This window comes from Atractosteus spatula, chromosome 13 (assembly GCF_055471065.1).
Source record: "Atractosteus spatula isolate fAtrSpa1 chromosome 13, fAtrSpa1.hap1, whole genome shotgun sequence".
NCBI lineage: Eukaryota > Metazoa > Chordata > Actinopteri > Semionotiformes > Lepisosteidae > Atractosteus > Atractosteus spatula.
Window position 1 is genome coordinate 40349205 of NC_142718.1, and position 68388 is coordinate 40417592.

General features: G+C 39.4%; 1 protein-coding gene across 1 annotated transcript; it reads right to left on the minus strand.

The window, feature by feature from the left end:
• Positions 1-21972: 21972 nt before the first annotated feature.
• On the minus strand, positions 21973-60470 carry pth2ra (parathyroid hormone 2 receptor a). Its single transcript, XM_088930333.1, has 13 exons — positions 59660-60470; positions 53124-53223; positions 49470-49580; positions 49251-49372; positions 49068-49165; positions 45710-45896; positions 40339-40492; positions 35627-35687; positions 32030-32096; positions 30049-30143; positions 26986-27124; positions 24570-24611; positions 21973-22949 (listed from the first exon to the last, which is right to left on the minus strand). Exons 1-13 carry the CDS (start codon positions 59723-59725, stop codon positions 22569-22571), a joined length of 1623 nt encoding a protein of 540 aa, XP_088786459.1. The 5' UTR covers positions 59726-60470; the 3' UTR covers positions 21973-22568.
• Positions 60471-68388: the final 7918 nt, after the last annotated feature.

A 68388-nucleotide genomic window follows, 5' to 3' on the forward strand; every position in this document is an offset into this window, starting at 1 on the left:
CAGTTTGAAACATATCAGTGTCAGCCTTTTTGTGAAGGTTTTCGAATGCTGTTTTTGGTATTTCTTAAGGTAGTCATCCAGAAGTTAAACTCAAGCTTACATTAAAAATATCCTAAGATTCAATCAGTAGGTGTTTGGGGTAAAAAAAGAACAAAGCAAAAAGCACGTTGTGCTGTTTTTCCACGGTGTAAGATGCACATCTCCCTCTCCAGAAATCTCCATGGAAACTCTCGCCAATGAATCAGGTATCATAGTTATTTTCAAGTGACTCTTCACAAATTGTGTTCAAATGCTGTTCACCTCCTGTAGTGGCCATTGTAATTCATGACGTGATCCACACTACATCTGAAACTCTCTAATTGATCAACATCAAACAAGCCTGGGATGAGCAGGCTTGCCGAAACGAACTGTTTATAAGAGATACTGTTGGAAGAATCAAGATCAAGGATGCTTTGTCATCATCACTTTTGTGGAGATCCCCCCTTTACCGAACCAATTAAACCAATCTGTGACAGTGATCTAAATGGATTCATTCCAACATGCAATTAGTACACTGCGCTGGATGTTTTTCTGCTCATTAGTTTGAGGGATGAACAAAGAGTTCTCAACTGACATAAAGGATCAAAAAGCGCATCGTGAGTTTTTAGCACACTGAAAAGGCTGCTGGAGAAAGAAGGGAAGACGTGTGTTTCAGTGCTGGGCAAGACATTTCTCAGATTCCCTCTTCAGGGCCTTGATGCCTGAATATCTGTACCCTGCATGCTGAAGTCCTGAAGACCCAGCAAAATTAATTCAATTAGCAAATACTGTACTTGTCTACTTAGGGAAACACATGTGTGAATAAAATTCCAGATAGAATGACAAATTATTGGTTCTCTTTCCTCTCCAACCATGATCGGAGCCTGAAATTATATAAATAAAAGTGCTGAAGGATGTCTCAGTCCTTCAGAAGTCTATTCAAACCTGTCCATAATCAACTCTATTTGTTCTGTCTCATAATCGTCTCTGTTCTTCCTGTAATTATAGCCTTACCGTGATGACACGGTCTCCTCACAGTCTTAATGGCCCACTTTGATTGTTGCTACGGACGGCACAACACACCTAGAGTGGATGAACCCCAGAGACTAGTGGGAGTTTCAGTCTGCTCACAGAATTGATTTCCTCTGTCTGCTAACTATAGACAAGTTAAGGAAATAGCTCTTGTGTCAAAAATCAGCAGATGTCACTAAGACAAACAAAACCTTGTTTTGGTTATAATTTAAAACAGGCTAGTAAATGCTTCTTTGAGATATTTCAGTTGGTCCTATTCTTATATTCGATTTTTAAAAATAATTTCAGTTCTTTTTAAAGCAGACTCCCCTTTTATGCACTAGATTATTGTGTTGATGAGGATGCCTCTGTGGTGCTTGCATAAAGCAAAGAAATGCATTAGAAGACATTATCGAGAGGGCAGCTGTGTGAGAGTATGTGCTGGATGCAAAGGAACAAGTTAATTCCACGCTGAAAAATGGAAAGGAGAGACACTGTTTCAGCCGTTGAGCCTTCATCAGGAATATTTTTTCACGATCCCACCTGAAGAAGGCTTGACAGCCAAAACATTATTTTCTGTTTGGAGGGTGATTAGTTCATCTTTACTTGTTACTAATAAGACATGTGTCCACTGATTCTGTCCTGGAATCTCATGCCAATCAAAAGCACCAACTCGAGCTTGGAGCCTTATAATAATGGATGCATTTGGCAATGAAAAAAGGTGTAGAGGGAGGCATGTGGCAGGGGCAGTTCTCACAGCTCTCGGTCCTGGGTTCGAATCTGCCCTGGGGTCCCTTCTGTGCGGAGTTTGCAATTCTTCATGCGCATAAGTAGTTTTTGTTCTCTGGGCTCTGGGTGATGCACTTTGCTGTCCAGGTCAATAGGTGTCTTTAAGTTGTCTCCCCCCTACCTACCTCCCTGTATGTGTGTGAGTCCTGCGATGGACTGGCATCCCAGCTCCCAGCAGCTGTCAAGGGATAAGGCATGTTATGGATAAGTCACAACTGCCTGTTGTGACTTGACCATCCCTGAATGTGGATCGATGGTCAAGTCACAACAGGCAGTTGGAATATAAAAGCTATTTTGCAAACAACTGAGGATCCTTTTGCACAAGCCGAAGCAATTCCCATCCTTTTTATATGACATACTTTGTGGCGAGAAGTATTCTCTGGTGAACTGGTGCCCTGATACACTGTAATTTTGTAAACAAGCACGTTCTCCTGCATGTGAATAAGTAGGATGTGAGTGCAGTTTGTGTCTTACTAGGGAAGACTAGCCTTTCTTACAGGTACTTTTGAATATTTGCCAGGCTTTGATCTTGGAAGCTGGGCCAGGCTGGCCCTGGGCAGTGCTCCCAAGGAAAATGAAGTTGCTGCTGTCAGTGGAGCTGGTGCCCCATTGCTGTGCCCAGGGCCACCGTGGCAGGTGCTGTCCCTCAGATGAGACTCTAACCGAGATCCCAAATACTAGGCCACTATAAGAACAGGCATATTAACTGTGATGTTATAGCACTGAGTCCGAGTTCTCTACATTTCTGCTTTAGGTCAGCTGGTGGAGCAGTTTCTCTCTCCTCTCCCAAGCCTGCTGTGCAGCGATGCTGCTGGATAACAGGAGCTTTGTATCTCCCTGCTGGAGGCTCCACTTCTGTGGTGAAGTGGGTTTCCTTGTGTGTGTAAAGGATCCTCTCCACTTAAATTCATTTCAGCAGATGGTTTGTTTTCATCGTTTTCTTCATGATGGTTCAGTCATTTTGGTTTTGACACCTCTGTGTTCTGGAACTCTTTACCTTGTACCTGGCAGCCATGGGATTGTGTATTGTTCCGAAAATGGGCAGCATCCCTAATCTGCAGGATTACAGTCTATTCCAGCTGTAGAATCTGTATGAACAGGTTTACTAGTTCCAAAGTTTCAGGGACAACATGTATCAGTCAAAGAAGGACAACAGCATCACAGCTCTTCCATTCCCCTGGTGGAAGTCTCTCAGTGTGCTGGGCTGGATTGCACTTTCTGTGACAGTGTGATGAACACAGGTCCTTTTCCTCTATGTGCACCATGTGACCTGCTGCTGTGCTGTTACCTGCTTAAAGAAAGGCACTAAAATGCACTTGCAGTGTTCGCTTCTGACCCAGCGGTAAACCTTTTGGGCTGGAGAGACCTCTACCTGAACACCTTTGAAGTTTGAAAGATTCTGCCAACTTGCATGTCCACGCTGCAGTGTTTGGCTAACCCCCTGCATTTCTTTTATTTTCACAGATGGTCCCATTAGTCAGAGTTTTCACTTTAACCCTCACACTTGGGAAAACATCCCAGCAACCTGTGGACAATGTATGGGATTTAAATCCTTTCAAAAATTTGTTTGAGGCCAGAAAGGCTACAAAATTAGGCCGTGGAAGAGAGATTGCTAGTTTGGGGATGGCAGGATCAGAGATCTGATTCAGAAGAACACACATTAATATGTTACTAGCTCAAAGCCTAATTGGTTGCTAATTACAGGGCTTTGCACATTAAACGTGTCTTGTTAGCAGAGGCTGGTTCATAGGCAGCTGGTCTAGTGCTGCCTTTGCAGAGCCTGTGCTTTAATGAAAATAAATCAGCTCCAGCTTTGTTGATTTGTTTTTTTGTAAATTGGAGTAAGACTTCAGAAAAAGGTATGTGACATCTTGCAATACATTTACTTAGAATATTATCTGTTACCACTGGCCACCATGCAATAGTGGAGGAAATGTTTGTCTTTTTTGAAGAAGATTCAGGAAAATAAAATCTGTTTTCTATAAATGCATAAAAGCCTTAGAAAATAGCTTTCTAAATATCAAATAAATACCATGTTTCAACAATGCACCCTTATGGAGCATTGCTTTGTAAAGGAAGAACATGTCTTCCCTTTTAAATGTTCTGAAAAGCAATGAACACAGTAATAAACAAGCAGAGGCTCATCTGTGCCCTTTGGGAGTCAGGAGCTAATTTATTTCAGGATCTCCTCTAGCTGTTTCTTGAAATAAAACAGGGTGCTGGCTTCAGCCACATGGCTGGACAGTTTATTCCACACTCCCACCACCCTTTGGGTAAAGAAGTGTCTCCTGTTCTTGTTTTAAAAGCACCTCCACACAGTTTCCTTGCGTTTCTCTGGTTCATGTTTCATTGAGTAGAAATTGGCTGGGTGGATTTTGGCGATGCCTTTGAGGATTTTGAGAACATGTGTCAGGTCCCATAACGGTCTACCCTGCTCAAGACTAAGGAGGTTCAGCTTGTCAGTGCAGAACATTGCCCTAAGAAGCCCCAGAATGCATCTTGTTGCTCTTCTCTAAACTGATTTCAGAGTACAAATACCTTTTTTCGTAACATAGTGACCAAAATTGTGCATGATACTCTAAATTAGGCCTTACTAGTGCATTGTACAGTTTTAACAAAGCATCTCTTCATAAATACATTCATAAATATGCCATGTGTGAGGAATTGGCAATTTAGAGGCACCAATTAATCTGGACAGCATGTCTCTGGACAGTCAGAGGAAACTGAAGCTCCAGAGAAGATGGCCGCTGACAATGCAGTACTGCATTCTGAAATGTAATTTAACAAACCCTCTGGTTCAGGTTCATGAATTTCACCTGAGCTAACAGAATCACAGCCACAATCACATTTAATGATGATATCGGCTTTCATTTTGTACCACATGTACCAAAACTTTAATTTTCTCAACCTTCCCAAAAAATCTCACAGCGAGTGAACATACAGTGGTGATCTTGTACGATGTCCTAGCTTTGATGAGACGGAGGCCACTAGGAATATGGAAAATGAATAAGTAATGAAAAAATAAAGTATTTGCCGAGCCTGCTGTGATTTTTATGTGGAAACTATCAAAGCTTGAAGGCCCTGCTTATTTCTTCAGTTATAGCTACACATAGGCCTTAAGATGCAATTTTCATGTCATGGGGAAATAAAAATGTGTTTTAAGAGTTCAATTTTAAGCAGAGGTTTTATCTAGGTAATTTTTTTCAAGTTGTTAACAAAACTGAACAAATTGAAACAAAATCACTATCTTTTTCAAAGGCTTTGCCAATTCTTATTGACAAAATCAGTACATTTCAGTACATTGGAACCCCACCAACCGCGAAACTTAAATCCTTTGTCATTATGTGCTAGATAATTATTATATTCTTGGATGTCTCAATGTGGTCATTCCTTGCATTTGTCATTAAAACATCAAGTGGTGAGTTTTAAAAAAATATGTCTTCATTATTATGCTCAAAGCATATGTTGCTAATCAACTGCTGATTAATTATTTCTACAAAATACTTAATCAGACTGCTTTTAAATTTCACATTAGCATAGCCTGTGTCCCCTGGTATATTGTTTACAGGGTACATGTGTTTGATGCATTGTTTAACTTATAATGGGAAGTGGAACATTTATTTCAGGCCCGAAAAACAAGTAGATTAAGAAATGTGAAAATAACAAAACCGTGCATTTGGAAAAAAAAAAAATCAATGAATCCCGTTCATGAAAAACAGAACTGCTAGAAAACCTTTTGACCTCTCAGAAAGCTGAAGCTCTCTGGACAAGTTTCAGCTTCCTTGCTTTTTCATTAAAAGTTACAACGTGTGAATGGGTTGAGACATTAAAATGTATGCGCCCGTAAGTGTTCATCTAATTGCAGTGTTATTGTGCAGAAGGTTACTTATGTAAGAGCTAGCATTTGGAAAAAAAAAGCTTCTTAAAAGCCAATTGTAATTTGCCCCCTTTCAACACAGCACGGGTTTTAATATGACAAAGAGAAAATCGCATGTAAATGAGCCTTTCCTGCATAGATACAGTAGCAATGAACTTGCACATGGGTGCAAAACAGTCTTCCAGATTTTGTCTGTGGTTTCGATAATCTTTTAAGGCAGCTGGTGAGAAAATGCCATCAATCTATTTTCTACATAATGATTCACTGTGATCCTTCAAGAGCCAGCCAGCAACTCTGGAGTTCAGTATGTTAAGAGGAATGAAATAAGTTTCATTTAGCACCTCCAAGTTATAATTTCTCTGACTGTCTTAACTTAATAGGTGATGATCTACATCATATCAAGTTCATTTAGTGCGGAGAATTAATGCCAGTACCTTCTGTGTTTCCAGAAGTGTTGTAGACCCCCTGCTTTCCTCATGCCTTCTGGTTCAGGATCTGTCTCGGATGTAAAGGAGCACACAGCTGGGATTTACAAGGCGAGAAATAAAGGCATCAAATCTGACCGAAGCTGAAACAGTCCATAGAAATTCACAAGTCAGGAAACTTTATCTGAAGCTGCAAATTGTTGACCTGGACATGGTGTCTATGTGGGTGTTGCACAGTTATGGAGTATCTGTAGCAGCCAGTGTTCGGGAAAAGTTACTTTTAATGAGTAATCTGCTACAGGCACAAGTTACTGGTGCAAGTGACAAGAACCAACAATCTTTTAAAATATAATCTTTTTATACCAAGTCTTTTCAGTATACTCTTTTACAGAATTATATCAGTCAGTAGGCCCAGTCGCACCTATTTTTATTGGTACTGTGTGTTTTAAGTTAGACAATTATTAAAATAAATTTATTAAAAGTAGACAGGGATACTTATAAGTATTACTGATAATAAATGAGCGAAAGAGCTTATTTCAGATACTGGGTGCCAATACCTGTGTCTACTGTGCAGCAATATAAAGATATAGGGAAAAAAACAGTAACTCCCTTTCTTCGTATTCTTTACACACATGCAGTTTCTTACTGTTAAATTAAATTCTAATAGATCCTGTGAAGAAGTGTTTTCATATGTTGTACATTTACATTTCCTGACTGGCTAATATTAACAGCAGGAACTGAAGAACTTTTCCACGTGAAGAGGTTTTCCAGATTTAGACAAGCAGGGTACTTACTGAGCGCTGTAAATTGCTATTATTAACGGCTGCAGATATCTGAAATTTTATAGAAAACAGTGCCTGGTTAAGGTGGATCCTCTTTCACCAGCAAATTAGAGTTTCCATGGCTACATCATTTTCATTGTTATGATGGCTTAGATCTCACTGTAGTATATTTTAAAATGATAATCTTGACCTCATGGTATGCCAGTTTTAAGATAACTGTGCAGTATTTGCTAAATACCCTTTACATAAAAGATTTTGGTTGGCTCGGTGGCACAGTGGTTAGCATTGATACCTCACTGCGCTGGGGCCCTGGCTTCAATTCCAGAGCTGGGGTGCTGTCTGTGTGGAGTTTGCATGTTCTCCCTGTGTTCATGTGGGTTTCCCCCAGGTGCTCCAGTTTCCTCCTACAATCCAAAGACATGATGGGTAGTTTAATTGGCTTCTGGGAAAATTGACCCTTGGGTGTGAGTGTGTCTGTGTGTCCAGAGTGATATACTCAGTATACCAAAAATTTAAATTCCAATCATAATATTGGTATTAAAATTTCAAAACATCCATTAGCCTGTCTCAGAAATGTGTTTAGAGAACATTTTTGGTGGTATGACAAAATAGAAGGTTCATACATATCTGAACTTTGCTGCATAAATATTGGCTAATCACGCTTAACCCATTCTTTCTGTATGACAAAACAGCAAAGCACTTTTTAAAGCACGTGCTGAAATGCATCAGCACTGAACTATCTGCAATCTCTTATTTTTCCACAAACTTTAGCAATGCTATTCAATTTCACTAAGCTAATTTTTAGCACAATCCAAAAAGTAAGCACAGTGGACAGGAGAAATCCCTAACGCTTCTCCCTGACCTCCAGAGAAGACTTATTCAGCAAAGAGACAGTGGCAGTGCTCTTAGAGTACAGTGCACATAGACAAACTTTCTCAAAGCTCAAGATCTGTGGAGGTGATGATATTGAAGGCATCCTTAATGATTAATTACACTTGTGTGCAATATGTGTGGAGGTGAAGAATGATCTGGGTTTTCATGCTTGGAAGAGAAAAAAAGCAATTATTATACATTAAAAAAAACAAAAGGAGAGGCATCACAAGCTTTCCAGATTACCTTGTTAAGTCTGAATTTGTGAAAACATCAGCTCTTTCTTCAGAATGGTTAACGAAGCAGAAATGTAATATTATTAGGAAAATATAAGATTCAGCAGTTTAAGATCAAAAAAGGCTGTGTGAATCTTAAAAGCTAAAACTGAAGCTTGCTGGAAGTTAATGATCATTATCAGGGTTGTTAAGCGTAGTGCAATACCAACATACAGTAGGTGGTACACAGCTCTTTTTTTAAAACTGACCTCTTTAAATCATTGTGCCCACAAACATCCTATGACAACTCTAATTAGGTGAGTTATGGATGAACACTAATGTCACTGCATTAATTCAGCTGTTAATTGTAGTAATAAACTCTTGCGAATAGAAGTTTTGAAGGGATAAAAGCATAGGTCTCATTATACACTGTGTATCAAAAGGTCCAGGATGACATTATAGACTAGCTGTTAAAAATAAATGAAAGTCTAGTAACTAAATAATATTAACATCAAACTAATTTTTACACATTCCTTACAAGAGACTGGATTTTGACATGGAAAAAATATCCACAAAAAAGGAGATCAGGCAATTAAGTACTTGCTTCCAAGAACATGTGACATCTAATTGCAGACTGACTTTCTGATACACTCTTATTTTATGTTCTGGAGTCCTTTTATTAATTGCTTGTGATATCCCTGAAGTGCTTCACAGTAATATAACATTTCTCGCCCCCTTTGAAAATGCAAAATAAGGAAGAACGTTATGAATCATTCTGATTCGTATGATCTGAATCATTTTAAGTTTTGATTCCCTTGTTGCAGGCTCAACTTGGAGAGCTTATGGTACATCTCAGCATTGCTATGTCTTTATCTTGTATCCTATTGTTGTGGTGAATTGAATGTCATTTTGGGCAATGTTAATTTCTTGCCTTTCATTCTTTTGAAAGGGAACATTTTGTTAATTGTCTTAGCTAAAATGATAACAACACAGAAAGGCAATTCTAAGTTGGAAAAACAGAGAAGTAAAAAATGTTGTCCTCCTGAACCCTAAAAAGGAGAAGAATGCTTTAGAAAAAAGAGACTGAGGCTGAAATTGCATTGATTTGTCTATTATGAGACATCTTTGAAGCCCCTGCCTTTTACTTAGTTTTGAGCCTGATGTACTGACATTGAAAGACTTGGGTCTTCTCTGAGCAGCTCATTCCAAATCTTATTGCATTTAGATAACAACAGGGACCCACAGAGTGCCTGCTTCATGCAACACTGCACTGAGATGATCCTGCAATTTTCAAGGATGAAACCACCATTTCCATTGTATCCTTAGGTTACAAAGAAGATTAAAGGCTGGACACCGAACAACCACCATCTAGACAGCTACAGTAACTTCCGAAATACTAATTCCAGTGTAGGCTGTCCTCTGCAGAAAACTTACAAGAACCATGTTGCAATTACAAATATGACAGTGCTTTAGGTACAGTATTAATAGAATCCCATGTTTTCTTTTCCAAAGATCAACTTGAGAATAATCATATTCACTGCACAAAACATGTTTATGTGTGGCATTTGTTTTGTTTGCATCTACATCTGGGATTTGCAGAAATTCTTTTAAAAAAAAAAATCTAATTTGCAAAATGTCAACTCCAGCCAAAGCGATGCTGTGGTGCCGGTACATGTGCGGGTCCAGCTTTTCCTGGCTCGGAGCTGGGCAGCGTGCCAGGCCACAACAGCAGCCATGCTCTGCTCTCAGGGGTTACAGAATGGAAGAGGGCAACCGCTCTGTTGCCATGGCAGCACACAGGGGTGGGAAGCCCTCTGTTGAAAGCACCATGCTCACAGCAGCCTGGCATCCCGGTCTTAATTCACTCCATCAGGACTAGCAATCAGGAGCCTTATGCATATTTTATGTAGGGCCATTTCAAATTCAAATAGAAGTATGAGTTAAAAATAAAAAAGAGGTATGTGATGTAAATACCGATTTACTGGGTTCTTGTGTACATACTGATGGTCCAACAGTTTTGTTTTTTTCTGAATGTGATGGGCACTGACACATCATAGTCGTCCCATTGCACTGGTCTCCAGACATGACTGGATCCTCAAATGGAGAATGCCATGACGCACGTTAATGATGTCTGTAGACAAATTAGCCTCCAAGGGCAATTGTACAGAATGGCAGCAGGGCTATACCGTTTTGTTTTCAGAATCTGTCGTTCAGAATAGGTTTAAGTTCACCACTTCCAAAGAAAAAGCTACGCAAAAAAATATTTTTCCAGTCCTGTTGTTCTCCACATTGTCTTGAATTGTATGTCATATTGCTGTCCATTCTGATGCTTGTTAATATCTATTTTAATTTGTTTATTGAAGTATGTAGTGGGTCCCATTTTTATAATAAAAACGACTTTTCTAAAGGTGTATTGTAAGCCTGTTAGACTAATTACGTCAGATTCTCTGCATGAGTTCTTTCTTGCATACTGAAAGTTTTAGTCATTATGTTTCAAATTGTAAAATTTGAATTTTACAGTTGAAAACACATTTTGTCTTCCATGCTTCACTATTTCCCCTGCAGGCTCTATTCTCATTCCAGCTATGTGCTAATCAAGCATGTGCGTATTTATCCCACTGCCATATTATTTTCTGTTAACACCATTATGTGTGTTTCATTTCTGCAACTCCAAATTGTTTTTTAGAGGCCATTAGTAATAGTTGTGCAGTTGTTGTAACAAGTGATTAGGCTCTGCAACTCTGTTGCAATCATTAAATCTCAAAAAGCAGGGCACAAGAAGCCATCTATAAAAAACAGTTGTATTCGGCTTAATGTTGAAGCAGGGAGACGGAAGCAAAGCACATAAAAAGTCAGGTTAGCTGCACATACAGTAATTGTAATAGACAAAAAAGCTCTTAATGGCCAAAGAAGAAATGAGCATGTAGTACAGAGCACTGCAGCGAACATCCTCCATCCTTCTGTGATGACACCTGGACAAGCTTATTGGCAACGACTGGTCAAAGAGGCATCGCTTTTCCATCAGCAGTGTTTAGATTAATGAAAGGAGAGTTTGCTAAGAATTCAGCATTTGGGAGGCACTGGAAACTTTTTTAAAACACCTTTCTTAAGAGCCTAGAATGAGCTCTCTGGTTACTCTAACTACTATTGCAGAAAGCCCAGATGGAGCTGTCCAGGTACTTACTGTAACTGGTGGTGCTGAGAGTCTAGAAGGAGCTGTCCAGGTACTTACTGTAACTGGTGGTGCTGAGAGTCTAGAAGGAGCTGTTCAGGTACTTACTGTAACTGGTGGTCTGAGAGTATAGAAGGAGCTGTTCAAGTACTTACTGTAACTGGTGGTGCTGAGAGTCTAGAAGGAGCTGTTCAGGTACTTACTGTAACTGGTGGTGCTGAGAGTCTAGAAGGAGCTGTTCAGGTACTTACTGTAACTGGTGGTCTGAGAGTATAGAAGGAGCTAAGATAAGATAAGATCACTTTATTGGCCATATACAATTTCTTGTATTAGGAATTTGTCTTTTTTCGCATTCCCCAACTTGTTTCTCCATGAGCTGTCCAGGTACTGGCTATAACTTACTGGAACTGATATTACTGAAAGTCTAGAAGGGGCTGTGTTGAGGAGCCTTCCTTGCTGAATGTTTTATCAAGCAGGATAGACACCATCTCCTATGGGAGCAGAATTGTCCATGCAAATATAAAGGAAATGTTTAAATCAACAACTGACTGACTAGTTCCTTACGTTGAAAAAAGGAACGAGCCCCTGTGTGAATTGATTAATGCAAGTTCTGAGATGACCTAAATGTCTACCTGTCATTTGTACTACTGCTCTGTAATACTTTCCTGTAATACTCTTATTCATCTTGTGCTTTGGTCAGGAATGTTTACTCAGGATTAAAATGCATGATGGCACTATGTATGTTACTTACCGCCTTAGTAACGACCTGGACAATTTCTGAAAACAGCTGTTTATTTATCCCCTATGCTGAGAGTTAAGTTGTATTGTTTTATGTTTAATGAATGTCTAAACACAGCTTTTCATGCAAGACTCTGCTGCTTGTGATAATAACCAGATGATGGGAAAGTGAAAACATTAAAGCTGGCAGGAATGTACAGAGCTGAGTGGGAGGCTATATTGTAGGAGGAGAAAAAAGCTGATTTTTCTGTATCCTTCATCAAAGAAATTAGATTTTCTCATAAGTGCTTTTGATTTGTATTGTGAGTAAGTACTAAACGAACACTGATTGATAACAAAGCATTAATCTAAAACTGATGTCAGGGTCTCAAGGAAAAGCCTATTTCACATTTATAGTATGCTTTTGAAGATAATTGGTCACTTACTTAAGGGGAAGATAAGGTTTCTTGGATAAATGCTCAAGTTGTATGACAGCACTATCCTGGTCACACAGTGGTCTTCTAATATTCTCTCTGACATATGACTCATGCTAAGCTACAGCTGAAACCAAAATTCATTCTTGTGAAAAGAAAAGTTTGGAAACTGCATTCTCCTCAAATGTTCTAGATCAGCTTCAGGAGAAGAAAACAGCATGACTTATTTTCTGTGTCGTTTTACATTGTTTCATCTGCCATACAACATCTTCAATCATCCTGGGAGTTTTAACCCTCATCTCTTTTTAACCCTCATTTTGGTGTAGGGCTATTTAACTGTAAATCTGGAAACACATAAATATAACAGTGTATACAACCAGAACATGTGCTTGTAGAACAGGCTGAAATAGTGTGTCAAATAAGTAAGAACTCCGATTGAGTGTTCTTTATGGTTCTTGCTGTTGTTTAATGTCTTTTTAATCCATAAATGTGTTCAGTTTAAATGTTCAAAGCAAAAATGTTCACTTTAAAAAATATGTAGGCATCATTTGTAATTCAACAAAAGGGGACATCACTGGAAGGGGTTGAATACTTTTAAAGGTCTCGCTGCTCTCTTATACACTGAACAGTACGTGCTCTGGAAATAGTTGCATTAATATGCAAATAGAAAATATATTCACTAATTTATTTCTTTACCGTTTTAGTGCAAAAATGCCTTGAATGTTCGCATGCGGTTTTGGGATGATTCGCTAAAAATACATGTGAGCTGAAGCTGTTCTAAGAAATATACAGTATTACCGATGGCGTGCCTGTCTAGCCCAGTGTGTGATATTGCAGAAGTACTTATTAACCGGAGTGTTCTGGTCTTTAACACATTCTCTACTGACCCAGAGACCCTGGAGAGTAGTTCAGAAGCAGACTGAAAGCCACGATCTCTTCAGAACTCCTAGATATGAATATCTCACAGGTTGCAATACAGTAAATACAGTATAGTCCATATAAGGAATAGAGAGTCAAATTAGTAAAGTAGTTAAACTCCGGAAAGCAAAGATACACATGGCTGCCTAAGGATAACCAGGTAAGAGGACTTCATAAAGCAGAAGACATGCGTTTTCTGTACTAATTTGCAACCTTTATTAGGATAGTTCAAATTTTTCACTAGGGTGGAATATGCTGCTTACATAGAAACTCTTTAGTTCCTAACAGATGCAAGTGTTGACCAAGTTAATATTTATGCAATTTTGTTTTAATGAACCTATCCTGAATAAACTTCAGAATTATAGTTTTTATTAAGTAAGAACAGGATGTAGAATAGAACCTATTTTCACACGTTTGTGGAAGGAGTCCTCCCTGCATGCTGGAGACATCTATTCAGAGGCTGAATTGCACTGATTCTTTATGTATACACTTCAAACTCACACTGTATCATCTGAAACCCACATTTTACCCCACAAAAAAGAAACAACAAGCTTCTCATTCTGTTCTCCTTTAAGATTGTTTCATTTTGTCCCTGCGTTTTAGTATCACAACCTCTAACATGACTTGACACTTCAGATATAACCGTTTGCCCACAATGCCTTTACCAGCTAACCCTTGCATCAGCTAAACAAGGTGTCACTGATTCCTGTGAGAAAGCAAATGAGCAGCTCTGTTAGGGCGCATGAGTATTTCTGGCTGCTTTATCTTGTGATCTCTGGTGGGTCTTCATGTCAGGACAGGTTAAGGAATACATCCACTTATCAAAGCGTTTTTTCACACAACATATTGGAGAGCTGTAGGTGTTCCTTGAGGACTATTCTTTGTTCTTAAAATCCATTTTACTGTGAGATTGAGCTATCAATCTTTTCATTGTATTTTGTAGGGGAAGGGGGGTGTTGCCTAGACTGTAGTCTGGGGTTCAGTCTTATCAGGTCTCTGTGAAAAAGAGCATTTGCACAGTTCAATCTGAGCTGAGCTAAACTGAACACAAAACAGAAAGACACTGACATTTCTCTCATTATTAGACCAGTAATAATATACAGTAAGCTTGTTAACATAGATTATCACACTTGGAAATTCAAACCCCAATTCGGGAAATTTAGAAAACACATTTAGTAAACACAGGAAACTGAACCCTTTTCTTTCTTTTGAGTACATTTGTCAGGTTTGTTTTAGCATCTCTAAAATTATAAAAAAGGAGGTCACCTCTAAAATGATTTTCATCTGATTAATAATATGCAAATGTACTGTTAAGGGTAACAGAGTGTCATTCCTCTACAATTAGCACATATCTGATAAGGACTTCAAGAGCAGTGAAGTGAAAGAGCAATGCAGAACATCCTGTCTGATTCCCACTCACTCGTCAATAACTGCTCCTGTTGCTTGCCATTAAAAAGTGGTTATTAAAGTTTATTGTGATTGTCATCTGAGTTTCTGCAATCCTTCTCTTTTAAATTAAAAGATCTAAAATAGTACATAACATCTGGGCTTTGCTTTTAAACAATGATTAGAATTGAAAACATTTCCGTTCGAAAAAGTTCTTTTGCTCACACTCAGGCTGATGAGGGAGATGGGTGGTGTTCTCAAGAGTTGAATTCGGTTTTATACCTTGCTAAAGGGGAATCTGATGTCCGGTGTTAGAAGAGTGCAATGCTGCACACATTTCCTTGTCAAAATAATCTTCTACCCCCTATTAATGTTTGTGGCCCAACACGCTGCTCTGCTGCAGAGAAACCAATAAGAGCAGCATGTTCTGCTCATTGCTGAATCGCAGTGCTGAATAATAGCCCATGTGGCAGGCAGGGTTGAATTCAGCAGCTATTGAGGCATTGTTTTTTTTTTTTGCTGCTGTTGACCTAATAATCAGTATAAAACGTAATGCTAAATTAATGAATGTTTAGACTTTAAACACTAACTCACTGCTGCTTCAATGTTAACTGCATGAGATACTCTCGTATGGTAGGGGTGTTTAAATGTCATCAAGAAAGACTGGAATACTGCCGTCTTTATCAGCGTCTTCAAGTGACATCCAGTTCTGAACCATATCGAATACTGCAATTAAACAAATAGATCTTTTGGAACAAAAACAGAAATGAATGGTACCTCTCAAGGACTAATCCTGACATCTGGGCAGGCAGAGAAGTAAGAAATCAGAGATAAAGACTAGTTTCTCACTCTCTGCTTTCACTCCTCTTTCCAAGGGCAGCGCACACAATAACCATCCTTAAAGAGAAAGCAAAACCCATCTTCCGGTAAAAATTAAAAGCAGAGTCTGGTTTGAAGTTAAGAAATTGGACATGACAACTGGGCATGAGATCTGAAAATCTGCAAGGAGTACGATGTGCTGTCAAAATAAGAAAATAAGAACAAAGGAACAGATATCTGCTCGCTTATACCTACACTCGAGTATTATTTGCAACAGAACACAAGAGAAGCTGCTGCACTTGCATGCAATTGTGACGTAAATGGAGCCACTGAAATATATGGCCAGGGATACTTAACATTCTGGAAAGATGAAAAAAAGTAAGAAGGAGCATTACACATTGAGAAGAGCAGTCAGGCACCGAAACACATCCTAAATGAATTAATGGTCTCAGAAACTATATGGGTCAGACTTATACAAAAACATCTAATGGTGAAGGAATGATGTTACTGTCCATCAATATCAATTGTTATGCAATGTTATATAATGAAATCAGGAACACTTGTGCAAAGGAAGAAGTTGATTCTGAGAGGGTTCACTTTTACTTGTGTCGACTGGGAAAAACTAATAGGTGTGTCAGCAGCTGAAACCAATATGGTAGACACGAATAGCAAATCATTCCACACCTGAAGAGGGCTCCACAGCCGAAACATTTTGTTTTCAGCATGGAATAAACCTTTACTTGTTCCATGAATAACAAATGTTTTTTTCAGTCAACTTGTCAGAGAACTTAATAGAGGAAATAGCTGTATTGATGTAGTCTTAAAAAAACAACAGAGTAATAGAAACAGAGGAAACTGCAATCATAATATAGCATGCTTCACAACAGTATAGGTAGAGACAAAACCGTTTACGTCAAGGAATGTTACGGAGGAATGAGACAGTGAGTATGAGAAGTATGGGATTATGTGGAATTTAAGAGATATGGAATCAGTTGTACAGTGGCTCTCAATCCTGGTCCTGGATGAGCACTGTTTCTTCTCGGATTTGCTCTGGATGAGTTTGGAATCCCAGTCCAGTTGATTTCAATTTTCTATGTTCTGCATGTTTTTAAATGTGCTTTCAGCTCTTAAAATACTGAATGTGATTTGCAGACCTTTAGCAAATTCTGACTTTCATAAATGCCCTCATTCTTGATTGTTACCTGAATTGTAACCAACTGGACCTCTGCAGAAAGAATACCAGTGCTCGTTGTGGGAATATTTGATATATTGTTATTGTAATTCCTACCCATGTCTGTTCATCATAAATTAATCCCATATTAATATTCATTTAGTTATTAAGCAAGCTGAAAGACTGATTAAAGTTCCGTATGCTAAAGTGTTGTAAACAGCGCTCTTGTACTTTTTGATACAAGTATTTTTTTTAAAACACTGAAAGTGTATCGAGTGCAGAAGTAAATAAACCAAAAAACTATACAAGCAAACAAATAGTCACTCATTAGTACCGGTTATTTAGAACTGCACTGGAACAAAAACTACAGTGGTCGCCAAAGACCAGGGCTATAGACAAACACTGCACTAAAGATCATATGCCAACATCTTCTGGCAACATGGATGATTAAAATAATCTCCCTGAAGCACAGAACAGATTCCTTTCTATGGTAAGCAGAGTAATGTGCAGTGTTCCCAGGGAACAATGCAGTGACCCAAGATGAAATGATTTTAAAAGGCACAGCATTCAGTTATGAAAAAATATTTTAAAGCAGCCTATAATACATCATAGAGATTGAGGTGGGGAGCTGTGTCAGTGTACAAGTTGCTAAAGAGCATGGAGATAATTCCACACTGAAAACCAGGCAAGAAGACTCCTTCAGGATGAGCTGCTTAATTTTTTTAAAAATTGATTCTTTACCCATTCCAAGGTAATTCTGTAAGTCTTTACAAAACAGTGAAACTGGTGAATTATGGGCGAATAAGACCAGAATACCTCAAACTCTTCAAAGCGTGAATACACAGAAATTTAAACTGACAGTTACGGTTACTAATTAAAAAAAACATCTAACATCTTAGTCTGATTGCTTGCTAGAGTTCTAGGGGACACTCCCTGCTGAGGGCTCAGCCTCACAACAGCGAGGTCGGGGGGCTAATTGGACATAACAGTAGGTGTGCAGATTGTCTTTAAAATAACTGAACGATGAGAGGAGTCCAAACTTCACCGTGCTAAGCTGTGCGTAGGCACGAGAGTGCCAAGCAACCTGACAGTTAATGTTTTTTTCATTCCTCTGGAAGCCACAGAGTCCTTTGCAGTTGAAAGTCTGGGTGCAAAAAAGGCATGAAAGTAGGATGAAAAAAATCATGGGTTTGTGAAAGCATTGTGTCATATTCTCTCCCACTGCGGATGTAGTACAGCCTATCATTATTTTTCTTGGTTTTCAAAACAGTCTTAATCTAAATCTTTATCTGCCTTCAATTACTTTCTGCATCTAATGCTAGTTTCTCAAGTACCTGTCAATAAGAGATATTGAGAATTAGTCTTCCTCTATTGCTTATCAACTGAATTCTTTACTTCCTATTCATATGCTGTCGTTAAGTATTCTGTAGCTTGATTTCAGATTCCCGTGTACCATCTTTTAAGTATGTCAATTTCTGCCAATGGATTTCAGATGCCTGAACAAAAACAACTCCTTAGGGTCATTATAAATGATCTTCCTTAAGGCAAACCTAAAACGAGCTGATAGTTTAAAAAAAATCTAGAAAAACTACAGCACATACCTTAAAACATGCCATCCTTGGATCAAACCCCAGCCGTGTAGTTGGAGCCAATACCCTGGCTTCTTTCAGGAAATGGCTGGATAGGATTCAAGGAACTATTAACTGAGGTTTCTAAGAACAGGTTACAAATGGCTTCCTCTCACCTCTCACCTGTTCTTAAAAACCTCAACCACAATAATTTTTAATTATGCAGTCAGGTCTTGATATCTTTGTTTTCACAAAAGGTCTTCACTTTTAACTTTAGGAAATCTGTTGTTGATTTGTGACAGAAAGGTATTTATAGTTTACGATTTGATGGGTCTGAGTCAAAGGTGTTTCAGCATGATTTTTGAGTTCCCATATTCTTTGGATTTTTAATACCTGGTATCACAAATACAACAAATAGGAGAGAGATGATATTGACTTTGCTTCACAAAGACAACAGAATTTAAAGACAATTGAAAGGGCCACGATTATTTATATACTATTGTTTTTTTAAAATATTTTTTTAAACATTATTCAGAAGCCAGTTTGAACTAATAGCCTGTTTAGTTCAAATAAGTTAGCTTAAATTTAGGAATGCATTTAAACAGAGATGAAACATTTTTCAAAGCCACATTTCAGAATCATTTTTTGACGATTTTAACACGATTTTAAAATTTCAGTCATGTATAGCTAAATCGTAATATTTTGCTCTCATGTGAAGTCAGGCACATGCATCAGAACAAGGACTGATGAGTGCTCTTCAGGCTCACTGATAGATTAAAGATGTTTTAAAAAGATGTCTGAGACAATAGGAGAAATGGAGATATACAGCTACCCCATACCGAAATAAGAACTTGGATGTAATATTTGATTTATACTTTCTAACTCTGTTGTATTCATTTTTACATAAGAAATAAATATTTTGATAATTATTTTCTTGAGAGCTGAAACCCATTTCCAAAGAACTGTGTTATGTAAATAACCTAATGGAAATGGACTCTATTCAGTACGGCTGAGTCGTTCTCTGTCTCAGACTCGATTCAGCGGGGCTGATTCGTGCTGTGTCTCAGAGTTGATTCGGCGGGGCTGAATCGTGCTGTGTCTAAGAGTTGATTCGGCGGGGCTGATTCGTGCTGTGTCTCAGAGTTGATTCGGCGGGGCTGATTCGTGCTGTGTCTCAGAGTTGATTCGGCGGGGCTGATTCGTGCTGTGTCTCAGAGTTGATTCGGCGGGACTGATTCGTGCTGTGTCTCAGAGTTGATTCAGCGGGGCTGATTCGTGCTGTGTCTCAGAGTTGATTCGGCGGGGCTGATTCGTGCTGTGTCTCAGAGTTGATTCGGCGGGGCTGATTCGTGCTGTGTCTCAGGGTTGATTCAGCGGAGATGATTCGTGCTGTGTCTCAGAATTGATTCAGTGGGGCTGATTCGTGCTGTGTCTCAGAGTTGATTCAGTGGGGCTGATTCGTGCTGTGTCGGCAGGGCTGAGTTGTTCCCTGTCTCGGACTGGATTCAGTGGAGCTGAATTTTTTTCTTCCCTTTCAGTCATTCGTTTCGTTCAGTGAATCAAATTCTTTTAGCATTTGACTGGTGCTATTTCATTTAAGGGTTTAGTGACCAAATCAAATTAACAAAATGAATGAATCTTTTGAATCAGGTCACTTAAATGATCTACAGCAAATCAAATGAATCGATTCACTAAAAATAATTGAACTGCGCAGCTGGAAGTTTCCTTACTGCAGTTAGGGCAGCACCATTAATGAAAAGTAGGGGTGTGAGGTGGAGAGTGAGATTGAAATTTGTAGAATTTGCTTATTAATGTTAATTATTTATTGTTTTGTGTTCAAGACTACTTTAAATTGATTCATTGCTGTTTATTGTTTTTTAAATGTTTATATAGTTATCTAAGTCTTTTGTCATTTTTAAAGAGTACACTGTCTCACTTGGTTAGTTCCATGGGAGGAATTAGCTGTAAATACCAGAAAATCCAGCTAAATCGGGCAATTTGGCTTGATTCCACTGACAGGTTAGTAGATACAGTATATTCAGGGAATAGAAGCAATAGAAATAATTTATTCCTATTTCTGTTTATCTTGTTGCACCTCTTAATTTGCAGATACAATTTTCTAACCCATAATTAATGTTTTTCACTTGCATGTGTAAATACTTTTTAAAATGTGACTTGCAGTCGAGTACCAATGGTGTCCAATCCGATTTTCTGGACCTAGACATCAGTGACAAAGAAACAGAGGAAGGCCTTCTCCTTGCAGTGTCTAAAATTTTTGGATTTTTAAGTAACGGCAAAGACACTGAATGTGAAAGCTAATAAAGCACAGAGATCGAAAGTCAATCCTGCCCTCAAACTGGGTTCACAATTATCACCAGCATTCAGTGATCAACCAGTCTCTCTTTAAGCTTTTCATTTACAAGTTACTGCCTTTCACACCTTTCCTCCAGAATGTGTCTCCAACTGTCCCCTATATTATAGTCTTTCTCCTGTGTTCCTCGCCCCAACACTGTCACTCGGACGTTAGCTCTCCTGCTCTCCCCTCCTCGGACCTGGGGGAGTCAGCACACAGTTGGCATGTGAGGTTCGGGTGGACATCTGTGTCAGGGAGAGAGCTGCAAAGACACAAGGAGAGGTTAATGAAATGCTGAAACGAGCACTAATCCTTCACACCTGACAAAGGCTCACTAGCTGAGACATTGCACTATTTCTTCCTACGTTTCAGAAGTGTTCGGTTAGGGCATATTCATCTCTGCCCTTTCCACTAAGCATGTGTATGTGTTGACATTCATCGTGGCCGGCCAGATGTGTCAGCTGCACAGCAGCCGGAGCCGGTTCACAGCCGAGCAAATTTCAGAGTTGGCAGGAATGTGGAAATGCAGCCCAAGAGGCTGCTGAAAAGCTAAAAGGATTCCTGGCAGAGAGGCGGCTCTGATTACACTCCACATTCCCCCACCATTTCCCCTGCTTAAATCAATCTGATTCCAAAGCTGTAATTTTGCATATAAACCTTGCAGCGAAAATTGTACATCAAATTGCTGAGGCAAAATGGCCCATCTGAGAAAAGGCTAAAAGTCTTCCCGTACTCTTCATAGTGTCGCGCAGGGAATGGGATTATCCAACAACTATTCTTAAAAAAAGAACATTTCCACAAAGTAAAATAGCTTTATCTTACAATACAAAAGACATATGATTCACTTATTACCTAAGCGCCTCCATATTAGTATGGGCATTTCCTATTTCTCAAAGAGAAATTGTACAGTTCTTTTCAGAATTCGTATCATCTTTGAACGACCAAGACTTTTTTTCTCTCTCACTCTACTCTGCGATTTCATAGACATTTATTACACGTTCTTCCTTCTTTGCTCAGTCACAAAGAATAAAGACAGGGTTTCATTTCTGTAGGTTTAGAATTATGATAAACGCTTTGTAATAACGCAGTTATTGCAGATCTCGCAGTTAGCTTCTTAAGAATTCTTCTCAATGTGGGATATGAGGGTGAGGGTATACATTGCTTTGGGATAATCTGGGATGGAAAACACTATAAGATGCAAGAAACTAATTCTTCTCAAAGTGCAACTGATGTTTCAGTTAATGTGCAGCCTGAGAATAAATGTAGAAATAGCCATAACTTAACTTAAGCTGTGTATTGATTTTTCATCATGCATTAACATTGCCAGAATCTTTTTTTCAGCGAATGGAACCTGGACAGAAGGTGCCATCCTCTATTTGACCATTTCCCCCATTTCACACCCTATGTGAATACATTAGAAATCCAATTCTGAGAGAATTACACCATTCAAAAATATTTGCATTTTTATTTTTCTTTCCCAAAACGTATTATGAGGATATATTTATCAGGGGTATGCACGCTGGCCAACAATCTCAGTACCATACAAATTATTTTCTTCTTGCTTGTGTGTTTTGCATGTACACGGAAATAAGAAACACAGTCGTTTTCTGAAGCCCTATGATGTTGTAAAATGACTTTGTTAACAATCAAATGCCAAACATTTAGCAATCACAGAAGAAAGAGCAGTCTGGCACAAAGAGTGCAGCGGACAAATCACATCCATTATGAAAAGGGATTTCAGTCTTACAAGAACGGAGCGACCTGGAATGTCAATCCCAGAATTCCCATGCAGGACAGCCGTCACTCTCTTGGCAATCCCTAACAAAATGACCATGAGCAGCGAAAGACAGCCTTTTTTCACTTGCAGGAATTAACACACTACACTCAAAGGACTCCGGTTTCTTTCTTTGGGTTTAGGTCAAACTCGGGATACAGTCGGTCTTCTTTCCAGCTACCGGGATGGACAAGAACACGCCGTGCCTTCCGAAATGAGCCGCTACCCAGAGCGTAGCCTTCCCACGCCAGGATTGGGGGGGGGGGGGTTCACAATGTCTCTTCATCGTCCTCCGCCGTGCTGGCGTCCAGCATGGGCTGCAGGGACTCCTTCAGCGAGATGTCGTCCACCTGCTTCTCCTCGCTCTCGTCCCTCTCCTCCGGGATGGAGGGCGGCAGGCTGTCGGGGTCGGAGTTGCTGATGACGTAGCCCGGCAGGGTGGTGTGGCTGCTGACGGTCCGCCCCCCGCTGCGGTACACCCGGCTGGAGAAGAGGGCGGTGCGGGAGGTGCCGGCCAGCTGGGACTGGCTGCCGCTGCTGTTCAGGTTGGTGAGGACCGAGCCGTAGCGGTAGCTGCCGCACTGGGTGGTCTTCTTCCAGTCGAAGACGAGGTTCCAGCGAGTCCACGTCTTCTTGATCTCCGTCTGGACCTGCCAACGACCCAGTGATTAGGGGGGAGGGAAAAAAACTCTTGCTAATAACGAGCGGGTCAATAAACGTTCACCTGTGGCTAATCGGAGCCTTTTCTAAGCCTCTGGCTGCGAGAGAGTGGGCAAGTGACAGGCTGCGCTCTCCCATGTGTGCTCTCAGGTAAGATCAGGCGGAAGAAATAAAGAGGTCTTGCAAGGGCAAAACTACACTGACAGTTCCTCATTGTAGGATACCTCGTCTTTTGACGGGTTTTACAGGAATAAATTAAGCAAGTATCATCACATTGTGGCAACTCTAACAGCACTTATAGCAACACCTCTGCTGAATGTCTTGCACCAGGCCTTCTGATGCAACCCAAAGACAAGCAGAACACAAGAGCATCAGGCCTGCAGCCTTTTTCATTGATTGGCCATTTTTTTTGTGTGAGCCAGGTCTCATAATCCAGCATTGACAACAATTTAATTACTCTCTTTACTTCATAATGTTACATATAGGGGGTGACAAAAATAGCACATTACAAAGTGACGCAGCGGATCAATAAATTACAATTAATCATTACCCCCGATTTGTCAAGATTTTGCCAAGACTATTACTGAGCAGTTGGTGTAATGGGAGGCCCGTGAGTTCTTTGTTCTCTGGCACAGCTTTGGCGAAAAGAGTAATAATTCCGGCACACTGGATTAAACAAGTATTTAATAACAATTGCAGTACACACAAAGAACAACACACAAGTTACACTTTTTACAAACTTTCAAATAAGGCGTCGCCGAGACGTCTACATCCTGACCACCAGAAAAACCCCAGACTGCTACCAAGTATTCAGACTCTTATTTAATGCCTACGAAGGCCCAAAAACAGAACACTGCCTTCTAAACTAAACAGCAAATGACCTCTGGTTAAATCTCTCTTTCTGTAAAGCCACTGGTGCGACAAAATCAATGGGAACCGATCACCCCAATCTCCCTATTCTAACACACACCCACTACCCAGGAGAGACCGTTTTTAACCGAGGGATTCTTTACACAGGAAATCAGCGTTCCTGAATAGCAAGCTCTCTGAACAAGGTTCAATGTGGTCTTTATGGAGGATCAGGACAAGGAGCTCTTGCCTTCTGCCTTTCTGTCTCTTCCCATGTCCTCCTGTCTCTTTCTCCTGTGTCTTCCTTTTTTTTCTCTCCCTACCTGCCTGCTTTATGCTGTCTTCCTGGACTGTTGATTGACACTTTATCATTTACCCAGACCTTGATTAACTATGGTCAGCTAAGGTACTGTAAGCTTTACAGTTGCTTTGATCACTGAATCTCGGATCCCTACATTTCAGCAGACGTCTCCTTGCTTTGAAGCTGGAAATGTTGGCACTCGCCAGGTGTTATCCATTGTATCTAGATCCTTAAAGACAATTCTTAACAACATATTTATAAAAAAAGCCCTAAAACATCCCTTTTCACCCATAATTACAATGTGTAGACTTCTGTTGAAACTGCTTTTTCCTAGTCATAGTCTACCTTATGCTTTTGGGAAGGGAAAGAGGACCATGATGCTCTATTTTTCTGCCAGAAAATTGCGGTTGGGCTGACACACATTGCTGAATGATTCCAAATTAGGGAAAGGACCACTCACCTCTCCGTTGCAGTAGCAATAAATGATAGACACGAAAAATCCCTGAAACACAAAACAGAAACACAGTGCTGCACTAAGCATAGTCAAGAGCAGCTGTTTGACATCCGAGTGATTCAGATAGAAATGGAAATGAAATAGCTTTTTGGAGTCCTTAAGATGACCTATAAAAAAGTACGGCATTCGAGGAGCTAGTGCATTCTGGAACGAGAACAATGTGGGCAGATAAGAAATGTTCAGTATGTGGAAAATGTTTTTATATTTCTAGTGAACTTTCTGCTGCTCATACGGTGTGTTAAAACAGTGGGTTATGGATCATGTACAGATATGAACACAAACATTTATTTTATTATAAATAGCAACAACTATATCATCAATATCAATAATCAAGAATTATTATTTTATTTAGAAAAATATTATAATAACGGGTGTAAGGGTTGAATGTCATAACAACCCAATGATACATTCTACTTTTTAGATAATAAAAATAGAGCATCTCAATAGTCATTTTTATATACGGTATAAGCAAAATAATATCAATACCCAGATCTATTTTAAGACAGCACACTGTATATAGAAAGAACACAAAATAATTTCAGTTAATTCTTATTCATGAGTAAATATGTATGAATATACAGTGTGCAGTATGAACAAAATGTTTAGGATTTTTGGTAAGCAGGAAAACTCTTTGGTTTTAGCATTGGCAGTCAGTATTTAAATGTGCCGCTCGGCTCTGCTGTAGTATGAAACACTACAATAGAACAGCTTTAATATCTTTAAATTCTTCAGAAAATAACCTTAAATCCTGGTGGCATTACGGAAGAATACCTAGTGAACAGTAACTAATGCACATCTTGACCCAGCATAATGTGTTGTTGTGTTTGAGGACGCTGTGGGACTACTTCTTACTCACTACAGCTGTCAGAAAAGAGATAGGAAGTACAGTAACCTAAAAGTAAATGCTAAAAGGATGATTTAATGATACACTTGTGTGCATGGGGTGATGGTTAATTTAGTAGAAACAGCTCTATCAAACTTTAAAATTAGTTTAAATGATTTTTTAAAATAAATCCCTTTGGGAATCAACAAATACATTTGCAAAACTTGGCTTCAGCAGGTCTGCCTAGAGCATGAGATCAAATTTGCTGGCAGCTGATCTCGAAAAAGAAGTGAAACCAGTGCCAGAGATTCTTTAAGGCGAAACGTGTCAGCAGAGAAGTCTCTTCACCTTACTCATCGCTTGTCAGTTCTTATTGCTGTGAATGCACATTTGGCAGCAGCAGTACTGCTGTGCACTGCTGTGCAGTGAGACTCCAAAGAGATAGCCTTTCTCGGTAATTATGCTGGTATCTAGCTTCTAGGTAAGGGCTCTTACACTTATCAAAGTATGATATACAGCACAAGCATAGCTGTCTAATGCGAGGAAACTTCTGACAACAGAAAGAGTCCCTATAATGTTTGGGCAGCAAAACTTCTTTATTGTGAGGAGCTATCTTGGGTAAAGTCTTTTAATGTTGACTGCTCTGGTGCCCATTGTCTGATTGTAAATGAAGTCATGCTTCCTTTTGAGATCTACGTCTTATGTAACTAAGCATTAAGTTGTGGGAGGTGACTTGGGCTATTTGGCTCAACTCATGTATGGGATCCCAAAAGATCGTCCAGCTCAATATTCTGCATCCAAAAAAAAAACAGAATAGCAGTTAAAGCTGAGGTGTGAATTTCAGATACATACTGTAGCCTCATTGCACATTTTACATAATTTCCACCATAACTGAAAATTGCATTAATGATGCCTGCATACACGCAGAGATAGATTTCTTAAAAATTCATGTATTTTTAAATGGACTCTATTAAGCCAAATACTCTGCTCTGCTAGAGCCTCTTCTGTTCCTTCCTCATTCAAAGCCTTAAAAACATCAAAGACTAACTCCGAGCCAAGATACTTCAAAACCGCTCAGTTTATAACGTCTATAAATGATTCCTAGTGTCTGACGTTACCTTTCACAATGTTCTGACAGACGGAAATAGAAATCCCTGTCATTTTTTACATAAAAAGATACCCTTTTCATTACCACATTCAGCTGAGCTGAATTAAGAATGTTATCCCGCTCAGTTTCACACTTGCAGAAGAAAAGGCTGAGATAGTGGTTTCAAAGGTTAGAGCTTTCAAACTGCCGATTACACTGCAAGGGGGCAAGGGCAAGCACGACCTCTTGCGTCTGAGCGAGGTGGAAAAGCTAAGGGAACACATTATCGCATCGTCTCTGCAAACACATATCACAATAATTGAGACACAGGTTGTCCATCATTGAAAGGGCAGGGCAGCAGGACAGCGTATTGGTCAGAACCCTTGTCTTTTTAGTTTATTATGACACAGCGGGCACAAGTCAAAACATCTAATTATAAAAAAATTAAATACCTGGAAAGAGTTAAAGAAGAGTTCGAAGTACATGCGCACCTCCCACCCGATTCCCTGGAAGGTGTGAGGCATTCCTACAAACACTATATAATGAACTCCGAAAACCAGCACCAGCACCAGTGTGGACCTGGCCAGTTTCCTGAAAAAGAACGGGATTGTTAACGCACAGCAAAGCCGGGTTCTGCTGGGGAAACAGAGGCCAACAGCGTGGCGAGGTCACTCGGCCCAGCTGTGCATGTCAAGGAAGCAACATCTGGTGTACAGTTGGCATCTGTGAAGTTCCTTAGCAGTGTTTCTTTAGGCCCGGTAGAATTTTATTGTCCATTTATGGTAAGAATCGCATCTATCCTTAAAACAAAACACTTGGTATTACTAAGGAAACAGCAACGTCTCAAAAGAAATTCCATTTGGAAATCCCAGTGGTTTACTCTGCTGCTCCTCCATTGTTGTGTTTGTTCAGTTGGACCAGCAGGTACTTTTGCAATGTAATCAATCACAAAAATGTAGCAACCAGTAGACCAGTGTTTAGATCTAATTGCATTGTGTCGGAGGAATATTGTTCTAAAATGTAATCAGGCGTTGCACATGACATGGGACCTGGATGAACTGTTTTAACTCTATTCCTGCCAAACTGTACTCATGATGCTCTTGTTCTCATAATCAAAAGTGGAATTTAAAACAAAACACAGAAACCATTCTTTCTAGAAAGAGATTTTAGTGAAACATGCGGTAATGACCACACTAGTGCCAATCATGACATAAATCAACGAAATGATAATTTACTGTAGTTAGATTTAATACCAATTAAGATTAACCTCTATTACAGTACTTCAAATAAAAGCGTTTCCTAATTTCTAGAAATCGCAGAAAATTAGATTATTCCTTTTGTTATTTTGTAATATTCTACTGCTGAAAAATAAACGAATAAAACCAAAAATTATTCAAACTCATGATGGGCAAGCTTGATGATGTTAGTCATCCCTAAAAGCAGAAGACAAGAAGTCAGAGTCAAACAAAACTGAATCAAACGCAATCAAACAAAAAGTCAGAATCCTCTTATTACTCATTACATGTGCTTAAAAAACAAAACCATTAGCTTTTAAAGTCTGATAATTTAGTTAATGAGCACACAAATTAAGCACAGTGTAATCCAGAACATAAAAATGGGATTTAAAGGCAGAATGTATTAAACGAATGTCATTTGTCTGTTTATTTTCAGGCAGTATAAGAATGTATTGGAACAAATCTGAATATTGCCTTTAATTACTACTATTTATTGCTATTATTCATAATATTGTAGCCAGGGACCAAACATTATTCAATAGAAATGATAATTGTGTTTACAAGGAACATCATGCTCTGTCACCCATTGCTGATAACGCTGGCCTATTTCACTGTGCTTCTCAGAATGTCATGCTCTGGCATTACTCAATAAACAAATAAAACACACACACAGTTAGAAAAGATAATCTCTTTTGATTCACAAAATTGGTTTCACAGAATTTAGCTGCATGCCAGCTGTAAATCTGCATGTGTCTAATGCACCATAGATTAGAGGAATGGAGATAGTGCTAATATTGATTATAGTTATTTGCAAAACAATTATATGTTTTGTGCCATTTTTACCCCTCGACTCTATTTTAGCACACAGAAATAACCCAGGCACATTTCAATTTATGTCTTACTTGTCATTCACATTATTTATCAAAATGATAAGAGCTGCAAAAACATAACTGCATTACTGTTTTAGAAAAATAAGGTTGCTATTTGCTCGATTGCACTGAAAAAACATTGGGAAATGATTGACACATCCTCCCAGATTTTTGTTCATTTTTGCAAAGTTATACTTTTTGGTTTCTCGGCGATCTGAAGATATTTATACCATGATCCCTTAAAAGGAAAGAGGGAACATTCTTGCAAAATTCTATGGTTTGGAAGTGATAGTCAGAAAAAAATACAGAAAAAGGACAACGCAACATAACAAAGCAAAATGTTTTTGATGAACAATAATGGCATTTTATACTGTAAGCTGCAATGGAAGATGGTTGATAACATGGTTCAAACAAGGAAAAAAGCTATTTCAAAATCCTTCTATGGTGTTGATAATAAACACACTTGGTATCAATACATTGCTCATAGTGACATGAGTTATAATCCCTCTGACAGCAGACATTAGTACCTGATTGTCACCGGGAGAGAAACTGGCTGATGCAAACCTCACCGAATTTTTGGTCAGATTCAATTCTGTGTTTTTCCACAGCATGTTTAGCATTCTTGTTCTGCATTTGCTGTGCATGTACAGTGTTTCGAAACATTTAATTGGCAATTTGTACGACCTGGAGTAATTCTACATTGCGAATGGGCCACATGTCCTCTTGCAACAGTGCTGGTGCAGATTCTCTGATCCCACTGCCCTGCTAAGGCTCCTAGCAGCTCAAGTTGAAGGTCTACAGATCTCCACCTGCAGCACTACACTGATCATCACATGGGACCTCGCTTACACACCTTGACATGCCAGTCTTCCAGCAGGGCAGCATGCATCCTCAGGCATGCCGCACAACCGGGAACGTGACGGGTAGGATGTGGACTCCCCACTTCCCAGATCAGAGCCCCATCCCTGTGGGATGAGCTGGCACGTCTGTGGCATCTAGGGCTCAGAGACCAGGGACAGGCGCTGCTTGTCCAGGCCGTTGGAGAGGAGTGGGATGAGATCCCACATGACAGCACCTGTAACCTGGCGCAAAGCCTACGTCTCTTCCAGCGACGGACACACACATTACTAAAATACTGGTACAAAAAGGTTTCGTCAATGTCCTGACCACTTTGAGATTTTGTTGTAGTTGTAACTACAGTAATAGTTAAAAAGGGAATAGTTTCTCTGGATGGTCCGTACGAACTGTAGTATTGATCATCCAAATATAAAATAAATACTGAATAATACAAAATTTGAAAATGTAAATTAATCAGATTTGTTATGATAGTTTGGGGTTTTAGCATAAATTACTGTGAACTGTCCACAATGACTGCAGAATACTCAATACATATTCAACAGGAAATATCCACCTGTACTGCTTCCTGGTGTCATATCTTCCTGCATTTGTTTCCCGGATTTTTGTTGCAAGGACTCTGACGATGTTCACAAACAAGACGAAATTCAACTAAAAACATAAAAATAAAGTAAAATGGTTAACTTTGGTTAAGCACAACAACATTACAATGACAATATTATTGTTTGATATGGTCTCTACAACTACCAAAGCTGAACTACTGTATTTTATTTACTAATATTTGCGATTTAAGTTCTTTGTCAAAAAAAATCTGAACCTGTGCGCTATTCCTTTGAAAAAGCATAAAATGTGAATACACTGCATGGTTTTTTAAATATTTTTGATTTTTGTAATAATAATAATAATAATAATAATAATAATATGAATTTCCATTTTATGGTATAATAAAACATGTTTTATTTCTTGTACATGGAAAATACAGTTCTTATTTATGTGTTTCCTAGCAATGAAGCCTTGAGATAGATGTGTGTTCCATTTTTGCTTGATTTATTTTCTCTTGTACTCCTTCAAAGGGACTTATAAAATAAATGAGGGATGATGTGGAGGGGTTGGATATTTACATTAGCCATGTGGATGGCCCTCTGAGGTTGTCTTGCTGTTTACCCTCAAAGCCTCCGAATCAATCAGTTAAAAAGTCAGTTTACAGGACTCAAAATGGAATATTAATGTGCCCCATGTGGGACCAAAAATGCTAATGGAAAAGCAGCTCTTTAAGAACATACTGTTTAACAATACAGAAGGGTAGAGCTGCCAGTTCTGGTCCCAGGCAGCCACAGTCCAGATGTTATAGGTTATTTCTAATTATTTATTTGCCATAGCTTGCATCACAAGCAGGCTGTGATAAATTTAATAAACTACTGTAATTGATTCAGAAATGGTCAAATATTGTCCTTGAGAGCTACAGAGTGTTGATGGTTTCATGTTGGATCACCTCCAAACAACTCAATTGAACAGAATGCATTCTTGGTCAAAATGAAATTGTTCCATGTGTTTAGAAATAGATGATTTAACCCAGGAATCCTGTTGGATTGTGGCTCCTCAGGAACACAGTAGACCCCCCCCCCCCCCCGCCAAGACTCTGAATTTTTAATTCGAAGGTGCTTTAATAAATAAGATTCATGCATGAGATCTTCTCACCTTTATTACTACAGAATAATACAAGGGGTATCTTTCTGGACATTTGCTTTAAGAAAAGGATTTGTTTTTGAACAGGAGGATCTATTCCAGTCCAGACTGGTTGCCTCTAGTTTCTATAAACAAAGCCACACATGACCTCATCCAGTTTAATGGATTCTCCATGAATCTCCGCTGGGGGTCTCTTCAGCCGAGACTGACCTGGATATACCCAGCATGGTCCTCATAATCAAGTTTGAAGGGATGACTCCAAACAACACAGGAGGTGTTGAATTGATTTTCCCCTGGAAATATTGATTTTTAAATGATATCACAAGGAAATATAAATGTTTTTTTTCTCTCTCTCTCAAATGTATTGATCTAGTATAAACTCCTTGTAATACTACCAAGGCTTTCATTAACATCACTTCTGCAGCCAGAGTGCTGGCTGCTACAAGCATTCCTGATGCAAACATCAAAAACAGGGCGCCATCACCTTATTGCTACATGTAATGTTAATGGTGCAATTAATTGGTACAGGATGACACACTGCATTGAGAGAGGTAATATAAAAAAAGCACAGACGTGATATTTAGACCGGTAAACAATTTCAGGTGTTCAAAATGAAGCACCAATGTACACACGTTACAAATCAAACATGTACAAGCTCAACTTTAAATGCTCAGATACATTTAAAGCTGTGCTGTAGTAAAAAAACCATTAAAACAACAACATCAATACAAACATTCCATATAATAATTGTGCATTTAAGTGACATAAGTGGAAGAAAATGTATCACCCTTTACTTTTGCAGTATATCTTTCTAGGATTTTTGTTTTTTTATATGTAATCTATTCACTTACCCCAATGGCTGCTAAAATTGGAACTTGATAAATCCATTTAATATTACCAGCGCTTAGTTCCCAGCATCTGCAGAAAGAGGGAGAAAGATCAATGTGCTTTAAACTACCCTGCAGTGGGTTAAAAAGTAGTTCAAGTTCCTAATTTAAAAATTAAGATAAAATATAACTGCATAAAAAACTCACACATTCCTTACATTTAAATTTAACAGAAATTTTTTTATCAGTTTTTTTTTTTAAGTTCAGGTTTTGTATGCTGTTTGATGTGCATCTAATATTGTCTGTCTTTGTCTCCTGTATGTATTTTTCTCTTACTCGACAGATACAAGGAAAACTCTTTGCAGTATGTAAGTTTTGTAACTGATTAATTGCTTAAAAAATATTTTAAAATCCAGTTTTTCTCAAGAGATCTGAACGTGGGGAAAACACTAAATTTTAATGGTTTTAGAATAATTTGTAGTGCTAGCTAAATTTATACCTTTCAGACTTATGTTTTTTCTAACAGAAAGAATGTCGACTTAAACATTTCCAGGTACTGCCTTTCATCGAGAAACAAAGGATAAAAATAAAAATCGACCCTTTAGCCTACCACTTTCTTTTGGTTCTTTTTCATTAAAATGTGAGTTAAAACGATGGTCAATATGCTATGTGTCCAAAAAATGTATTAACAACAATGATGTTGCCTGTATCGCAGCACTGGGACCCGACAGAGAGCCCTGACAGCCCATTACATCAGAACCTCACTTCACACTCAATGACCAGTCCCAGGAAAACTCAACTATCTCACTAGGATAATCCTGAGAGCAGACCCAGGACAGCAGGATTTTAACCCCTGAAGCTGCAGAGATTGTCTGTGATTCACCGTCAATTACTGAAGCCCAATCTCAATGCCAGGAGGGGGGAGGGGCAACCATTGGCCCTGGAACCCCAGAGGTTTCTTTCCTCCCTCTGGGGTTTTTACAGATTTGTGTTCCTCTCCTCTGTGCCCACACGGTCAGCTGTTGTAATACTGTTAACTGCAATGCGAATCTGGAAAGCAAACTGTTATGAAAGGCGCTATAGCAAGTAAAAGATTGATTGATTGGTAATTGTAGAAAATCAAATGCACTTATTAGTTGTCTCACGTGCCACTGGTGTAAGGCGGATTAGTGGATCAAGGTGGATTCTGTGCTTGTAGGACTTCATGTTTTCCAGTGGGTGACAACCTCTCTGAAGTCGTTTAGCTGTCAAATCTCTGCTACTCATACACAGCAATAATCCTGTTTGGTTTGTACGTGACTTGTATTCTAAGAGGCTTGCTCAACTGCCATTAACCAGTATTAACACTTTCTGAGACAGGTCTTTTCTGAAACAGGTCATCTTTATGTAAGATAAGAGTTAAAAAATAAATACCCGTTTATCCAAATAAACGCATCCAAGTAACTGTTTCTCCAAATGACTTGAAACATGCACTTTAAATAGTCCAAACCTAAAATACTACCAGACGCAGTCACAGAAGTACATGAAAATTTTACAAATGTACACAGCTACTATAAAAATGTAACAGTTTATAACTCCTGAACTAAAACATTTTTTAAAATAAGGTTTTGTACAAACAAATGTTTTTGGAATAATATACCCCACAATCCACTCACTCATCTAGATAAAGACATTGTGCAAATAAGGCCCAGCCAGTATGATGATAAAAATCTGAATTATTTATCTTTCAGTTCCCAGCTAGACAGAACTGTTTTCAGTTTTGAGAGTGTCTAGAACCCCTGGTGAGGTTATCTCACTGGTAGTGGAAGTAGAGTGTGGACAGCAGTTCAAATCATTACAGAATAAGAAAAGCAGCATTAAAACTCAGATCTAAAGATGTGATAAAGCAAAAATAACATTCCAGCCTTTAGGCACTGAAGTAATGGCTCATGTAAACACTGGTTAACATTATTCACTATTCATTACTATCAGGACCTATCCTGACATCATCATATGAAAGGTCTTTTCATATCCCTAAAATTCATTTCTCAAACATTTCAGACTTTGAAACTTAAAAAAATACTGTGAAAACCCAGCAACATTTATCGTACTCAGTAAAACCCATATGAGCATTATAAAAATGAACAAATATATATATTTAAAAGTACAGTAAGCCCAATATAAACTTAACTTACTATCAAGGTCATTTCAGTACAAGGTGTTATACTACGATGGTCATTAAAAAAGTTTAAAATGTAATTTATAGCAGTACAAAAATAAATTCTAATATAAAGTTCTGCCAAGAATGAAGTGCAGAATATTATGCTCCCAAAAAGTTTAAGTGTGAAATATATGACATATTATAAATTATTAAAGTTCAGAAGAGATTTTTGTTCAGCTTTATCTGTGGCTTCCTCCCTCGTTTGCTGTTTTTGTTTTGTGAGGACTCGACCATGGATTCCAGAAGCAAGGGCCATGGTAAAAACCTCACTTGCAAAAGACAGAAGTGATCATGTCACAATCCTTTTTTCCAATAATTCTTTTCCAGACATGAAAGACATTATGTTTCCCCCCAAACTGAGAGAAGCAGCTGTGAAGAAGCAAAGAAGAGGAAACGTAGCATTTTCACTGCAGAGCACTGCTTACCTCTGAGTGTAATACAACTGCAGCCTTACAATCAGCGTGACCTTCCACATGGGAATCTGGAAACACCCTCCCATGTGCTCAGCTGGGAAAATCATTACTTCTCAAGAGCAGACAAGGGAAGCTCAAGAACAGGCACAGCAAGCAGGCCATGCTCCTCAAGCTCTCAAGCTCTCGGTAATGGCATGAAAGCAGGCAGGCAGTAAAGGCATTTGCTTCCTGCATGGTGAGATTCAAAGACTGTTCACACTAAAACCCTGCAAAGACCACTCAGTCCTGCTTGGACCTGTGACTTCTTGTAAGAACCTGGACACATCCGCTATCATCCGAAGAGCACTATCTGAGAATCTGATCAGTGGCCTGATAAGTCTTGAGGATTGCATACTCCTCAGTTTTGTAGCATGTAGGTAAGAGCAAAGGAGGAGTTAGAAATGAAAGTAGACCATTCAGCCCACCTAGGCAGGTTGGAAGCTGGTAGTTCATTGATTCAAGAATCTCATCCATCCATTAATTGAAGGAAGTCAGGATATCAGCTTCCGAAACATGGCTGAGTAACAGTCTCCAGGGTAGAAGATTGCTGCCGGTTCACAGTTTGAATGCAGAATGGGACCACCACTGCCTATTCTCCTAACTTTTAGCCTGAAAGACTGGGTTGGGATAGAAAAACAAATCTCATCTTTCCCAGGATGGTTACTTCACACTGAACTCCCTACTGATGTTATGAACCCACAGTTGCCAGGCATTTATGGGTTTCTTTTGCCCCTTCACAATCCTTTAGAGCACTTTCTGGAACGATCCATGAAGGGAACGAGGAATGAGGAAGAGGGGACCTCCCTCTCAGCAGCAGAGCTCGCAAGAAGAAGAGCTCTTTGATGCCATCAGGACCATCCTGATTCAAGCTGTTACACAAGAGGTCTTGGGCAATGCGTTGTGACAGAAAGGAGGTGTCTTATGAATAAAAACACTCGAAGGTAATCTAGGGCTTCATCTCCCTCTCACCTTGCGTCTGCAAGCGTTGCCCTGACAACTGCCCAGGCTGCCACAAACAGAGCCGGAACACCTGCAATTAAAACAAATGCCTCATTTAGTAGGGTATACAAGCTCCCTGTTTTTAAATTCCTCAAACGCTTGCAAATATCACCCAAAGCTCTACACCAGGAACAAGAGCTGCCCAAGTGGAAAAATATAATTATTATTTTTGAAGAAGATAAAGCTTTTTTTTTCTTCTTTTAATTGCTGCGCTGCTCAGTCTTGTTAATGGCTAACTTGATGGCTGTTCAGGCAAAGAGTAACGCCTGTTCATCCATGAGATGAGAAACAAATCAAAACAAACAGAGGGTGTTTCCTGCGTGCTGTCAATGTTTGAGATAAGATGTCTTCTGGCTGGATGTGACGAGTGTGAAGCCAAGTGTAAGGAGTCCTGTTTGACTGGCGCGCCAGGGAAGGAGCTCATCAGAATACTCCTGCGCTCTTTCCTAAAACACAAACACCTAGCTGCATTCCGGACTGGGAATCTGCAAGAAGGAATAGGCATTTTGTGAGCACATCAAGCAAAGTTTCACGTCTTAATTAATTAACCTAACAATCTTTTACATCAGTGAGGTCCTAGTGTGTGACTTGTATTTTAACATGCATTTTACCATCAACAAACTGTTCTCCCCTTTATCCAAACCTAAGAAACAGAAAAACACATTAAGAAACTGTATTTCTGATCACTGTACAGCACCATGAGGTTCTAACATTATAAAGTTTGATCCCTCTTGTCATCTCTTCTCATTCTAAGTTTTAAAGGCACTTCCTTCTCAAACTTTGGGTGTGTGCCCGTGTCACTAACTCTGAAGAAGTCTCTAGGGTTGACACTGCCCAGGTCTCAGGGATATTGTGAATACAGACTCCTCTGACTCTAAGGCAGATTATGTGAATTACCTGTATTTGTTCCAGGGGGTGGTAATATGGGGCTATGGTGGCCTGACACCTCCTGGTTACTGGGCTGTGGTATCTGTCTGTGGGGAGTTTGCACGTTCCTCCAGTGTTTGAGTAGGTACTCAGTAGGCACTCTGTCTTCCTCCCATCTCCCCAGAATATGAGGACTGGCTGACTGGCTGGCTGCTCTTGGTGTCCCCTGTCTAAGTTGTCCAGGGGGATTTTGAAATCAATGCTGCAGGAGATGTTCCTAGAGTGATCAGCAATGACTTGGGGACACAGACCTACAGAACCACATGTTCACAGGGGGCCAGAAATCTTCTTCACCTCTGTGGCCTTGCTGAATTCTGATTCACCACCACATGCACACCCTGCTTTGACTAATGCTGGTGTTTCAAACCTGCCAGGGTCAAATTACACTCATTATTGTAGGGGCAGAGTGTACCGACTGTGATACCAGTCCTGAAATTTTATCTCACATTTTGCTTTAAAATCTCCATTTCAAAGGCACACAGTATCATCTTCAGCTGGGTGCGATACTTCAAGCAAAGTAAATAAACAAATAAGACATCAAAACACAGCCGCTGCCTAGAGACCAAGAAAATCAAACAAACCTGCTCTGTCATTATCACACCTAGTGTGTAACACAGGGACGCTGTGAAAAGCAAAGTCAAAAACATACTCAGGACCACATCTTTTAAAAGGAATGCTCCACAGAGAGGTGTAAATATGCACACAAAATGCTGTGGAAGAGGAGAAACCTGAAATTCTTCTGTTAGGCCTCACTCCTTAGAGACTTAGTAGTTTAAAACAGGTACAAAGATATATAGTAATATTAAAAAATATGAAAAACCAGAGGTGGTCATTCAATATATCAAACTTAGAAGTTGCTAATATCCAATTAATTTAAAGATCTCATCCTGCTGTTTCTTGAAAGGAGTTACGATGTGTTCCAGGCTGCTGCAACCCTATTTGCAGAGAAACCCCCACTCCTGTCAGTTCTAAAGGCACTGGGTGTGTGCCCTCGTCACTAACTCTGAAGCCCTCTCTAGGGTTGACACGGCCCGGGTCCTGGAGGATTGTGAATCCCCGGGTCTTGTCTCTTCCCTGTCTTCCATGTTCTAGACTAAAAAGGTTCAGTTCTTTCAGTTCACCGTCGGTAAACCCAGGAATGTATCACTTTGCTCTTGTTTGTACTCATTTCTCGGCAGCAGTTTCTTTTTTTGTGACCTGTAGTAACCAAAATTGCACAAATGAGGTCTCACTAAGGCATTGTATAATTTAACAATTGCTATCTCTTGGCATAATTCTACCCTTTTAGCTATTTCCCTCACACGCTGTTTGCTTTTTATTGCTTTTATTGCTTTTTATTGCTTCCCCACAGTGTCTAGAAGATGAAAGTGAATTGCCAACATACTGTACAAGCCTGAGTCTTTTTTGAAGTAGCTTCTTCAAGCTGCATGTTTCCCATCTTATATTAATAGGATTTTTTTTTGCTTCCTGCATGCAACACACCACACTTATCTACTTTAAATGTCATCAGCTGTTTGCCAGGCCAGAGCTTACCGAAAAGCAAACAGATTCTTTTTACTAAGCTTACAAACTGGGCTAAATTTGTTATCACTTAATTCTTTTTCCTTTCTTCTTACAGTCATCTGGAGATGTACTGTAATTTTCACAAACAATAAAAACGGAGGAAATATGATGGAGTTGACATAAAAACCTACAATAGAACATGTCTCTTCGCAAATTAGCCTACAGAGCCCCATGTGATCTGTTTTTACAGTATGTTGTGTATCACCTGCTTCTATTGTTCTTACTTCTGATGGGATAAATTCTTCTTTTCGTGCTTTGAAACATATGCATGAGCTTCTCATGATCCCTTGACTGCTAATCTGCTCATTTGGAAAAGCAGTGCACATGCTGACATTTATGGGCCAGGTACTCCGTTATGGGACATCTAGGCCTCTGGAATCAATTCCTCATTGGTAGCTGACACGGATGAGTAATATACCGGAGAAATTCATCCGTTTGTTTCCTCTCTGCGGAATGTATTTTTGAAAGAGTCAGCTGTGTTTCTGGTATTGCTTACTAGCTATTCTCTGAACACACACCAGAATGGGTACATACCTCCTCGCTGCCTTCCGTTTGTAAGACCTGCCTACTTTGTCTTTTTAAGTCCAAGCCATCCATTACTGTGATGTATTTAGTCAAAGAGATATTTGTATTGCACTTTAGTTCATGAGCTCAGAATACAGTAAATCTGAGTGCAGTATCAGGATACTGGATTTTAAAAAGCTGAGAGACAGAAGAAATCTTTGGAAATGCATCAGCAATTTTGCATTGAATTATTTTAGAGGTACAAAATGGTACTGTTAAACAGATGTTTGGGAGGAGAACAAATTCTTGTGTATAAACACTCCCTGGCTGCCCACAGCTCTGTGCTCATCTTTTCTACACCCCTCCCTCTGCCCAGCTGCACTCCTGTAGCTCCTCCCTGGCTCATTCCTCTAAGAGAGCGGGGCTGTGACAGCACTGATCTTCAGCCAGAGCTGGCATTTCCTCAGCCAAGCATGTTAATGCCAAGTACGAAAGTATCTTATTTAAACTATCTGTCCATATCCATTGGCTCTTTTGATTGTCATTATAATTTAACCAAAAATACTGAAGTGCTTATCTGTTGGGGTCTAATTCTTTTAACTCTTTAAAGCCCAAGTAAGTCCCTGTGTACAATCTAAATGAGGTATTTGTATTTCTTGTACTGTGATTTAACGGAGATGAATTACATTCTAACACAACGTTTCCACAGATCACTCTCCGGAGTCGGCAAGCTTGCCTGGAACGTAACGCCCTTCGAGTCCCACACCCTCCAGACCCAGCCTGGGCGCAAGGATCAGGGCAACACGGAAATGTGACAGGTGCTGCTCTCCCTGCCCCTGCCAGGACTCGGTACCGCTCAGTCGTGAGCTCCAAGCACACACAACACCACCGCCTAGGTATTTAATAGCTCCTCCTCGCCGAAAGACCAGGCCCTTTGTCGCACAAGATTCTACGCAGCACCGGAGACGAGTGCAGCTCTACCGAGCCCCCACCCGGATTCAGACCCAGAGCCACACAGCAGCCCTCGAGACTGCAGGGAACTCTGCTGCACCGCAGACCCGCTCACATGCGGCAGCAGAGCTCTACCATGCCTAGATTTCAGAGCCAGAGGGGGTCGTCACTGTTATTCTCTCAGCAAAATGGGACCTGCTGCACAAAGCCGGCGTCCTGAAGCTGGACCATGGGCTTCATTCGGATCAGATTTAGCGCCCTGCTAAGTCAGCCACTGGAGTGGGAGGTGAAATTTGTTGACCAATCATGAGCCACTCACACGAACTGTTAGAGACCGCTTGCTGCACTGATCAAATGTTTAGCAACAAGGGAAATGGAAAAAAAATATCCTTTGAATTTGATAAATGGACGCTAAGACATTTACCCCGGTGTTAGTACTTTGCCTGACGATTACAATCTGGCCGCACATCTTGACATCGATCAATTTGATAGGTAACCACTTCTTACTGTTTTTTTTTTAAGATCAGAGGCTTTTATTAATAACACAATGAATTCAGAATCACAGCCAGCTCTCCGAAGGTCCAGTTAGTTTAAAGTGGGACAGGAATTAGAGAGCACGCTTTGCTGGATATGCAGAGAAAAACGAGGGATCCCCAGCGACAACATTTCTGTAAAGCCTTCTGCTCTCCAGATGGACAAGCCAGAAGGTGAAATATTTACCAGGCAGGCAAGCTTACCCCATCCAATCAAGGTGAATCCCCAAAGGTATTTGGTATCAGAGAAGAATGCCATGAAGATGAGGCTGTGCAGATAAAGCCCCTCCACAAGTATCCAGTAATAGTTGGTTGTCAAGAAATAGATGAAGAGCAGGACTGTAATCTTGCATCCAATCTGTCAAAGTATGAATAGCACTGGATTAACATCTCTGATGGCTGCAAAAAGGCAAGATTAACTCTTTCACCTACATACACCTCTCAGAGTTCTCTGACAGTGTTAAAGTTTACGTGCATACTGACACGGCACAAGGAAACCACAGGGAAGCAGTGCTTTCAGCAAGGCTAAAACAGAAACAAAAATGGTTTCAGGTCAACTAGCCTGAATAACACTGATACAGCATCACTCAACAGTGGCATTCCTGACCTATTAACTTTCATCTACAACTTTGGAAACGGCTAGAATTTGGAAATGCTTTTCTTATCACTTAGTGGTACAGAACAACATGAGCTCCAGTGAAACTCCTAAATGGTGGACATTGTCATGAAGGTGTTTTGATCTCTAGAGCATTTTTTCACTCAAACTTGAATAGGAGTCAATATGGATTAGAGTGGCAGTTTTTCACTGCAAACTGCAATGGAGAGGAAGGACAAGTACACACTCTTGTATTTCTAGAGTAAAAATCAGGTATCCTTCGCCCTCCTTCAATACTGTCTCCATGGACAACAGCTCACTTACAGTGTTGCAAAAGACTATTCTACTTAATTACCTCATTGCATGAAATGACAAAGATCTTTATTTTCATGCTATCTAGTGGTTCTTCAAATTTGAAAGTTAACAAGGTCAGGAATACTTCACCTACAGTCAATGGACAATTAAGACAAGGGGTGTCATAAATATTAACAAGGGCACCTTCAATGGCACTCTGTAGGAATACTGTAAGGTAATAGCAATTTCTAAAACACCAATGCACACCATAACTGGAAGTTGAAATCCTTTACTGCAGTGTGGTGAGATGCCCTCAGCATAGCAGCTCAACCTTGTAGCTGAATGTTGTTCAATCTCAGGAACTAAGCGAATTCAGATCTGATCAGTACTAGGACAGGAAGCCTCTAAGGAACAACACGTTGTCGTTGCACTTGATGTTGGTGAACCAGTAGGTGGTGCTCTTCCTTCTGGATCAGAATGTCCTGTTCCCATGTGTGGTGACCAGGAATATTTTTGCTGTAGGATGTGCCATCAGAAACTTCCTACATGTTTTGTCTTTAAATAGTTAAAGGCGCTGTTTGTTAGATTAGAGGTATTAAACCTAGGGTCCTGGTAAAACTCGGCTCTGGGCTTGCAGTTTGTCTTCTCTAAAGTTCCCCCTTAACTCAGCTAGGTAGGCAGTTTCTCAATCCTCCTCCTGACCTGCTCTGCAGTGTGGCTGCTAGTGTATCACACAGGTACAGTAGGGTCACTGGTGCACCACACAAGTGGAGACTGAACTTCAGTGGTGGATGAAGTGGGTCCCCTCCTATATGTAAACATCTTTAGAATCATTTAGGAAAATAGCACATAAATACCAGTAATTATTATCATTATAATTAATTATGATTTATTTTGTTATCTGATCACCATTGTCATACATTATGTTCAGCATATCATAGTGTGAATGCAAAATCGTGCTGTGCTGATGACCAGTATTGTTTTGCTAGATGACTGAATGAAGTGGCGTGTTGCAGAACACCCCTTGACACTGTACTCATCAACGTAGGATAACAATTTAATGAAAGAGCGTTAATACTTGCCTCCACGCCACCTGCACACACACCTGCTCAGCAATTGATGTAATTTGCTAAATACTGTCTTTCTGATGTGAAAATTTCAGGGCCAGGTGATGGGTAATTATACGCTGGAGCAAGCGTAGGCATTGCTGAAACAATCTAACCTTGATTTCAGTGCAGAATAATGTCTTTGTATACAGTGAAGACTAGATTCTTTAAAACACAGAGAATTCAGCACAGTAAAAGTCTACACAGACTGCAAAATAAAATGATGGTCAGAGCAATCAAAATACTTATTTCTCTAATTCTCTGAGATATTAAGCTGCCATTCAGTGTGTACTGTAGCACCAGAAGGATTTACTACATGGAATCTTATTCCTAAGGAGTAGCACCAGGCAGTGGCTACTCCTGGGATGTTTTTGTCAGCTTGCTACTGGGTCACAGGGTGACTCCTGTGTTGTTTACACTTCAATGTCAGTTTACTCACAAGGTGAAATCCGCAGTCCTTATGAAAAAGTGTCACATCGACTTGTTTGTCTCTAAAGTGAGAAAATCTCAATTCATTTGGAGAGCAAGTTGAGCACCACGATGGAGAGCGGTTTTTCAGTCTTAACATCTGGTCTCCCTCAGCAACACTTTCTCTCTCACACACAAAAGCAAGAAAAATATTTACCAAACAAGCCTACATCCAGGGAAGAGTAATAAGTCATTAAGGGCTGATCATTAGAGAAACTGTATTATTTTTAGATATTTTATTGGCTTGTTTTTACAGCGGCGGGTTCCTTGATGTTAAACAATAACACCAGGCACGAAGCCACTCGGACAGCGCAGTTGTCTGCCTGTTTCCTGTGTCCATGAGCTGTGACTGGGGCACATTAGGAGGCTCCTGGCCAGAATGGACAGATAACAGAAAGGCCACATCTCCTAATGAGAGTGTGAAAGACCTGAAGAGTACTTGTGGGTTATAAATAGCTTTCAAGGGTTTTACTTATGATGCTAGTTTGGAAAAACAGTGTTCAGGCAGATTTTAAAAAAAATCAATCGAGGAGAATTGAAATAATTCAACAATTTATAGAGAATCTTGAAGCACAGCAGGAACACCATTATACTGTATATGCGTGAGTGATAAGGATTCTGTTGTTTTCTGCAGTCCCGCAACATGATTTTGATATTTAGACTCATTCTAGGATTTCAGGAGTGTATTTATTGCTTCTGTTTTTTTCTGAGATACTCTGGATTTAATTGCAAATCTAATTATGGGAAGTTATGAAAAACATTTACATACCGTCCAATGCCTTACAAATGTACATCCCCTTATAATTTAGGTATATGTGGTAAATTATAAGGGGATATAATTATAAATAAAATTGTAATAAAATACATTTGGCTACACACCCCAAAAGACATCAGTGACATTTAGTCAATCTGCCTACTGCATGTTTTGATGTGCTGATGTATACTATGTTTTACCACAGAGAAGATTTATTAGGAGTTAATGTATGTATTGAAATCAGATATGTGTAATATATTGCTGAGGTGTGTTCTCAAGTGTATGTGTAACATTTATTTAATACTATAATTTACTGTAAATTATCAAGAGCAATGTTTAGTGATTCTAAAATAATGTTACAGTTATTCTGACTAATAGACTAGGAGAGCTATTTCATTTTTATGGTAAATGTTTCTATGTTTATTCTTACCTTCAAAGAAATGCTGCTCGCATACACATATATGAAACATCTAAGCCTGTGGGACATGGCACTGTATATATGAAACAACTATATAACACTAAAACTGTTTGATCCAATGGAGAGAGCATGTTTGGATCTCAAGTGGTTAAAACTACATACAGTATAATGTTTTATTAACAGAATTAACAATGCTGGCAAACCTGCATCTGAAAAAAATCCGTGTGAAAGCTTTTTTCTCAATGTCATTCTGTGGCATTTAAAAAGGCATAATGGCTTGAAAAGAAGAAGCATTTTCTAGTCTTTGGAAATCATAACTTCTGCAGCTTGAATCCATAAAAGACTCCGTCCATCAAGGGCAATCCCTCATCACATGAGTATGATGTAATGTACCTGACACCACATACCCGAAATGCTTAAGGGCAGTGAAAGACAAGGAATGGCTTAGGGCATGGGTAGTGTACTAATTACATATGGTATGCCAATTGAAACTGCAATCAAAGACTTTGTACATTTCGTGAGATGAGCAAACGTAGAATATAGAAATCCTAAGTGAAAAGCAGAACGTAAATTCGGACAAATCCCCATCATTCATTGACTATTTGAATGATGTATTTTACTGCATAATATCTTCATGGCAAACATCAGGCAATATGGAGGTCTGCTAAGAGCACGTTAGAAGCTGCAGTTTTCGGAACCTTTGAAGATGGCGAATGAATCGAGGAGGAGAAAGGTTGCTCTGGAGATGACAGGCAAGGACAAAACTGTTTGAGGAGACCTCATGCGTTTCATACTATTTTGTTTCTTTCTGGGGAAAAAAATCTAAGAATGCACTATACTGTATATATAGGGCATACAGTACAAACAACAGGACAAAGCTGAAAGGAATCTTAATTAGTTTGTCACAAGAACTCCTTTAAAAGAAAGACAGAATACAGCTGCTGTATCACTGGCTATTCCAAGGGAAAATGTACAAAGTACATATGGCAGTACAAGACGTACTGTAGGACAGGGCAGCTGAATGCCAAAACGCATAATTCTGGTGCTGCTGAGAGACGGAGACTAATGGTGATACGTTTCTTTTTGTGTTCTCGAAAGTAGCTGCCAGCACATTATCTTACGTCCTGAGGGAAGGTTTCAGTATCTCTTTAGAACAAATCTTGATGTGTTCAAACTCTATATTTATTTCAGCTCTAACCCAGCTCCTTCAGGTTCTTAAGAACAGGAGTGTTCTTGGTTCATTGGTTTTTGAAAAATTGTTTACCTCATCACCTCTTTCACTTTTGAAATCGCTGTGGCAGCTCGTGAGGACATTTTGCTCTTCATCACCGATAAGATTTCAGTTATTATACAAAGTGTGTGAAAGCAATGAAGTTCAGCAGCAATGTCAGGCTGATTTCCATCTTCAAGGATATTTCACATCAAGGACTAAATTTGTGAGCTATCAAACTCCGAACAGCTATCCAATATTCCACAACAAATAACATCTGTGCCTCAAAAAATTTCTAGCTGCTGTGTACTCAGTCTTGTCTCTGTGAGGCGTCATCCCCAGGAGCACAAACTCCCCCACAATTTTATTTTATTCTCCTGCATCTCTCATTTCTGATTTCTGCCAATTAAAGAAAAAGCACATTGTGCAAAACACACAGTGTAAGAACACACCGGTGGCAGTTAAAGCCAACATTAATAAACATATTGAGAAATACTAGGCAGAAGATGAAACTTCTTATAATTTGCTTTAAAGATTATTTTCCCAATAAAAGGTTTTAATCCAAAACCTTAAGCTAGAAATCACAGAGACCAACATCAAAGTTGATTAATTAATTTCATTACCTATCTTCAAAGAGGTGAGGTTGAGGTGTTTTTAAAGCAAGTTATTTGATCTTTTTTCAAATTCAATACAGAAAACAACAAAAAACTCAAATTGCTCAGGTACTTACATACTGAGTCTTATCCAGCACTGGAGCCACTGAAATGCTTTTGAAGTTGTCCATGATCATGGAGTCAAACTCTTCCCGAACTACGTTGGTATGGACGACCTTGTCTTTCACAAAGATGCTGACGGCACGCAGCATGAAGGATGCGAACAGGTGCATGTGGATGTAGTTCCTGGTGCAGTGCAACCTCCTGCGAAAGCAGAACAGCGACTCAGAAACTGTGACCTGTGTAGCTCTCACCACCAGTGCAAAAGTGTGACCTGTGTAGCTCTCACCACCAGTGCAAAACTGTGACCTGTGTAGCTCACACCACCAGTGCAAAACTGTGACCTGTGTAGCTCACACCACCAGTGCAAAAGTGTGACCTGTGTAGCTCACACCACCGGGGCAAAAGTGTGATTTGTGTAGCTCACACCACCAGTGCAAAAGTGTGACCTGTGTAGCTCACACCACCGGTGCAAAAGTGTGATTTGTGTAGCTCACACCACCAGTGCAAAAGTGTGACCTGTGTAGCTCACACCACCGGTGCAAAAGTGTGATTTGTGTAGCTCACACCACCAGTGCAAAAGTGTGACCTGTGTAGCTCACACCACCAGTGCAACTATTACCATCCCTTCCACAGCAACTGTCTCAATCTTGGCTTTTTCTTCTGGTTGTGTACATGGCATAGGCAAAAAAGGACTTTTAAAATTCAATCTTAATGTTAAGACAGGTTAAAATCAAGTGGAAACTCAGACTTGAAGAATTAAATTAATCTTTAGCAGGTTGGCAAACAGTTCCTTGTGACATTAATTTAAACCTGATTATTGTGGCTGACTTTAATCTTTGAAATATATTTTTGTCAGGTTGCATGATAATAGGGTGCTTTTCTCCTCTCATCTCCTCTCTCATCTCACACTTTCCATTTGTAAGCCTTTGAAATTCATAATTTAATGGAAGTTAGCCTCTTTTTACCTATTATCTGAGACCAGTGCGTGTGAAATTCATTCAGGGTTGTGTAGGCTACACAATTACCTATTCAAAAGAAATGAACTGGTTTCTTCAGTCAATCAGTTTCTTTAGAATGGATCTGCAGTGGAAACAGAACTGACCCCATTGGGACTCCCAGCTTATGTAAAGGTTTCTTGATTAAACATCTGGGTGCAAAGGTTAGTGGACTCATTCTGGGAGTCTGGGAGACTGGCACGGAGTGTCTCACAGTAAACAGGGGCAACCAAATAACGAACCTTCAGATTGCTGATCAATACATTCTGAAAACAGCTGGCTAACTCAATGAAAATTATGTTTAAAATTTAGAGCCATGTTCTATCCAGACTATGACAAAAATGTTTTATCTGGTGTTAGAACTGAATGTTCCTCTAATTTCCATTTCACAGGGCTTCATAACTGATTCACTTTAAAGCAGTAAATAAGCAGACTGTCTGCCAGTGGTGGACAGACTGTTCTTAAGCAAATGCAACCAACAGTCCAACTACTCCTGCAGTTAGTAATTATCCGGACCCTGAGATATATGAAATAGAGAAACAGAACTGTTATTTCAGTTTTCTAATCCATCCATTTCATATAATTTAAGAAGTATAAAGCCTGCAAAAATCATGAGGTATGAATATTCCTGAAAAAAGTACCAGATAGATACAAGCACTGTAGATGAACAAGCTCTCAGTGTAATTGTTGGTCTGTGACACTAGTGAATCACTGAATACAATTGCTATTGATTTTCTTTAGATATATGGGATTCAATTAGTTGAAGAAAAGTTTTAGAAAAATAGTTGATAATAATGCCACAGCTTGTACTTTCAATGTAATAATCAACTTTCTGTATGTTATTGCAAAATTGTTCAAATTGTCCTCATTAAACAAGTGCCTACAGGTTTTTGCATCAAGAAATGCCTACAGCTATTGCACAAAGGCTTTTAATCAATAAGATTTTATCTTTGAGACTAAGGTAAATATATGAATGTGATGAAAATGTGGCTGAGGATGTTAATGGAGAGACACAAGCAGAGCAACAACATATTTTAAATGTGATTTCAAGGTGAATGTTAGATTTCTCTCTTATCCAATTCTACTTGAGAGTTTATGCTGTTTCATTTCACTTTTTTCCTCCTAATGGACTCTTGTTCTCTAGACAGCTATTTCAGTACTTAATTATTGCAGAGACGAGTATGCACTTTTCTAATGTCACTTTTCCTCTCCTCCTGCTAGATCTCTTAAAGAGGGTGTATGAGATATTTATCTTGTCAATGAAAGCTGCACTATTTGGATACTATGAATTCTAAAACCTGAAGTTCTACCTCTGCGATTCAATAATAAAATGAATGACATATTGCAGGTATTGTTGTGCTCCAAGGTTTGAAAATGAACTTAACTGCTAATATTTCAGTCCTGCACAAATTCAAGGTTAAATTAAAGCTTAATTCTGCCTCCGTCCATCCATTTTCTTCAAGGTTCAGGGCTGCTGGGGAGCCAGAGCCTATTCCAGCAAACAACAGGCGCAAGGCAGGGTACACCCTGGTCAGGGCAGACACACAAACACAGACACGCAAACGCACACACACACACCAGCGCCAATGTTTCCAGAGCCAGTAATCCACAGTCATTTCTGGTGCTTGTTGGTGATGCTTGGTTTCATAAAAGGTTTTTGCTTTATAATAAGTTTAATCACCATTGAGTAACTATTTTATACAGAGAAAGATTTATTCAGGAGTTTGTAACATTTGATATTGGACTGTGGTTCTAAGTATAATGGTAAATCTATAGAAATTTTAATTCATAAATATCATTCTAAATGATGCAGATGATTCATTAAACTGGAGTGGATGGAAAGATTTTTTCTTCTGAGAAACCTGCATGTTTTGTGTTCTTTTGTGCGAACAATGTTTAAAATCCGGAACGAGTCACCAGTTAAAGATGGAGAGTTCTGTTTAGAAAAATCAGTAATATATTCAGAGCAGTAGACAATTTATGTCAAAATCAGATCTTAGATTTACTGTATGTCAATGAACAAGCAGGGGCTATTTCAATGCTAAAAAGTAAAAAAAAAGATGAAAAAAATCAATATTTTGGCTGTGGAGCGTCTTTCTTATGACAGTGTTTTACAACTGCTGAGCCTTCGAGGCAAACCCAGATTAAACACAGAAATCCGTCGTGTTTGTCATTTTAATGTTGTGTGTGTCCCCTCAACGTTTTTAGAGTTGTGTAAATGTGCTGTGGGATGGACAAGGCTGACAAAATGCTCTTCTGGGGCTCTCGTGTTCACACTCTGTTAGTTGCCCTCGTGGTGCTCCTGCAACGAAGTCTCCCATTTTAACCTCTTGTACTCCTGAAATTGGATGAATTCACAGAAGATTTATTGTCTTACCTGAAGTAGCCGATGATAAAAATGGCAAGGAGGAGGGAGCTGAAAGACACTGCGTATCCGACAGTATACATGACATAGAGCCGCTCGAAGAATTCCCTCTGGAAGGAAAAGTACACACACAGCATCAACACTGCAGAGTGCCCAGAGAGTCGGCTGCTCACACAGAGGTAATAAATAGCTCACCTTTCCCCCTTCCTGGTCAGGCTGCAGAAATCTTAAGCAGTCCGAATAGTTTGTCCAGGTACGGTTCAAGCTTTCCACGAATTCCCATGAGCCATTATAATCACATTTCCTGTAAGCATGCCCTGAAAGCACAAGCACTCTGTCAACACGTCAACAAGGGCTCTGACTCTGTGAGAACCACAAGGTGAATCCATAACAAATACTGTAACTCTGTAGTACCGTTGTGGTTGAAGTCATAGATGTAGGTTGGGCAGGGGACCTTGGTCACTGTGCCTGGATAACCTCTGGGCCAGCAGATTAGACCATCCCAGTCAGGAGGGCACAGGTCATCTGGACACAGAGAGTGGGGCTTTGGTCACACACCAGAAACGTATTGTGGGGACTTTTTATTCTACTGGTGGCTAAAGGGCATCTCTCTAGCATCATAGGTCAATCTGGAGATGACATTATTCTTCCCTAGATTTTGTTGAATGCATGCGCACACATCTCCTTAACCTTTCCCTGCCTTGCTTGCATTTTATCATTTTATTTCAAACTGCTCTCATTTATGATACACCAGTATGGTTCATGCAAGATAAGATGCACCTTTCTTCATTATATTAAACTGCAATTGAAGAGTGATAACAAAACCTTTCAAAGTCAACAAAACATGTCCCACAGTTTCTCTAAAAAACTTTTCATGTGAGTGAAAGTGCTAAATTGTTCTCTTAACACTTAGGATTGAGCCCATTAATTATTTTGCTAGTATTTATTTGATCATTCGAAATTGAGGTTTCTAGTTTAACTAGTAAATATGCAAGTGTGCTTCCTACTTGAAAACTAAAACCTGTTTTACATTGTTAAACAATTTCCTGATTGAGAACTAAAAAAATACTTTCTGGGAAGGTCCACAAATCAGGACTGCGGAGAAGGATGCCGAGCTTTTGCAAAAAAGCAATGAATTGATTACCTGTGCCACTCTACTTTCTCATTGATCATTCACTTAACCATTCTGAGCAGCTGCTAATACTGTATGATAGATATTCATTGTGACAAATGTTTGCAAGTCAAAAGTTGAGTCTCTTTAATGCTAATGTATTTCCATTAATATTTTTTTCTTTTTTAGATTGTGGAATAATGATTATTGCAGAATTGTCATTTCTCATTACTGGCTAAATAAATCAATGTATGTGTCTCACTGACCAGACTTAAATCGGGTGGGTCTGTTGGGACACACTGACCAGGTTCCATGAGATGCTGTGACTATTCCTCAGTGTTTTGTAGCAATTTCTCCTTGGACACTATGCGCAGGTGGTCCACAAAAGAAGTTAACTTTGAATTGATTCAGAAGTTTAATGGTATCTTAAAGATGATTAAAATGATTAATATTGAGAAATCAGAAAGCAACAGATGATGTTTTTGCTGGACAACAACCCTCCTTCCACTAGTCCAGACTTGTGTACTTCTTACAGTAACTACTTGAACATTATTCAGGAAGAAAACTATTTTCCTGCCTGTCCATTGTAAGTGCTGTGAGACCATAATGTAAACACTTAGACACTTACAGTGCAGACTGGGCTTCATATGTCTAATTAAGTTACTTAGTCTTTCTTACTGTTCATCCATGCAGTATTAGTATCAACATGCAAGCTCGATCCTTGCAAATGACAGAAAAGGACACAATATTGGTAAAGACTCTCCAAGGAATATGGTCACCGTTATACTCTTACAGGTATTGAGCTGTATTGTATAATGCTACTTCCTCTGAGAGCCATTAACACTTCCAGTAGAAATTAAGGTGAATTCTTTCACCTTCTCTTGAGAATATCATTCTGATGATCAGCCTTTCAATGTCATGAATTTGGAATAATCGACATAAATATTTTTAGGTCCTTCAGTAGGAATGACTGGAGATATGCTTAATCAATGCACTTTAGACAATTATGTACTGACTGGGGTTTTCGGGGGCCCAGAGACTGAAGCAATTTTCTTGTCACTGTCAATAGTTGAAGCTGGTGCTGTTATGATTTATAATTTTTTTTTTACGCTTTTATCCAAAACAACTTACATTTGTACTCCTTCATGCAGCTTGGCATTTAAAATGAAGTGCCTTGCTTGAGGGTACACCAGCTGTGACCCATGGGACTTGAAGCTACAATTACAAATCCCCAGTCCCAACCACTCCTCCACAGTGATGGCTCATTATCTGGCAACTTGCTACAAGTGTGGTGTCTCCACCCAGTAGTACAGAATATTCAGATGAAAGAGCCCTTCCTATGAATCTGCAATATACAGTGAATTGTATTCAGCTTTTCATATACTGTCCATGTCTATGGGTTGTACAGTATGTGTTTCCTTGTACAGACCAGGGACTGGGCTACGACTAAAACAATATGTTAAACTGTGGCATTTCTATGAATTTGTATTATCTATTATCGCTATTTGATTTTCATTCCATTGGGCTGATTTAGCTGGTGTTCTTAATTAAATTAGCTAAATGTTTCAATGTAATGTGAAAAAAATTAGGTTGTTTAAACACATTAATTGGAAGTCAGCACTCTGAAGTGACCTTCAGAAGCTACAGCTCTGAAGCTACACTCTGAAGCTACAGCTTGAGTGGGATTATAATGGATTTGCTTGTATAAACCTCATTTCTGAAAATCTTTCAAATTTTCTCCTTCAGCCTCTCTAACTCAGCACTGTCAATTTAGTTATTGTTAGTTTGATCACATTATTTAATTTTTGATAAAGTTTTGATTTCATACTCTTCCTGTGGTTTAAATGTACAGATTGTTATACATCCCGTACTGTATATCTGACTTAATATTTAAAATAGAAAAAAACAAGATTTGTTGTGTCAGTCTTTATATTAGTTAAAAGGATATGTAATGTTAAATAAATAAAAACAGCAAGAAATGTTTGCAACTGTCATGAGTACTTCTGAAGGCAAAATGGAGATGTAAAACTTCATAGAATACAGACATTTTGTGGTGAATTGATAAATACTATATAACAATCTTGACCCAATGCTTTATGTATAATAAAAACATCTGTTGAAAAATATATTGATTTAAATATATTTCAAATATAAATTGAAATAACATATATAAATAAATATTAATAAATATAAATGTTCAATTATCAAGCAGATTAAAAGCTACATTAAATGATATTGCAGACAGAAGACAAAAGTTGACCATTCTTTGTAAAACAATGTGTTAAACCTACCAGTTATTTTTTAACTGGATGTACATAGGACAACATTCTCAGAAAATCACAAAGGACAAATGGTTCTTCTCAGAAAACAAAGCTCTGTGAACTAGTCTGAGAAAATTGCATTTGCTTAGTAATAAATAAATGAAGAAGACACAATTAGATATATTCTTAAGTGATATAAAAGTGTGAATGTGTGCATGGTTGTGTCTGAGGCCCTGATGATGGACTGATTTCCCAGGGCTGTAGCCATCCCCGTGTCCAGTGTTGCTGGCCTGGACAGTCTCCAGCTCCCCTGATATGCGAGATCCATTGATACTTGGGATATCCTAGCACGACGGATCAGTATGGATGAGTCTTGACACTTTGCTGAGGAGTGGTCAGCCTGACTACACCAAAATGCCAGTCCCTTCCTGCAGGGGGTTGGCATGCTTTTGAGGGCTGGAGAGTGAGCACACCTCCACATTCTAGTCTCCAGGATGAGACCTGTTACACCAGTTCATTATCCTAGTGATGTGTTTACAATTTACAACTTACAACTCCATATTTACCTCAACATAAACAGCCACACAAGAGAGACTGTACACTGTTATAACAGCCAAGGGACTCCACACAACATTTTTAAATGAATATCTGTGTAAGCCAGGGGTGGCTGATAATTGCAAGGGACTCTTCACCTACCTGTAGATTCTTGGGCTGAAATATTCAGGTCACACTGTAACTTGGCATCAATAAGAAGGTATATCTGCTCCTCTGTTGTGATGCCACCATCTGAGCCAATCTGTGGAGGTAATGAACAACTGACTTTAGCTAATGGAGATTCTCAGGAGTCTGTCTGCATGGAGACTGCGCGTTTTTTCAAGTTCATGAGCCTTCTGTTAGAACACCGGTTTCCTCCAATAATCCCAAAGCGTCTAGTTTATGTTACTTGATGTATATGATTGGCCCCTGTAGTTGTGTATTTCCTGCATCCCAGCTCCTCACAACAATCCTATGAGAATAAATATCACCCAAAACAACTGGATGACTCAAAAGTCCTTTAGCTTATAAACTTTTCAATGTTTAATTTTTTTCTCATCATGTTACCTGCTAACTACATCAAGTGTTAGTATCAATGCTGTTTTCCAGTGTTATTTTTTTTTTATTTTAACTCACAGTTTTGGGATTCTAAGTTTGGGCTTGTGCTCAAACCATTGAAATGACCGTTCAAATATGTAAAGCGCAATGAATACTGACGGATGGCAGCATTCTTCCGTACAAAGAATCTCTTCCTCTGTGCAATACCCTAGTGGACACTAAAGCGAACGAGCCCGACCTCAACACCCTTCTGCGCATGCTCGCCGTGGTGCGTGCCACGCACTCTGACCCTTCTCGAATTCGCACAAGCGCTCACGTCACGCCGCACGTCACGGACCTACAGTGTCACCGTTCACTCCCGGCACTATTCCACTTCCCCGCTCACTATGGCGGATTCTCCCGGAGCTCCCCAGTGCGCGGTGTCTGACCGGTCTCGCTCCTTGCTTGCCCTCTCGTTGACGGTTTTGTGGGAATGTTGCTCTCCTGCTGTCTCAGCCGTTATCAGACCTTCTTGCTCGATTCCAGGATTACGTTTTAGCCTTGTGATGTGAATTGGTGTCCTCTCTCTCTCTCCTGAGTCCTGCACAGTGTCCCTACTCCCTTCCCTGCCTCCTGTTACAGTGCGCTTACATGATTTGTAAAACAGTGTTCTATCAATACCTGCATCTATGCTGTTGTCACTGAATAATTCATCTACCGATTAACCCTTTTTCACACTTCGGTGTGCCTGGTTTGTTTATGCTGTTGATAGCTCTTGAAGAATTTAAATGCAAACGACTGTATGGGCATTTAACCATCCTGTTATAAACTAGCAAAGTGAAGAATTATTTTCCTCCCTGAAGTGCAAGTCACAGTTTACAGTAGAGTATAGCACAGTGGTGGCAGCTGATCAGTACTGACTTCTATTACAACCTCTCTCAACAATGTGTCCTCTTTTATGACACCATTGGAAGTGTTTGCACAGTGAATTTGAGACTCCTCTATTTTTAAGTCTAAACCCAGATCTAAACTGTGAATCTAAGTATATATACAAACAACCTCCAGTGTGACATATAAAATATCCTTCCTCTACATGAGGCTCCCATCCTTGTTTTGCTCCTGAGTGACCGCTCCCTTGTCCTTGTGAGTGGCCAGAGCAACTGTCCCTCAGCTCCAGGGTGACAACCACACGTAGAACTGGCTGGGTCTGATGTGTCTTCCAGGAAGGAAAAGGAAAAATAGACTAAAGATGCTTGATATCTTTGTTATAGTACTTATTGTATGTGTGAATGAATGAATAAATTAATTAATTAAACACTATTGTATTGGGAATTAATCATCAAAATTGCTTTTCTCTAGGTTTTTAAGGAGTGTAAAAACGTGTAAACCCTTGAGCTTCATTTGTGCAGGAGAGGAAGGCACTGTGTGCAGCAAGAGATCTGCTCTTCTAATGCATTAAAAATATCCTTCATATATATGCAAAGATATCAGAAGGGAGGAAAGGAAAGTAAAACATAAGTGTCTGTGCTTTTTCATGTGTTGCACAAAGACTGTGAATTTGTTTTTCCATCATGGGGTTTAGTTCACCGGAAAGGTGCGGGTCCTTCTGTTGTCTCACTGCAGTAATGAACATTACTGGCCTGCTAATGTTAATCTCCAATCAAGGCAATTAGACTCTAACAGTTTAAAAGCCAAGTAAGGCATTATTAACCAAATACAATAGCAATTAGCATTTTGAAATTGATTAATTGAATGCATTAGCTGCTTTCAAATGTCTACAGTTTAAATCAAGGACTGAGACCTGTGCTGAAACACTTGACTAAAGCATTCAAGTATAAAGTAGGCGAGGTTGAACCTTACAGTTTCTTCACTGGTACTATCATGCTGAGAAACAGATAAAATGTCAACGATAAATAATGGCACAACCATGAATTGCACAACTTCAGCAATCTAGAAACTGGCTGTGACCCCTCTGTTGCAACCTAATTCATAAAGGTGACAAAACCAGGTCTAGTGATTATAGACCTTTCAGCCTTGTTTCAGCATGGATCAAGAGATTTAGAAAATAACTTGTTTAACTCATTTGTTAACGTTTTCATCAACAGCAACAGTAGTAATGCTCACCAGCCAAGCATATGATACGGTATATCTAGATTTTAGAAGGCTTTTAATAATGTTACTCATAAAAGAACCACTCTGAAAATATGGGTGGCAGGAATTCAAGGTCATCCATGTATTTAGATTAAGAAGTGGAAAATTGCTTGAGTTACAAATGACAGAAATTACAGACTACAGATAATCAATACTCAAAGTAGGGTGATATCATTAGTGGAGTACCACAGCGATCAATATTAGGACCACTGCTCATCCTGAGTTCTGTGATCTGTATTCTGACATAGTGAATAAAGCAGTCAAGTTTGGAGATGATACCGAATTAGGTTTCGCAAACACTACAGAGGCTGCAGAGCATATTTAAAAGATTTTGAATTCTATAAACATCTTTTCATTAACACTTGTCATATTGCACTTAATATAGACAGGTGCCATGTATTATATGCAAGAATAAACAACATGATCCACAAATATGAAATTGGAAACAATTAATTTGAATAAGCTACCTTTGTTTTAAGACATTTGTGTTTTTATGTTGACATGTCATTTACTGTATGTCATCTGTACAATGTGGATGGGTAATGATTAGAAATTTCAATATATTATTTTGATAATGCACTTCTGTATAAAATAATACCTTATGAAGGTACATGCTTGTGAGTCATATACTAGTATAAAACGTTCTTTTTCCACAGTGAAGTACATTTTCCTGGACGAAAACATACTGTACTGTTTTGTATTCTCCTGAACACTTTTTTGTTTTTGTTACCTATTCAGTATTAAATATTATATGTATGTCTAAAAAGGTAACCAGGCAGAACTAGTAATGCAGCCATTTACTGTGAATAAAAAAAGATATATACATGAAAAAAATGAATATAAAGAATAAATCTGTTCTTAACAGAAAATCTTTTTAATAACATTTTAAAAGGAAAGAAACAGGTTGTACATTGCAGGTACAAATTTTTCACTAGAGTTCTTTATATAAAAGCTCTAAAAGAAGGTTTTTGTGATGCCACCTGCCGTGTTCCATGGTCATTGACACATTGCAATGGCAAAGTTAAACGCTGAGATTTCTGTCTTGGGATTCTGACCATTTTCACTCAAAATTCAGAATCTGCCCATGGAGGACTCTTGGGATTTGAGCGTATTAACATGCTTGGCTTTATTGACTTCACATGTTATTAGCGGTTGAACACACCGCTGCACTTCCACTACAGGCGTACAGAATTTCAGGCAGTAGACAATGTAGTTTCATTGACCGTTAGCTTGTCAAATTACAACCAAAGGTGGCAAAGCCCTTTTTCTGCACTTGCACGCTGAAGGACAGAGACATCTCAGAGCAATGGAATCATAGGTTTATACCATGCTGAAAAGAGAAGAGAGAAAACACAACGTTTCGGCTGTGAAGCCTTCTTCAGGTGTGAGAAAGACAGGGCAGACAGCAAAGATTAAATAGCACAGAAGAGCAAAGTCCTCCAAGAAGGGTTTTTCAACTCCCATAGCAGAAAAACAACAGAAGCGAAACTTATCCTGAAACTAGGTACACACCATCCCTCTTCTCTCAATGACCGACTTATTTTTGTGTAATCTTCTCTATTCTCGTGCAGGTTTTGACTTCACACCTTTCTTCACCCCTCTTCACTTTGGACTTCCTGAGTGGCCTCTCTGCCCCTCCTGCCTCCTCCCCTCTCCCAGCTGTTGCTCTTCTGTGCTGTTTAATCTTTGCTGTCTGCCCTGTCTTTCTCACACCTGAAGAAGGCTTCACAGCCGAAACGTTGTGTTTTCTCTCTTCTCTTTTCAGCATAGAATAAACCTATTACTTGTTCCTTTGCAGACTACGCACGCTGACCTAGCTACCCACCTGAGCTATCTCAGAGCAATGCCACACAACAACCTTGCAACAGCCTGAAAAGGAGAAAGTCTTGAATGGAAATAGAATAATGCAACAGCATTCACATCTTTATCTTACTGTACTGTCCTAGATATTGAAATTAGAGTTAGAGAGATAGAGAAATTAGAGAGAAACCTAGCATAAATAGGACCTCAGTTCAATGTCACCAATGTAAGATCCTTTGAGAAAACATCCTTTCATCATTCTGAAAGCAAGGTCGAGATTCTGCGTTTCAGAGGGAAGGATCCCAGACATTGTGAGTTACTGTAGTACCACTTCCAGCAGGAAGCAGTCCCACAATGTCAACTCCTGCGACAGAGCGGCCCAGTCCTTGCTGAATTCTTGGTCCGTAATGAAATCAGCCTTCTTGGCAGAATATCTACAGTATTGTCATGATTTGCTGTAGCTCTCACAGCCTTTAATAATTTCACACTACACTCTGCAGCAATCAGGTGTGGAGTTTAAAATGAGCTACAGCTTTTCCTGTTCCATTACATTCCACTCTTTACCTGCCCTTTAGCTGCTGTGTTCCTTACAGAACTGCAAAGAGCGGTTCAAAGAGAAAGGGGGTCAACATCGAGGATCATGGCAATGGACAGTTCTGGGACAGCTTGGGCCGAGACCGTTCTGTTCTCTGTGTGTTGGTCCCGTGTGATATACTGATATACGATATACAAATACAGTTTCTTCTCTTTATTTGCTGGACGTGTAGGTTAGACACATTGAATGGCATTTGCCCAATACACACAAACAAAAAATATCAATCTAGGAAAGAAAACACAATGTGAAGCACTGCAATTCTGCTGATGGTTCCAAAAGAGCTCAATGTACTGTATACCTCAGATTGAATCGATTTAGCTTAGAATGAGAAAAAGCTGAACCTTCTGAAACAGATTCCAATCTTAGATGGATATATTATAGGATAGGGTAATAATTATATATTATAAAACTATTATTTGCAAAAAAGCAAAACATAAAAACTACACAGATTTCTGCAGTGCTGGATTCATAACTACAATGTAAAATAACAGGCCTGTTAAATTAAAAAAAAATGTTGCACCTAAATATAAATAAAACTACCATTGAGTAACTACCTGAAAGTAACAGATGTTTAATTATATTAGTCCTCCAGTTAAATTGTTTCTTTTGCATTGTGCTGCAGGTTTTTGATTGAATCTTTGATACAGTTTTAAATCATGGATCCTTCAAGATATTTAGTTGTTTTCCTTTTATGATAATACACTTAGAACACAACACACACTTTGAAAGCAAGTGGACTGTTATTATTTGCCTGCTGGACAGTTGGATTTGGTTTGAAACAGCATTTTTATGAACTGACCTGTCGGTACTGTTAAGTTCTGGGATGTGCCTTTTCAGTAGTTAACAAAACAGTTTGTCAATAGTACTCCTCTGCCCCAGAGTCATTAAGAGGTATACCTTTTCCTGGCGGAGTTATATGAAACCAACAGAAAGTAAAGGAAAGGAAAATTTTCCTATGATTTTTGTAGTAATAAAGCAGTGTTATTACGATATTGAACTACAATATTAAATTCCACAGTAATATTTTAATTAGTATTTTATTCTTTGTAAATACCTAATTAATATTATTATAAACAGAACTATATCCTTCTGGCTTAAACTATTATTATTATTACAATGAATTTATTGATATTACTATCCACCTGAATTTATTATTATTGTTATTGTTATTGTTAATATTATAGCAGCGCTAGTTTCCTTTGTTTTGTTAAATAAAAAAGTGTTATAATCGTCAACTCCAGGGATAAAAGACCATGAATACATGATTCTGCTGAACGTATCTGAAAATTTCTTCAAATGGGTGTATAGACCTTCATCTTAAGGTCACTTCATAAATGTCAAGAAATTGAAAGAATGGCAAATATTTACCAAGATGTTAAACACACTGCGGCCGAGCTATGAAACTACTGTGCGCTGACTACGGGCAGAGCGAACAAGAGTCGATTATATTTACCAGAAAACAGCAAATCAGGGAGAGCTAAATGATGAAACTTGGAAACTGTTCGCAACAATCATCACTCATTGTTCAAGCGAACATGCGTTAGACACAGACAAACTGCGGGTTGTCTAAAACACGAACAGGAGAAGAATTCAGATCGGCTCCAACCTTTCTTACCTGCGAGTCGACTACACCGCAGCACAAAAGCACTTTGGCAAGTTCCCACACGAAGGACTTCCTCATACCTGTCGCTGACTGACCACACAACCCGACGAATTTGTGGCACTGGGTGTTGGGGTTGTGTTAAAAGACAAGAAGATTTTCCCCCAAAGAGCTTCTTATTATTTTAATTCGGAGTGTCATACAATATTTATGTAAAAATGAAGTTTTCAGTGCTGTGACACTCTGACGATTAGTCTTAGTTTTGTGCTACCCGCTTTCAAGTCCCAGCATCTCACGTCAGAGAAGCTCCGCTTTTCCAAGCATTTTCTGAATTCTGCTTTTCTTCTGTGAGAAATGACCACAACCTCGAAAATTAAGATCCAAGAGGGCATGCCTTCTGTCGTATTACTTATTCCCATCTGTGCCGTATTTCATGTCTGGAAGGAGGAGAACAAAAGTGCCCAACAAGAGAAAAGAGGGTTATTGCCGGAGTTGTCGAGTCGGCGAAACTGCAGGCGAGCTGCTCCTCAAATGAGGCATTCGTATCCTGCGCGTTAATTCGCCCATTCGTTTAAACTTGTCTGTCAGCCGCTGAAATCGGGCTGACAGTTTATGGGAAGGGAAACTCGCCGGTTGCCTACAGCGGCTTTCCCGCGGCGATGCTGGGTGTTTGAAAAGCCGAAGCGCCTTGGAGGCAAGGGGGGCGCAGAGCCGCGAGTTTGGGAAGAGTGGACATGCTGTGCGGGCGCGCTCGCTCTCCCGCTCCGCCGTCTGGAACCGGGAAAGCGGGAGCGCTGGTGATCAACTAGGTACCCAAACCGTATCTGGGAAAGTGTCACAACCCCCACCCACCCAGCACCGTCGCCCCCCTTCGCTAACACTTTCACATATTCTGCGACGTTCACACGAGATGCGTATAGGGAGTATTTGGTCTCTGTTCCGTCTTGGTTAATAAGGATTCTGGTTTTCCAAAAATGCCCCAGTGCTTAAGACTTTATGAATCATAATAGTCATAATTGTACCTAATAAGGGTATATATTGCTTGCTATACACAAAATATAACTACTGTACATTTTTTATTTGTTAATTTCAGGGAATATTTCAGATCGCAACGAATCCTGGCCAACAAAATTATTTCTAAAGCAGTGTTTTTCTAAAAAGAACAATACAAGCTATTATTATAGCTGAGACCCACACCTGATTTGTGAAATTACTGAGTATGTAGCAGTATGTAAAGTTTATTTTCTTTTTAAACTTCCGAACTGATAACAAAGGCGAAATTTAAATTGAGCTTTCTCTGGGATCTGTGCAATTAATTGTAAGCGTGCTCGGTTAGCGGGCGGAGGATTTGTGAAGCTGGCCTTGGTGCTGAAACAGCAGTCCTTTCCGGATGCCGTCGTGCCGTCGGCTCGCAGCATGTGAGGCTAGCGTTACTTCTCTCCTCTCCGCACGGTCTCTACAGCCGCAGGTAGGGCGAAAACACAGCTGTCTCAGAACATCACTAGTTATAAGGGTGCAAAACTATGTGTGCCGAAAAGAGAACGTTGTTTGCTTTAGTGCTTAGGAGAGACACTCCGCACTTTTTAAGAGAGTCAAATGCAAATTCACTAAAGGGGTTGTTTTCATCTGAAGTCGGATAGGTCTTCTGTATAAGTAAGTCTTAACACTGTAGTTACTTAGGGATGAAAAAAGTATTTTGGATACTTTTGGAATAAGATAGTATTATATGAGATCTTTAAGCAATGTACCTGAATCTTTTTGCTCTTTAGAAAAGAAGAAACGCTAGATTCTAGCGCTAGCAGAATGCGAGAACCTATTATATTTTGAAAAAACAAGACCTTCTGTATCAATAATATAATCATAACTTTAACATGCGTAGTACTTTAAAGTCATTATCTAACTAGTTGTCAATTCTATTCCAGCACTATTCAGATTGCAATGCTTTAATAATCATTTAGATAGTGCTCCTTTTATCCTTATGCCTGGTATATGGCACAACAAATACAATTGTGTTGTCACAGAGGCATATAGTATAGTAGCTATAGTAGCTATAGTCTCAGAGCTGCAGCTTTCATTCATCTGCTCACAAGTGTTGAGAGATGAGAGAGAGACTATTTTTCTACAGCTGAAGACTTCGGTCCTTGCCAGACACTGTTGGACAGCTGCATAACTAAATGAATTGTGTATCGTATGTCAGTATTTCACCATGATTCCACAAACAGTATTTCATCATGAGTATTTCTGTCATTAACTGTTCTATCTCTTGTTATGCAAAGACAGTAAGTCAGGATTATACAACTGGAATCACAAGATACACTAAATGTTTGAGAAGTGAGGTTATATATTCTCCCCAGAATATTAATGTTGTCAGACGTTAGTGTGACAGGCCAGGGGTACTTCAGGTTCTGCTCCCTTTGGAGGTGGAGACTTGTAGGATGTTTTAGTTTATAGCGTATTCCTAAGCGCATTTTGCTTTTATTTTATTTTTCTGTTAAAATGGGAGTGAGTATGTCTGCTCCAGGGGCGCTGTATAAATGGCTGACCCTGCGCTCTGACCCCAAGCTTCTCTCCCTGTCTGTGTGTCTCATGGAGAGCAAGCTGGAGTCTGCGAAAAGACAAATTCCTAATACAAGAAATTGTACTGTATATGGCCAATAAAGTGATCTTATCTTATTAAAGAAATGTCAGCGTGTACTGTACATTCTCAGAACAAATCCATACAATTAACCAGTCCTGTCTGCCCTAAAGCTGGTGGTTGTTTATTTATGGAGCATCTGTTCCTTCACTCAATAAATTCTGTATCCTTCTCAAACACATTTATTGGTCTTATACATTTTCAATAGGGAAAGATCCACAAATATGTTGGATTATTCTAGATTTTCTTTTACAAAATGTTTTATAGCTTGTTAAACTCACATTCTGAGGAATTTCCAGTGCAACAATTGAGCAGTGGGTGTTCTCTCTGCAAGTGAGGTGGTTCAGTGACACACAAATGGTTAACTCATGGTTTCTCTGTTATATCACTCTTATACTGTTGGCATAAGCCCTACAGAGGAGAGCTTCAGATATACCAGAGGAATCTGCCCACAAACCCTAGACTCTGCACTATGGATAAACTGTTCTGACAGTTTTTGTGTGGGCCAATAGATGCTAAACGTATTTTGATATTTTCTGTATGATATTGTTTATTATTTAGTCCAGTGCTGTCCAGGGCTGGGCCTGAAGGACCAGTATATCTGTATGATTCTAGAGCTCTTTAAAACACCAGGACACGAGTAGCTGGAAGGAAACCTGCAGACACACTGGCCCTCCAGGACCTGAGTCTAATAAAAAGAATTTGCATTGTTTTTGAATTGCTTGTATTATAATGCTCTAATTTCTGAACACTTATAGAGAGAAATTAATATTAACATGGGGTAATCCAACCAAATTATTTAAATCATAACCTCTTATGATTAAGACACTTCTGTAGCAATTGTATTTTTAATCAAACCGAGTGAAACACTTTGCAAATCCAAAAATGTTACATGCAAATTTGACACGGGCGCATTCTGTCCTCTGCTCATTTCAGTGCAGCAGAAGATTAAAGGATACAGTGGTGATCTGAGAGGGAACACGTGCTGCTCAGATGGGAGAGTCCTGAGTGGTCAGGTTCCTGGGGGCAGCTCTCTCCATCACCGAGGGGCTGTTATCCAATGGCATTTTGTAGAATGAACTTGTGCCCCTGAGGCAAGAAGAACAAACAGTAAACAGCAAATTCCTGAAACAGCAAGATAGAAAAAAAATAAAATTGAAAGACTGAAGAAAAAAAAACCTAAGTAAGGGCGATTATTACAAAGAAGAGAAATAGGTCTGGTAGCTGGGAATAAAATTAGATTGAAACAGTCATGAAGGAAAGACGACTTGTTCTGGTAACAAATTAATTTTCCATCGCTTTTTGTTTATTTCTCAAGTGAGTAAGTGAATCATTCATTAAAGTTGTGGTTAATTCATCTTCTCAGGCCTCCTGTTAGGAACAATAGAAAAATAACTTATGAAGGAATTAGTTTCTCGAATTCCCTTTGATATTCCTTTATGGACACACATGGCGTACGGAGTTTTTAATGTGATCAGCTAAAAGTACAATACCCATATCTTTCACCTGTGAAGAGTCCTAAGCCCTCTCCATTCTGAAACGAAAGTGACAAGTGTTCTACGTGGGGTACAGCCACTTTCTTACCAGTGAACGTCTTTGTTTTCTAATTACTACTACTAATAATACAGGGACACAGGGAGCCAGAGTCTATCCCGGCAAGTATCAGGATATGCTCTGGACAGGACACCAGTCCATTGCAGGGCAGATGCAGAGACAAACACGCACACACACACGCACACGCTCACACCAGGGTCACTTTTCCCAGAAGCCGGTTGACCTGCCTGTACATGTCTTTGGGCTGTTGAAGGAAACCCCTTGAACACAGGGAAAACATACAAGCAGTCCAGGTCAAGAACTGAACCCAGGGTGCCAGTGCTACAAGGCAGCAATACTAATGGCCGCGCCACTGGGCCACAATACACTTCAACCATAAGAGTAGATGAGGTTTTCTGATTTTTTTAAAAAAATATCAGTTATTCCTCATTTTACCTCGTTAGTAAACTGAGCACAATCAGCACACACAGAACAATGTTTGTGTTGGCAATTAAATATTGTTTAAATTAAACATCTGTAAGCTGAATCTACTGCATTTGCTCTTTAGAATACAGTCTCTAAACCATAAACCAAAGCTGCTTCACAATCCAATTTCTCTCTCACTCCAAATTTTGTCTTTTTTTGAGGAAAGTAATTTTCCAATGCTTGTTATTTTTAGCATTTTTGATTTAGACTCATTAAAAAATCCTTTATCTGTACACTGAGTGCCAGCATAAAAACGAATCATTCTATTGCTGCTTGTATTTTTTAAAAAAGAAATACAGAATACAATGTAGGTATTGATTAAATGTTCTACAAAATGATTAAAGAGATTTTGATTAAATGCTTTGGTGTCATTTTGATTAATTGATCATCCAGGACTGACCATAATTCACTCGAGTGGCTGAATGATGCATAAACACTAAATCACCTCATTAGTGAGAGCTGATTGGACACAGGTGATGGGGTGATTTGACGTGTTGAGTGCTAAGCCTTGTAAATATCTAGAAAAAAACACAGAAACTAACATGCAGCCTTTGTACCACCAGTGTACTGGAGCAACACGCACAACCCGTTCCACTGGATGTCAGGGAGTGTGGGGCAGATGTGGAGAATGAAATGCTAATTGTTGTGGACAACTGACCGATCAGCCAGGATGCCCCTGTGTGATTTAGATAGGTGCATCCCATTGCTGCACAACTCCATCTGTTCTGAGTGATGCCTACCAAAGTGCACAGCACTATAATAAGCCCTGAGACCTCATTTGCTGCCCTTCCTGTGAGCTCATCCTGATGTGAGAACATTTCAGTTGGGCAACACACACATCCTTATGCTGTGTAACCCGAGCTTTCTTGCAAGATGAGAACGTGACAGCTGTGCTGTGAATGCCTTATGAGCTAGATTGGAGCCCCATTGGACACTTTTGGGGTGAGCTGTAATGACATGTGGCGTTTAGGGCTTAAAGACCAGTGAACAAGCACATGCTTGTCCAGGCTGTATTGGAAAAACTGGACAGAATCCCTCAAAAAAGCATCTGTGACCTGGTGCAAAGTATGTGCTGCAGATGTACTGTACAGCTTGTATTGCTCCCAACACATGCGATGTAGCCTGTAACTTTCACAGTGACTGAAACCTTAGTGACTAACCCAGCTGATGACAAATCTTAATCAGCAGAGTGATGCTCTCCAACATTTCATGCCTGTTCAGAAAATCTCAGTACACCTGCTGCAAAATAAAAGTTGACCATTTCCTGATACATTTGTGAATGTGTTGCAGTCGCTCCTTTTAGCAAAGGATATAGTAAATGCAATACAAAATTGACTGCAACAGATATTCAATATGAGCCAATGGTTTCATTCACTCATAATTCCCGAAGTGCATAGACCACAATATTCAGTGTGGTATACACTCAGTTACACAACATGCGCTATTGACGTGCCCCTGCTTGCTGTGCTGCGGGGTACCAGAAATCATTTCATGCTGCCTGAAGGTTCTCCTCCCCTGATTACACTCCATTTTTCACAGTAATGCCTTCAATATCTTATTGCTCCCAGGAAACCTTTTCATTATTGGTTTTGTAAATTCCTGTTAGGATATGAATCGCAGTGCAATGCACAGAGCTGATCCAGTGTCTGTATTTACGTCGCAACTCATTTAATTAAAATGTAACGCCTTGTTTTCTTTTTACTAGATGGGGGTATGTAAATGTGATTATGGATTTTAGGAACTTAATATCCTGATAAAAGAGCTAAAGACAGCCCCTGCTGCACTCCCACATATGCACAAAATGAATCACAGTTTGTCTAATTCTTCAAAAGTTATAAAAGGAAAGCATTAAAATCTGCATTAATAAATTCTGTCGCTGTTATTTTTCCTACAGCATACGTAAAATTTTAATGTGCTGAATGTACAAAAACTTGACTAAATACGTAATATGCTATTTTGTTAACTATTTAAGTAACATATGCATCTGCAAGGTGTTATAGACGTTTGTGAAATTAAGCTGTCAGTTTGTGTCCAGGCGTCATATGAGTGAACACTGGGTGTGACAATTCTTCCTAATTAGGTCTCCTTGTAGAGGAAGACAATGAAAAGGAGGAAACAGCAGAATACAGTCACTCTGAGCAATGTTGGGCTACGTGAGAAAAAAGGGAAGTCTCAATCTTTTTTATTGCGGGCCGAATATTAAGGTGCTCGCTTTTAAAAGAGTATTGATTCTGTGTCTTAGACGAGTGCACTCTGATAATGGCAGTGCTACTTACCCTTATTAAGCACTGCTATTCAGTAATGGGCTTCAAACAGAATGACACTTACCTCTGTCACACACGTCCTCAAGCTCCTTAGCTCTTACCTGTGGTCCACATTTTAATTATTTTTCCTCTGTTGCATGTTTTAAAACAAAATGGAAGTGTCAAGTCTCTGAGACGGAATAGCTCATAACTTGCACTGGCATTCAGATGGGTGCAGTGAAGCAGGGGAGGAGGTGAAGGGGAAACACAGGCTGTTACATGTATCAGCTGACAACATTGATGCACTTTAATGCATCTTTGAGGTGTCTGAAATTAAGGCTCTCATGCATCTACTCTGTATGCTGTGTATGAAATGTCATACTGCACATGTCTTTGAAAATGAATATGTGTGAGTCATCTAACTAACTGTATCACCTGTTCAGATTGGACCATTGTTAGGTGAAAACAAGTTAAAATCTAGCAGTACTTTATAATACAAATCAGCTCAATTCACACAAGGAACCAGTTCTTTAATGTGAGAGAGGAACACAAATACCTAGTTAAAATACCTCACTGCATGTGCTAATTTTTTTTGAATGGGAGGTATTTCCACAATATTGTGAAAACTGTTAAGGTTTTCTCTTCACTCAGGAAAGTCATTATTTAGGATATTTTTACACACTTACAGTATGCCAAAGAAATTAAAACTCAATTTCGCCTAAAATGAAACAACCAGGATCTGAACAAGAATTCTTTAATGATTTGAATTGCCTTTAGGGAAACACCTACAGCACTCAAGCATTATAGAGTGCCCATCCGTGTGACTCGGTCCACCTTCTGGCTCTCCAGCTCCGGGGAGCAGCGCAGGGAACTGCGTGAGCCGCGCGGAAAGTGGACCGGACCTTGACTGTGGACAGATGCGCCGCAGGAGTCTGTGTAGTGTGAGCTCAGTCATTTGGTGGGCAGGAGATACAGGGCTTTCCCTCTGGCTATGACAAGCCAGTGCTTTCTACAAAATACTTAAGTGATTACTGGGTCTTCTCGAACCTGCAGCCACTGTGCTGTATTTTATAAAGGAGAGCAAGAGAAGAAAGTGAAACTGCAATAGCTACTTCACAAACATGAGCCACGCTTCCGGGCCTCCATGCTGAAAGTGCTAATCTACTGCACAGGAACAATGAGGAGATCTAAATCAGCTAATGAGCTAGTCTGGAGATCCATATAAACGGCAGCCCGAGGAGACAGATACAGGTATGACCACAAACGGGAACAACACCTGACATTGTCTCTTTAACCGGTGGCGTTTTACACAGAAAGGATGTTAAGATAGTACTTTCTTAAAACCCATCTGTAATTTATATATTATTACATTTCTTAACTGACACCATTAAAGAATCGATTTCATACAAAAAAAAACAGTAGTGAGCTGAAGTGCGGAGCAGTGTGATTGATTTGTGAATCATGCCTCTGATAAAACTGTATATCAATTTACGTTTATCTAGTAACGAGTCAGTAATGGAGGTGTCATCTTATGCTATTACTACCCACTTGGGCTTCCTGAATATCTAAAATTAGCAGTTTGAATGACGTCAGCGTTTTTACATTAATATAGTAAATTGCTAAAATTGCAAGCTACATAAAAAGAAGGGTATAATCTTTTTGCTGCCTCTGCCTTTTGTTTAAATGTGTCAAGAGAAATAGGATTTCATAAACCCAGATCTGTCTCAAAGCAGACCTACAGTAGGACTTTGTGTCATCTTAATGAGCGACCTTTGTGAATAAAGACAGTAATGACATACTGTGTGAGGCAGGCTGGGGCACTCTTCCCATGTTCACATCGCTCTCAG

Excerpts from the sequence above, each read along its gene's own strand:
- pth2ra (XM_088930333.1), bottom strand. The coding sequence starts at position 59,725 with ATGAGGAAGTCCTTCGTGTGGGAACTTGCCAAAGTGCTTTTGTGCTGC. Across the intron at positions 49,166-49,250 it reads CTGACCAGGAAGGGGGAAAG|AGGGAATTCTTCGAGCGGCT; the intron begins GTGAGCTATTTA and ends TTTTCCTTCCAG. Across the intron at positions 22,950-24,569 it reads ATTGCTACTGCAACGGAGAG|GTCCAGACGGAGATCAAGAA; the intron begins GTGAGTGGTCCT and ends GGTCGTTGGCAG.